Consider the following 72,089-nt stretch of genomic DNA (forward strand, 5'->3'; position numbering starts at 1 on the left):
ATCGGTTGACTAAGTCCGCTCACTTTATTCTAGTTCAGGTTTCCTATATCGCGGAAAAGTTAGCTAAGATGTATATTCGGGATATTGTGAGATTACATGGGGTCCCTATTTCTGTTGTATCTGATTGGGGTACTATCTTCACCTCCCGATTTTGGAGGGCATTTCATAAGGAGTTGGGTACTCGATTGGATCTTAGTACAGCCTTCCATCCCCAGACCGATGGCCAGTCCGAGCGGACCATCCAGGTGCTCAAGGACATATTGAGAGCGTGTGTTATTTACTTTGGTGGTCATTGGGATTAGCACTTGCCCTTGGTAGAGTTTGCGTACAATGACAGTTACCATTCGAGTATTGGTATGGCGCCTTTTGAAGCCTTATATGGTAGGAGGTGTAGATCTCCGATTGGTTGGTTTGATGGATTCGAGGCTCGACTTTGGAGCACTGATCTATTGAGAGAGTCCCTTGATAGAGTGAGAGTTATTCAGGCCAAGCTTGTGGAAGCCTAGAGTCGGCAAAAGATGTATGCGGACCGGAAGGTCCAGGATTCTAAGTTAGCTATTGGTGACTAGGTTCTATTGAAGGTTTCACCCATGAAGGGTGTTATGAGGTCTGGTAAGAGGGGCAAGTTGAGCCCCAGGTACATTGGTCCATTTGAGATTGTGGATTATATCGGTGATGTAGCTTATGAGTTAGCATTGCCGCCAGGCTTGGCGGGAGTTCATCCGGTATTTCATGTTTTGATGCTGAAGAAATACCATGCCGACGGTACCTACATTGTACGTTGGGACTCTGTATTTCTTAATGAGAATTTGACTTATGAGGAGGAGCCTATCGCGATCTTGGATAGGCAGGTTCGGAAGTTGAGATCCAAGGAGATTGCTTCTGTGAAGGTGCAATGGAAGAACCGCCCGGTGGAAGAGGCTACTTGGGAGACTGAGTCCGATGTGCATAGCCGATATCCTCAGTTGTTCATTGATTCAGGTATTTCCCTACTTCCCTTCTTTTCTTCGCTCGAGGACGAGCAACGGTTCAATTGGTATCTGATGTAACAACCCGTTTGGTCGTTATAATTCTTTTGGCGTCTTCGCCCATTCCCAAGCATTGATTAGCTCACTTGTGACCCAAAGGGACCGTTGACACGCTTCCTGAGGTGTCTAGACCGAATTCAGGCAACTTTTTTGAAAATATAGGCTTAAAGTGAAATTTTTTTGACTCGAAGTTGATTTTTGGGCAAACGAACCTTTTTTGAAATTACATCGATTCCGAGAGGTTCGAATGGTCGTTTAGAACTTTTGTGTGTATTTGGTTCGATTCCCAATGCACTCGGATGCATTTTGAGCTTGGGATGGGAAATTGAAATTAAGGCATCGGGGTTTGACTCGGTTAATGAAACCTCCGTTGGGAATTCTGAGGCCACGGGAGCATTCGTAGCGCGTTTTTATGTATGTCTACATATATAGTATGTTAGCAGATGACCTCAGGAACTAGTCGAAAAATGGGATCAAATTGTAAGACTTTGGGAGTTTTCTGGTGTCTGGTACCTGCTTTGGCGGCACCAGCACCGTGCCAGCGGCGCCACTGGAGCGGTAACCCTTCCGCTGGAGCGATCAATGACATTGGTCATTACCGCTGAAGCGGTCAAGTACCGCTGAAGCGGTACCGCTGGGGCGGTCCCAGTGTCGCTGAAGCGGGTGACGGACAGTTAATAATATTAATGAAGTGTTAAACAGCCCTAGACCCTCATTTTGTCCCATTTCGATATTTGAGCTTGAAGAAACTGCTCTTAAGGATATTTGAAGGAAAATCTTGGAGGTAATTCCTACTCATTTCCTCATTCTTCCTTTAACCCATTATCATGTTAGATTCCCCTATTCCCTTAATAAACCCATAGTGATAAGAGTTGAAAGAGGGTTTGGAAGAACATTGTTTCTAAGATTATTAATGATAAAATTGGTGATGTTTATGTTAGATATTGACCAATCTAAACTTATTAATCATATATCTTTCACTTTTAACATTGAATTTCGGAATTGAACACTTAGGGTTTATACACAAATTGGGGGTTTTGCTTGAAATCAGAAATTAGGCTAGTCCTTGGGCTAAATCAATAATTAATGGTTGGATTATGATTTCCTAGTACTTAAGTTGGTATTTTCCCCCCGAATTTCCCGTTTTACCCTTGTGGGCCTGTTTCCCCAATTTCTAGGGTTAAAATGGACCGAATTGAAGTAGTAAAAATATTAGTATCATTCTTCATGATTTCTAATATAGAATTCGATTATGCTTAGACTACTTTGGTTCCGAGGTTCAGTGGAAGGGCAAAGCAAATGAGTGAGTTGTTGGTGTTGCGGTTTGGCAGTTCAGGAAGGTTATGGCTTACCTTTGGTGAGACTTCGTATAGCGAAGCAAATATTTAGATTATGATGTCAGAGACAACATGTGAACCTTCGGGTATGAGGTCAGGTTGGATATTGCCTTAGGTTGGGCCCTGTTGTGTGTTGGGACTAGCCACCCCATTATGTGTGTTTGATTATTCTATTGTGATGGTTTGATGCCATGATTAGTTGGTAGATATCGGAATCTGTGTTATTGTATTGACTAAGATAGGATTGATATAGCGTTGTTAGTATTTGAACTATGCTGCATTGTTGGCGTACCCATTGTTGGTACTTGTGATATTGATATACTGTTGGCGTACCCCTTTGTTGGTACTTGTGATATTGATATGCTGTTGGCATACCACTGTTGGTATTGTGATATGACACATTGTTGGCATACACATTTATTGGTACTTGCGATATTGAACTTGGCTGTGGACAATTGATATACGCATTGCACGCATTCTTACATATTCATGATGCATGGCCGATACCCAGTGATGATCCGGTATCGTTGATTGAGCAAACTGATATTTTGATAAACTCTCTACTTGAGTGATTGTGAAAAGGCCGATGTCCGAAGATCAATTCCGGAATCGTTGATTTTATGAAAGTGATATTTGATAAACTCTTTTACTTGAGTGATTGTGAGAAGGCCGATGTCCGGGGTTCAATTCCGGAATCATTGATTGTGTGAGACTGATATTTCACAGACTCTTTTACTTGAGTGATTGTGAGATGGCCGATGATCTATTCCGGCATCGTTGTTGCCTGGCCGATTCCGATGATATCCCGGAATCATTGTTGGTGCATGGACTCCGAGGGTCCCCCAGGGTGGTGCCGGTGAGACTCCCCTTGTGAGCAATTAGCCAAGGTCTGGCCTGTCTGTTCGGCAAAGATCTGGGACGGGTGGCACTTAGACTTCGCGAGTCACGCTGGGTTGTGCTACCGAGACGTCGATATTTTTGTCCGGAGTACATGTGTACACCTCATCTGCATGACATTACACTGCATTCATTCCATCATTGCACTGCATTGCATTATGACTTGATTGAGATTCTTGGTGGTTGGATTGTGATGATTGGATTGGATCGGATATATTCGGACTTGAAGTATTTGGATTTAGATGTTTTACATAGGCGATGATGGATACTTGGTTGTGATCATATTGTCTTGTACTTGTTAGATTCCTTGCTTATCTGCTTTATTTTCTGAATTGTGTTAACTATACTTAGTCGGCTGATGATGCCTACCAGTACTGTTGTTTGTACTGACCTGCACTTGCTGCATTCTTTTATGAATGCAGAGTACCAGGTCGGATCTACTTCTGTGACCCGTGGCTGATCGACTCTTCAGCTTTCTCTCGAGTTTCCAGGGTGAGCATGGCGTTCGGTGACTTGAAGACCTTCCTATCACATGTCTTACTTTTATTTCAGAGACATAGACATTATGTATTAGTATTCCAGACTGTATTATTCTCCTTAGATGCTTTTGTATTATTCAGACTAGACCCTGGGGGTGTTTATTGTCTTCCGCACTTTTACTACTACTTATATATAGATATTGTTACATCCGACATTTTCGCTTGTTCGAAAAATTCAAGATAAATTGACCTGTAATGAATAAGGCCACAATTGGACACTACTTGGTATGAATGTGTAGGTTATGAATTCAATGGTGTGGAATTACGAAGGGTGGCCAAGGGCAAAAATTTGAATTTTGGAAACTTGCCTTATGAATTGCAAAATATAGCCAAAGTGGGCTTAACAAGAATTAATAAAATGAGGCCCAACTTTAAAGGGCCCAACCGGCCACCCTATGTCTAGGCCCATGATTTAATTAAATTCCATGGAAATTGTATATATTGGATAAGTATTAAGAATATTCAAGAAGCACAAAACAAAAGCCAAGAACAAGAAAAGAAAGAAGCCATTTCGGGTGAGAAAGAGGAGAAAAGAAAAAGGAAGAAAAAAAAATTTGGAGCCAATTCTTGGGTTCAAAAATTCATCCCTTGGGAGATTATGACTAAGTGCAAGGCCCTCTTCAAGTTGGTATAAAGATTGTGGCAAGAAAACACTTTCATCCTCCAAGTGAAGGGCTTGAAGAAAGGTGAGAATTTCATGCTTTTGTTGTGTTATAAATGGTATATGTATGTTGTAGTATGTGTGAATGAATGAAAAATATGGAAATTTTGTGTGTTGGAACAAAGGGTGTGTTGGCCGAATATGTGGGTATGAACTACATGTCTTGAATGATTTGAATTTATGTTGTAATCTAGTTGTAATATGATGGAAATTGTATTGGAAATGAAAGTGGGATGAATTAATGAAAGTTGGAGGATATTGCATGTTGGCCGTGTGGTGCCTTGTATGAAAGTGGGTGTTTTGAATTCATTTAATGCAATACTTGTGTTGTTATGACTTTGTGAAGTAGATGGAAGGATAATGTTTAAGCTAAAACGAAGAATTTGTTGGTTAAGTGTCGTCGGAAAGTATGTCGCGTTAGCGTGATTTCTTGAAATTATGATTGAGGATAATGAACTTGGAATATGAAAATGTGTTTATGAACTTGTATGTTGAAGGTTGGGAAAAAAATTTGGATAAGTAGTGGCTTTAATGGAAAGTTGTATGTTTGTATATTGTGTGTATATCGTGTGAGAATGGTATGGATACCTTCGATGTATGTTGTAATGACTTTGATAGGTGATGAATATCAAAAATAATAAGTTTGGTTTGGAAATGCAAGTTTGAAACGAAAAAATGTGTCGTTATGTTGAAAGATGGCTAATGATGCCTTAGCGTATGTCTTGATGTATTGTTGTTGTTTTGATGTCATTCCTGGGATGTTGTGTTAATGAATTGAGCCGAGCTAAGTCTCGGGGATGTCGTATATACAGAGGAAATGCTGCCGAAATTTCGGTAGGCAAGTATGTGTAAAGTTGGAATATTGAAAGAGTGAAACTAACCAAATGGTAAACTTGACCATTTCCAGATTTTGGACGAAATTTGGATTGACGCCAAGCGAGCGTAACGCGTTGTCGAGGTATGTGAAGCACTTCCCTATGCTCCTAGGCATGTTCTGGATGTGGTAGGCTCGGCCGCGAGCCTTAAGTACGACTCTGTTCCCCGGAATTCGAGACGGAAAACCGCTCCAATTCCTTCAATCTAATTGAACCTATTTTCTTACAAATTGCCTTTAAAGTGAAATTTTGTACAAAACTTCCCTAAACGGAGTCGGAACACTTCCAAACGATTATGGAGGACCTCATAAGGTCTATTAGCAATAATCTACGTATGTAGCCTCGAGTTGGTCCGAGGCGGGCCCACAAGGCCCGATATCTTCGGTAAAATTTTAAATATTTCCGTTTTGGTCCGATTTCCTCTAAAAACCTCTGGACTATTATTTTGTGTATGATATGATTATTTTGTGCAATTTATATAAAATGATTTTTGAGCATTCGAATATCTGATTCTGATAATAATCTGTCGTGCCTTCACAACTAGGATATAGGCGCGTACTATGCATACTATCTGGATATTCTGATTTTGGCTCGCCGTTTGGCACCCTTCAGTTTGATTGAGTCTGTATGTTGAGTCTGTATGTAAGTAGTTTCTCATTTATCGGTTCGTGTCAGTCTCAATGCATCCTTTCACTGCGACCCGGGCCAGGTTCTGTTATCGTGCATATTTCTCTGCATTGTTCACCGCGTCCCTCGGCGTACGGGCCGGGATCTGTATGTCTGTATGATCTGTGTATGGGGATGGCGGCCAGGATGGCATATGATCTTATCCGATTCTGTCTGTCCACCGCGTCCCGTACTAAGAGGGCCGGGTTCTGTTACCGCGCCCCCAGACAGGGCCGGGATCTGTATGAATATATGCGTGTGCCATCTGTTTTATAAAGCACACGCCTCTGTATGACTCTGTATGACTCTGTGCTACTCTACATGCATAACTCTGTCCGATAAACTTCTGTTTGTCCGTCTGTGTTACGGCTAAGTCTGTATGTCCGTATGGGTTCTGATTCTGCTCGTCTGTCCGTATTATGATTCCGGCGGTCTGTCCGAACCACGACCCTGTTTTTCTGTATAGAGTACGATTCTATATGTCTGTCTGAATCATGACCCTGTCCGTCAGTCTGATTTATAATTCTGTACGTTATATTTCTGTGACTCCGGTTCGGACTATGTTTATATCTGTTATGTATCTGCTTTACATACTCGGTACATTTTTCGTACTGACCCCCGTTCTTCGGGGGCTGCGCTACATGCCCGCAGGTACAGACGTGCCAGGTGACGCGCCGCCAGTATAGGTTCTGATCTAGCTGTTTGAAGAGCTCCTTTGATCCGGAGCGTATATTTTTGGTATATATCTTCTGTCTTCTGTACACTCTGTATGTATGGATATTCTGGGTACGGCGGGGCCCTGTCCCGTCATATGATTCTGTATGTCTGTAGAGGCCTGTAGATAGATGTGTGGGTTTCGGGTTTCGTCTGTATGTTAGCCTTATCGGCTTATCTATATGTTTCTGTATGTTCAGATATATATATATATGTTTGCGCGCGTGCCGTAGTTGTATCGGCCTATTTCTGTAACTTCTGTTTTAAAAAAAAAAAAAAAATCCGTATGATTCGAAAGTCGGTCGGGTAGGTACGTACGGGTACCCAGTTAGGGTACCAGTCGCGGCCCACGGGGTTGGGTCGTGACAAAAGTGGTATCAGAGCGGTTAGTCCTCGGAATGTCTACAGGCCGTGTCTAGTAGAGTCTTGTTTATCGATGTGTTGTGCACCACATCTATAAACGGGAAGCTACAGGGCATTTAGGATGTTACCCTTTTTTTGATCTTTAGATCGTGCGATAGAACTGTATTAGTAGGATGATCCTCTCCTAACGATCTGCTATGTTTCAGTGATGCCTCCGAAGAAGGCAACAGCTGCCCAGAAGGGCAAGGCGAGGATTGAGGCAGGAGAGACCAGCCGGGCCCCGAGGGTTACCCGGGCCAGTGTGCAGCCTGCACTTGAGGATGTGCCCCCGTCCTCCGGATCTGTTACACCCCCCTTGCCGGAGGATATCAGAGCAGCAGGAGCTGCTAATCGGGAGGCGGCTCCACCGCAAGCCCCTGAGGTTCCAGTGCCCGGGCCTCCAGCTCCACAGGCAGGGGCGGAGGGTAGGGCCATGCGAGATGCGGTTCAGTTATTGACCACATTGATGGCGGAGCAGGTTCGCAGGCATGGATTTGAGGGTGGTCTTGCAGACAGGTATGAGAGCTCCAGGGCTCGTGAGTTTTTGACATGTAATCCTCCAGAATTCTCCTGGACAAAACCTGAGGAGGATCCCCAGGAGTTCATTAGAAAGATGGAGAGCACACTACGATTGATTAAGGCTTCGCCGACTGAGTCTGTGGAGTTGGCTTCGTATCGATTATATGAGGTGGCAGCAAATTGGTATGAGTCTTGGCAACTCTCCAGGGGTGACGATGCTCCCCCAGCAGAATGGGTCGGGTTCACTAAGGCCTTTCTTGACCATTTTCTACCACCAGAGCTACGGAGAGCTAGGGTTGATCGGTTCTTGAACCTGAGACAGAATGGTAGAAGTGTTCGCGAGTACAGCCTAGAGTTTGACTCACTGGCCAGGTATGCGCCCGCCATAGTAGCCGAGATGGCCGACAGGGTGCACAGGTATGTGATGGGACTAGACTCTTATCTGATTGACGGTTGTTTGGCCACGGCTTCTCAGCCAGGGATGCATGTAGCCCGGGTACAGGCATACGCCCAGGGCATGGAGGACCGACGTAGGGAGCGTCGGCCTGATAGGGGTTACGACAGGGGCCGGCCTAAGAGAGCCAGATCGGCTGGATATTCAGGGGGATTTCAGAGTGAGCCTTCCCAGCGACAGGGGAACAGGTATTCATTCCAGCCAGCCTACAGTACACCCCCACAGTTCACAGGACAGAGCTCCAGAGGTCCCGGTCAGTCGAGGCCACCCATACCCCCATGTTCTTACTGTGGGAGATCCCACCCAGGGGAGTGTTATCGCGCTACGGGCGCTTGTTATTTTTGTGGGAGCCCAGACCATCGGGTCAGAGAGTGCCCGCTTAAGGGCGGTGCAGGTTCAGCCCGGCCTGCTGGGTCCGTTGCAGGCTCATCTTCTCCTTCGACGGCTGTACGCCCCATGGGGCGAGGAGCACCAGCATCAGCACCAGCACCAGCACCAGCGCCAGCGGGTCGTGGCAGAGGACGTGGTGCAGCATCTGGTTACAGCGGTCCTCCGAACCGCGTGTTTGCTTTGACCGGCCGGCAGGACCCAGGAGCGTCTTCGAGTGTACGCCCAGGTACGTCAACGATTCTTTTGAGAGATATATGTATGGATAAGTCTGTATTTTGTTGCATTACGTGATCTTATACTTCTGGGTATTAGAAATAGTAAGGTAAATGTTAACTTGGTAGGTACCGAGGTTCAGAGAGGCGATATGGTAATTGTATGACTTAGCCGGGGGGTGGGACCCGCAAAAAAAAAAAAAAATCCGAAAAATTTGCTAAGACCCCGATTTGCCCTAAAATTACGTGACAAAGGTCTTGCGGGGCGATCGACGAAATTATATCAGCCCTAACGCGCCAAAACGCATGAAAGTTTCGGAGTTAAGCGTGCTCAGGCCAGAGCAATTCTGGGATGGGTGACCCCCTGGGAAGTAACGCAAAGTTTTGTACAAGTGTAGGTATGATTGATATAAATGAAAATTTGGGGTAATCTAAAGGAAAAGAGAATGTATGGAGTAATTAGTGCCTTTACAGACACCACACAGACCAACGCGGATTAAATGGGCAAAAAGGAAAGGTGCGATACCGCTCGGAAAATTGAGCGAATTCGAATAAGAGTCAGAGACGCTCACCAATAGGATATTGGTAGGTATATCTGTATGTGTGTATGTGTATGTGTGTGTATGTGTGTATGTATGATTTTCGTTTGGTGCCCATGTGGGTTAAGAGCCGAGTCCTGGCAACTAACGTTGTGATAGACGAAAGGTTCTGCTAAACCGAATATACGAAGCGAAGTGGGGGTGCGGGCATAAATGCTGTCAAGGACTAGAAAAACCCCTATCCCATTATAACTCAGTCTGGTATGACTATGTCTGAAAAGGAAAATGAGTATGGATGGTAGGAAAGATGAAAGATAAGAAGTGCGAGTAAGCGGAATCTTTGAGAGAGTCGATAAGCGACACGAGACGATTCGTATGATAACTTGGATAACCAGGTTACTAATAAGGGAATTTTCCATATATCACTGGAGCCTTACTAAGAGTGATCTGATTCGGCTTCAGATTCTATTCGTTATACTTTTGCACTTCGATTCTGCTAAGGCTCTGCCTATTATTGTCCCTGTATTTCTGAACCCGATTATGTTTCCAACCTGATAAATCTCTGTATGTCTGATTCTGAATATGTTCCTAGTTGACATACCTCTGTATGACTGACTCCGAATACGTTTCTGTCTGACATATCTCTGTACGATTAACTCCGATTACGAATCTGTCTGACACACCTCTGTATGTCTGACTCCGGATATGACTCCGTCTGATATGCCTCTGTACGTCTAATTTAGATCACACGTCTGTCTGATACATCTCCGTATGTCTGATCTTGACTATGACTCTATCTGATACGTTTCTGTCCGTCTAGCTTTGATCATGATTCTGTATGATACCTTTCTGTACGTTTGACTCCGACCTCAGGTCTGTCTGACATACTTCCGTGCCCCTGACTTTGACTACGAGTCCGTCCGATATGCTTCTACGCGTCCGGTTCTAGTCCTGAATCTGTTGGTAAGAAGTGTCTGGTATGAAGTGGGATTATATTGATGTGGTAGAGAACTCAGTAGTATAACAAGAAACGATATTGACTATGATGTCTGGAAAGTGTTCGTCTGTCACGAGAAAATAGTCTATGGTCCGATATTTATGTGGGGTATGAGATAATAAATTATGGAGGCATTTAAATCAGTGATGTGAAAAAAAAAAAATTACCCCATAATGTTGGCAGAGAAGCCATGTCGGAAAGTCGGTAAAGGACGATTGTAAAGAGAACCCTCCCGAAGTAGTATTACATCCGACATTTTCGCTTGTTCAAAAAATTCAAGATAAATTGACCTGTAATGAATAAGGCCACAATTGGACACTACTTGGTATGAATGTGTAGGTTATGAATTCAATGGTGTGGAATTACGAAGGGTGGCCAAGGGCAAAAATTTGAATTTTGGAAACTTGCCTTATGAATTGCAAAATATAGCCAAAGTGGGCTTAACAAGAATTAATAAAATGAGGCCCAACTTTAAAGGGCCCAACCGGCCACCCTATGTCTAGGCCCATGATTTAATTAAATTCCATGGAAATTGTATATATTGGATAAGTATTAAGAATATTCAAGAAGCACAAAACAAAAGCCAAGAACAAGAAAAGAAAGAAGCCATTTCGGGTGAGAAAGAGGAGAAAAGAAAAAGGAAGAAAAAAAAATTTGGAGCCAATTCTTGGGTTCAAAAATTCATCCCTTGGGAGATTATGACTAAGTGCAAGGCCCTCTTCAAGTTGGTATAAAGATTGTGGCAAGAAAACACTTTCATCCTCCAAGTGAAGGGCTTGAAGAAAGGTGAGAATTTCATGCTTTTGTTGTGTTATAAATGGTATATGTATGTTGTAGTATGTGTGAATGAATGAAAAATATGGAAATTTTGTGTGTTGGAACAAAGGGTGTGTTGGCCGAATATGTGGGTATGAACTACATGTCTTGAATGATTTGAATTTATGTTGTAATCTAGTTGTAATATGATGGAAATTGTATTGGAAATGAAAGTGGGATGAATTAATGAAAGTTGGAGGATATTGCATGTTGGCCGTGTGGTGCCTTGTATGAAAGTGGGTGTTTTGAATTCATTTAATGCAATACTTGTGTTGTTATGACTTTGTGAAGTAGATGGAAGGATAATGTTTAAGCTAAAACGAAGAATTTGTTGGTTAAGTGTCGTCGGAAAGTATGTCGCGTTAGCGTGATTTCTTGAAATTATGATTGAGGATAATGAACTTGGAATATGAAAATGTGTTTATGAACTTGTATGTTGAAGGTTGGGAAAAAAATTTGGATAAGTAGTGGCTTTAATGGAAAGTTGTATGTTTGTATATTGTGTGTATATCGTGTGAGAATGGTATGGATACCTTCGATGTATGTTGTAATGACTTTGATAGGTGATGAATATCAAAAATAATAAGTTTGGTTTGGAAATGCAAGTTTGAAACGAAAAAATGTGTCGTTATGTTGAAAGATGGCTAATGATGCCTTAGCGTATGTCTTGATGTATTGTTGTTGTTTTGATGTCATTCCTGGGATGTTGTGTTAATGAATTGAGCCGAGCTAAGTCTCGGGGATGTCGTATATACAGAGGAAATGCTGCCGAAATTTCGGTAGGCAAGTATGTGTAAAGTTGGAATATTGAAAGAGTGAAACTAACCAAATGGTAAACTTGACCATTTCCAGATTTTGGACGAAATTTGGATTGACGCCAAGCGAGCGTAACGCGTTGTCGAGGTATGTGAAGCACTTCCCTATGCTCCTAGGCATGTTCTGGATGTGGTAGGCTCGGCCGCGAGCCTTAAGTACGACTCCGTTCCCCGGAATTCGAGACGGAAAACCGCTCCAATTCCTTCAATCTAATTGAACCTATTTTCTTACAAATTGCCTTTAAAGTGAAATTTTGTACAAAACTTCCCTAAACGGAGTCGGAACACTTCCAAACGATTATGGAGGACCTCATAAGGTCTATTAGCAATAATCTACGTATGTAGCCTCGAGTTGGTCCGAGGCGGGCCCACAAGGCCCGATATCTTCGGTAAAATTTTAAATATTTCCGTTTTGGTCCGATTTCCTCTAAAAACCTCTGGACTATTATTTTGTGTATGATATGATTATTTTGTGCAATTTATATAAAATGATTTTTGAGCATTCGAATATCTGATTCTGATAATAATCTGTCGTGCCTTCACAACTAGGATATAGGCGCGTACTATGCATACTATCTGGATATTCTGATTTTGGCTCGTCGTTTGGCACCCTTCAGTTTGATTGAGTCTGTATGTTGAGTCTGTATGTAAGTAGTTTCTCATTTATCGGTTCGTGTCTGTCTCAATGCATCCTTTCACTGCGACCCGGGCCAGGTTCTGTTATCGTGCATATTTCTCTGCATTGTTCACCGCGTCCCTCGGCGTACGGGCCGGGATCTGTATGTCTGTATGATCTGTGTATGGGGATGGCGGCCAGGATGGCATATGATCTGATCCGATTCTGTCTGTCCACCGCGTCCCGTACTAAGAGGGCCGGGTTCTGTTACCGCGCCCCCAGACAGGGCCGGGATCTGTATGAATATATGTGTGTGCCATCTGTTTTATAAAGCACACGCCTCTGTATGACTCTGTATGACTCTGTGCTACTCTACATGCATAACTCTGTCCGATATACTTCTGTTTGTCCGTCTGTGTTACAGCTAAGTCTGTATGTCCGTATGGGTTCTGATTCTGCTCGTCTGTCCGTATTATGATTCCGTCGGTCTGTCCGAACCACGACCCTGTTTATCTGTATAGAATACGATTCTATATGTCTGTTTGAATCATGACCCTGTCCGTCAGTCTGATTTATAATTCTGTACGTTATATTTCTGTGACTCCGGTTCGGACTATGTTTATATCTGTTATGTATCTGCTTTACATACTCGGTACATTTTTCGTACTGACCCCCGTTCTTCGGGGGCTGCGCTACATGCCCGCAGGTACAGACGTGCCAGGTGACGCGCCGCCAGTATAGGTTCTGATCTAGCTGTTTGAAGAGCTCCTTTGATCCGGAGCGTATATTTTTGGTATATATCTTCTGTCTTCTGTACACTCTGTATGTATGGATATTCTGGGTACGGCGGGGCCCTGTCCCGTCATATGATTCTGTATGTCTGTAGAGGCCTGTAGATAGATGTGTGGGTTTCGGGTTTCGTCTATATGTTAGCCTTATCGGCTTATCTATATGTTTCTGTATGTTCAGATATATATATATATATGTTTGCGCGCGTGCCGTAGTTGTATCGGCCTATTTCTGTAACTTCTGTTTTAAGAAAAAAAAAAAAAATCCGTATGATTCGAAAGTCGGTCGGGTAGGTACGTACGGGTACCCAGTTAGGGTACCAGTCGCGGCCCACGGGGTTGGGTCGTGACAGATATATCGTGAGACTTACGTATTTGTTCTATTCCGCTGTTTAAAATTCATTGTTCATGTGTTCATTTATTGTTGAGTTAAGGGTTTGCTTACCAAGGTGGGAAGGTTGGTGCCCGCACGGTCAAAGCAAAATGGGTCGTGACATAAAGTTATCTCACATGCACTCCCTTACGTGTATCACTCAAGTCACTCTCAACACTCATGTTTCACACTTTTAGGCTTTTGCCGTCAAAGAATCTCACCACTCTTGCCTTTTACCACTCAAGGGCTTCTCCTCGAAGTTCTTCAATAAACCAGCAACTCAAACACTTCATAGTAAGTTCCAAAGTTTGGTTCAAGAATGGAGTTTATGTCAAACAAGGAAAAGGACAAGAAAACTATGACGGACTGGACACAAAGAAATACACAACAAAAATAAAGAGAAAAACACGTAATAAATTGGCACGAAAAAAAAGGAAATAGACACAAAATAACTGGACTGTATGAACAAATACTTAAAGAATCTAGTAAAAGAACATCTAGTGTCACGACCCAATTTCACTAAGTTGTGCGGGCACCTACCTTTCCCACCTCGATAGGCGAACCCTTAACTTCACATTCATAGTTTATAGAAAATAGCGGAAGAAATAAATATAACGTAAGTCTCACGATAATCATATAAATAAATGTAGGAGTAAATGAAATCCACCCCAATATCTGGTCTGGTCATACAAAATCCTCTAACTAAATACTACTAGTCTGAATAATAATACATAAGTAGTCTCAAAATGATGTCTTAGAATGGAAAACAAGACATAATAATTGAAAGATTCTTCGGGCAGCGAACGTCCTCATGCTCACCCTGTAGCGACTCGAATCAACAATCCTCGAATATCAGCCACGTGGAGTAGAAGTAGATCCCACCTAGTACTCTGCATTCATAAAAGAATGCAGCAAGTGCTGGTCAGTAAAAACAACAAGTACTGGTAGGTATCATAGGCCAACTAAGACTAGATAACGTATATAAGGACAACAAAGCAAGATAAACACGTAAAACAACAAGGTACAAGTCAACAAGAATCTATAACCAGAATATAAGTCATCACCTATCTTATTGCATTTAACCCAACTGTGCCAAGTATCATATAACCGTTCCGAACCAATATGTCACAATCATATCACAACAAGTCATCACCTAAGTTATAGCAACTAAACCCAACTGTGTCAAGTCTCAAGAATAATCAATCACGAATCAACATCACAACAAGGAGCATATAGAAGAATAAGATGCAATGCAATGAAGTACGTAACATGGATGCAATGCAAATGCACTCTTTGTACAACATGTCCCGAACGAAATACCTCCACGTCTCGGCAATCATGACCCATAGGGGACTTGCAAAGTCTATGTACCACTCATCCCGGCAACAACCTCGGCGACAAGCACATTCTCGATCTCGACAAGAGATCTCGAGCATCGAGTACTCATTCGTTCCCGGCAAGAGACCTCGGGAAACGTACGCTCATTTCGCTCTGGTAAATGACCTCCGATCACAGATCTCATCTCTCTTTTACGTTCTCCGGCAAAGACCTCGGAGGCTACACTCTCTCACTTATCATCATCAGTATCACACCCCAATTCCACTAGGGTGTGATGGGCACCCGACCCCATATCCGGAGCCGAGCGAACCAACAGATTCTTATTACACACATAATTTCTTCAGATGCTGAAAATCAGATAAAAGTAAAATACATATTAAGCTTTCGAAATCCATCTTTTATCGTTCTCAATTTTAGACAAAGTCCGTAATTATATAAAATTTACTACATAACACAGAATGACATATCGGCTGATGGAGCCGCTTACAGACTGATAACCAATACCCACGACTCTGTCTGCAAAGTCTCTAACATAAATCCAGAATTCATAACATACATATACAAACTCTGACTCGGCAACACTCCGGGAGCAAATGGAGCCTGCCAACTCTGCTGGAACATCTTCTGTAATAACTTTAACTCATCTGGGTGTACCTGCGCGGCATGAAACGCAGCCCCCGAAGAAGAGGGGTCAGTACGAAAAATGTACTGAGTATGTAAAGCATGGAATACAGAAAACTAAACCATAATCGAAACAGACAGTACAAACAGTAAGTACACTATCCAAAGTACCAACAATTATTTTTCGAACGCAGATCATATGTCAGAAAAAAAAGGGTACCGATCGAGAGTACTAGAAGGTTTGTTTTCCACACGCAGAGCATATATGCCGAAGTCATATGTCAGAAGAAGTACGGATCCGAAATGTCAGAATGTTGATTTTCCAGACACAGATCATGTATATCAATATCATAGGTCAGAAGAAGTACAGAGGGTACAGAATGCCAGAGAACTTACTTTCCAGACAAAAATCGTATATTGTATGTGTGCGTATAACAGATCCCGGCCCTTCCGTGAGGGACGCGGTGGACAGAATCGTCAGATGTCAAAGCCAGATATCATATGCACATGTAACAGATCACGGCCCTTCAATAAGGGACGCGGTGAACAGAAATATCAATGCATGTCAGAACATATGCCATATCCGGCCCCATTATGGGACACGGTGAACAAAACGTGGTTGCCACCCCGTCACTGGCACCACAACACAGCATACTCCAGAGTAGGGAATAGCTCCGTAACATATCATATCGTATCATAATGGGCACATATCAAACATATCAGATGGCCATATCATATCATATCATCATATATCAGAATGTGTGTACATGGCACAACATACTCCACAACCCATGTACACGTATACCTGCCCCCTCACATCGAGGCACGGCGAACAATGCAGTGGAATACGCGTGATAACATATCCTGGCCCGGGCTCAGTGAAGGAAGCATTGAGGCATCCACGAGTGGAGTAGTGAGAAACTATATGCATCATAAAACATTCGAAAAGGATCGACAAAGTAATCCGAACGATAGGTCATAAAAAGAAATCAGACGATAGTCATAGTACGTACCTTTCGGATGTTACGACGGATTATGTCAAAGTAACAATGCTGAGATTATTTGTACATATCAAAATATCGTAGAATTCAATAGAATAGTTAAAACAATTATCGCTTAGTAGTCAGGGACTCGATAGCATAATTCAGATGTCAAATCATATACATAAGAAATTGAGCAATAGTCATAATATATGTCTTTCAGATGTAACAATGGTTTATGTCAAATAGGCTTTCAGAAATCGTCTTCATATTTCAAAATACGTTATGGGGCTTACGAAATAATTCAAAACAACCGTCGTATAGTAGCAAAAAGAGTAGCCAAAAGTTTCCTTCAGATTCTACTTCAAAATAAGTCAAACGGAACAAATAAGAAAAATCCGGGAATAGTGGGCCCACCTCGGGTTAAATGAGGTGGCGCACGTAATTTACGTATGTTATACTTCATAGCATTACTCGTGAGAGTTCTAAGGTAATCGGGTCCTATTTGTGCAAGTTCTAGACATTTAGGCACCTTTTCTAACTATTCATAACATATTCAATTCAATTCTACTGAATGAAAAAGGGGAAAATTCGAACGTAGATTCCAAAGAGTAGAGTTGTCCCCGAGGTCCGAATTCAATCCTATTACATCTAGGACATGCCAAGAGAAGAATAGGTAAAGCTTTACATACCTTATTCTCTCCTTACGCCTCTCCAAATTCAAATCCCGTTTCGTCCAAAATCTACATTTGGTCACATTTACCAAATATTAATCATAAGGCTTAAAGAATTCAATCTTAACCAATACTTGTCTACAGAAATTTGGGCAGCATCTCCCCTATACATACAACATCCCCGAGATTTAACTCGGCTCAAATATCAACAACCATACCAACAATAATACCAATAATCATCAACAATCGATTAAAAACGCATTCTAACATAAATAGTCTTCTTTTCCAAATAATGCAACAACTTCCAATCCAACTTACACTTTCAAATCAATATCAATATTTCCATATTCATACACTAATTTAAGATCATTCAAACATAGGCCAAGAATATTCCAAGCCATATATTAACAACATTATTCATACAATTATAAGAAACCATACTAATGTCACATTAACTTCTTCAACAATCCCACAACAACTATAAATTAATTTCAAGTCATCAAACCTTCATTCTCTTCATGAAATCTACAACAACAACAATCAAACTACTAAATAAAATTCAATTCATCACATCCTACCATCATCACTCTTATTCGGCCATAGCATACACATTCCTATTTCATGAATTTCATACATTTCCACATACTACAGGATGATTATATACATATTTTATCCAAAATTTTCTTCAGACCTCAATCCATAATTCAACAACCTCAACACAACAAAATATAACCTTTATTCTAGCAATTATTTCTTAATCCATGTTGATAAAGAAAACAAAATTAATGATTCATACCTTGTATTTACCAAAGTAACAAGATCTTAAATTTTCACTAGCTCCCAAGCTCTTCCAACTCCAAAATGAAATCATAATCGCGTCTACGCGTTGCCCGGACTTCGATTGGTATTTCGTAGCTTGAAATTCCTCAAAATCCACATTTTTTTGAGGTAAGCATGCCCTCTTTTAGTTGCAGATTTTTCTGGAATTTTGGGACCTTTTTTTTGCTGGAAAATGAAGTATGTTCGTCCCTTCAAAGAAAAGGCCAAAGTCGGTACTGTAGCTACAGTACTATAGCGGTACTGTAGCGGTACTGTAGCAGTACTGCTGAAATGCTGTTTCTGCGTCGACAGTTCAGTTTGTAACGTCTATAATTCTCTACACCGATGTCCTATCAATGAACGGTTTGTTGCATCACAAACTAGACTCGATGAAATTCATTTTAGGCTTTCAAAACACCTTAAAACATCACATATACTATGAGATATGCGCCTCCAAAGTTGACTAAAATTTCGCCCAACATTTTTTTTCAAATTTTCGTCGAACTTATTTTCTTCAATTTGCTCGATCTCGAAATATTCCGAATCTCTCCATTGCTACGGTAAGGTACCTGTCATATTTATGCTCTGAAAACGCGGGGTATAACAATCAGTACCATAACCATGCAATATCAATGTATCATGGAAATAAGTATGAATACGATGAAATGTAATATCAACAACCAATTCAATCCCAAACAGTACCACCCATGGTACACAAGTAATATCAATCATAAGGCAACACAATAAGCCATAATGTAATCACAATTCACATATCAATATCAATCAAGTAAAGTACCGCAATATTATAGCCATGATGTATCACTAATCACCAATATCTGATGTCTCAACGTGGCAACGATCCAACAAGTAAATAGAACAAGATAAGTTAACAACACAACGGGGTGGCTAGCCCTCAAATCACATAAAAAGGCCCAACCTAAGACAATATCCAACCCAACTTCATAATCGAAGGTTTACATGTATTCTCTGATGATATCATCTAAACATATGCTTCGCTAAGCGAAGTCTCACCATAAGGTAAACCGTAACCTACATGGAGAGCCGAGCAGCAAAGTCTCCAATAGTCAAACCTTAGTCTTTCCCTTCCTTTGAGCCTCGAGATAATGGAAGTCTAATCATATCCGAATTATGAAATTAGAATCAAGAAGAAACAACATTCAATCCTTACTTCTATTCAAGACCAAAATCACAACCTATGGAATGGGGTTTATGAACTAAAAAGATGAAATTAGGAATCTATAGATCTCAACATGAAATTAATGTTCTAGGTGATCAATTCCCCTCAATTATAAGCTAGAAGAACTAACAAATCACTTAATTTCAGATTCTATGCAAAACCCCCAAATTTGGGTACAAACCTTAACTTCTAATTTCATACATTACACACTAATAGGGAAGGGATCATGCAATAATAGTTTCTAATCATCAATTCCATGCGTAACGAAGCTAACCCAATCAATAATTCAAGATTTAATAGCCTAGAACAAAGAACCCATTGAATCCTCTTGTAATCCTCAAGCTCTTAATGTAACTAGCATGTTTAATGGATTCCTAAGGTGATTAATGAAACATGGAATGGAAAGGAAGGTGAAAGGACTTACCACAATGATTTCCCCCCAAGAAATGCCTTGAAATGCTCCAAATAGCTCTATTTTCGGAGTGGTATATAATGAAGGACTTAGGGATTTTAACACACATTTAATGAATCTAACTGCCCATCACCCGCTACCGTGCCCCTTCTAGCGCTTCCGCGGCACCGCTTACCCCATGACCGCTTCTGCAGTTATGTCTAAATACACAAGCCGCTATAGCGGTAGGGTAACCGCTAAAGTGGTACCGCTGCCGCGGTCCTAGTGCCGCCATAGCGGGCACCAGACACCAGAAACTCCTAAGTTTTCTCTAATTCAACCCGAAATCCCGACTATCACCCGAGACCATCTGCTCACAAACCATATATGTAGACATACGTAAAAACACACTATGAACGTATTCGTGGCCTCAGAATTCCCAACGGAGGTCTCGTTGACTGAGTCGACCCTCAAAATCAACATCCCAACCCAAGTCCCAAAATGCACCCGAGTGCATTGGGAACCAAACCAAATATATGTAAAATTTCTAAAAGACCATCCGGACCTCTCGGAATTGACGGACTTCCGAAAAAAGTTCGTTTACCCAAAAGTCAACTTTGAGTCCACTCTTTTTCTACTTAAGCGCAAATTTCCCACAAAGTCACACAAATCATATCCAAAGACCTAAGGAAGCATGCCAACGGTCCCCTAGAGTTAAATGTGAGCTAAAAAAGCTCGGGAAAGGGTCAAAAGCACCAAAAAGGCTATAACGACCAAACGGGTCGTTACAAATAGAAAACTAAATGTAGTGAATAAACACTTTCAAGACAAGATCTAGAAATATCAAAAGAGATTTTATCCAACAGTGCTGCAATGGCCTTTGCACTTCCCCAAGTGACTTTTGAGTTTCTTGATAACCTTTTCGGATTTTTATGAATTAGACTTGAATACAACTTCAAATCCCAACAAGTTTCACAATACAACAAATAGATCTAAATACCCAACAATTTAAAGTCATGAAACCACAAGATTGAGTACAGACATATCAAGAATAAGTGAATATTACCAAAATGGTACTGTTCACGCACTGTTCATTGAGCAGATTTTTAATTTTTTTGGTTACTGTTCATGCTACAATAACGTTTTCCTTTTGTTTTCAGATTTTTTTGATATCTAGAATTCTAATCAATAGATCAGTGAGTATAAGAATACCCAACCATCCAAAGCTCTGATACCACTTGATAACAGCATAGATAGCGGAAGACTTTAGAATTAGAAATTAGAAAGGGAGAAGGATTGATTCTTGCGAAAGAAGAACACAAGTTCAAGTATTTGATTCTTGATACCTTGTTTAATAGTAAAAAAGCAGTTGAACCAATTAAGAAGAAGAAAAATTGGAGGGAGGGAACTCAAACGAGGAATCTTACCATTGAAGGATCCAAGTTACGATTCAAAGTAGAAAAAAGGGGCGACCCTTAAGAGAACCTCAAAGGACTCCACAAGCCACAAGGATAATATATTAATATTAATCTATCACGACCCAAACAGTCGTGAGTGGCACCCACACAAATCCCCTAGTGGGCGAACCGTCTACTTAACCAACCATCCAAACGATTACCAATTACTTAACCAATTTTAAAACATTCAAGGATATAACAAATATAGAAATCTCCAAAATGTCTAGTCATGCCATAAATAATTAAAATCTGCGGAAGTCTAACTATTATAACCCCAAAATCCGAAAGTAATCGTACAAGGACTTTAAAACATAATTGTCTAATGAATGAAGGATTGTCTAATAAACATAAATGTCTGAAATGAAATAGACATCTAAAATATGAAGGATCTTCAGGCGGCCTGGCATGGATAGGAGCTCACCCTCAAATCTGGCGAAAAACTGGCCTCACGCTAAATGTGAGGTCTCGTAGATGTCTCTTGATCACAATTTGCACTCAAAAGAACGCAGCAAGGTACTTTCAGTACAAACACTATGTATAGGTAGATATCATAGGCCGAATAAGATTAATATCATGCATACAATCACAAAATCAATAAAATAAACAGATAGGCACAACAACACATAACCACACGAAACCATCAACAAGAGTCATCCAACACCGAAATATCAGCCAACACAGGGATAAGATAAATCCACACTATTAGAATTCAATAAGAATAAATCAATTCATGCAATCTCCAAACACAATCGTAAATCACAAATTATCTCAACTCTGTCACATATCCGTACACACATGCTAAATGGTAATGCTTGACCCATTAGCCATGACCGGTAGGGGACCCATGGTGTCTATATACCACTCGCTCTGGAACTGACCTCGGATCACAAGCCCATAATTAGGCCATATCCTCACCCCCTTTCAAATGTGCCTTTTCATATTTATAATATCTTTCTCATCAGAATGTATTTCCATTCCATAATTAATAAGGAATGTGAACAATCAATAAATCAATATCAGGAAACATAAGCCACCATGTCACAATTCATATCAAGACTCAAGAATCAACACATCAATAACATGAATAAGGGACTACTCTAGGTCAACGAGAAGAGTATTTATGAACTCCTTCTTTATCATTTCATAACAATTCATCACATAATTAAGCCAACCAATATCAATTAAGGAAATTCCAACAACACTTTATGTCCAAAGCCCTAATCATGCTTCTCCTATCAATTTCGTAACACATACAATCAACTAATCAAAGTCTAACTCAAGTAGACCGTAGCCTAACTCAAAGCAGAACCGAAACAATGTAATCACTCCGTGATAGCTTTCACCTTTCGGAAAGCTTCCGAACGTTCAAAGTCTAGAAATATAGAGCTACATGAGTATTCAATCATCTACTCCAACAATACAACAATTTGGGGAAAAGAACCTAACTACTTCTATACTTTTCAAACGGGTGGACTATCACTAAGCGTGAATTCATCATAATATCAACTCCAATAATCGTATTCTATCCGTTCATGGGTTTTCTGATCATTCTAACCCTTTTGCAAGCAGTTTTTATGCCAAAGTTATCATCTTTGTGAAACCCTAGGTCTCATTCAACAAGTTCCACCATTAATAGACAAGTTCTCATCCTAGGAAGTGAGAACAATAAAATCAACAACTTATTCATTAATCAAGGGTTTCTTAAGTTCTAGGGTTTTAGCCCTTCATTCACCATTAACGGACCTTTAACTAATCATGAAACCTAATCATAAGATGGAATGAATAGAGTCAAAGGTTGAGACTTAACTTTCAAGAGTACTTTAGCCCTAGCCTTAGAATTTTGCCACAACAGTTCTTGGAAACTGTTTTAGTGTTATGTGGGGAATGGGTTCGGAATAAAGAATATAGCACGCGGATTCTGCCTCTCGTCAATCACTGCATCTATCAAAGTCTTGCTGTAGCGGTCTCGCTATAGCGGGAAAGCTCCTGCTATGGCAGACCTCATTAAAGTCCCGTCTGCCTGCTGCGGCGACCCCATAACCGCTACAACGGACCCGTTACTCTGATTTTTGACCAGTAGCTCTGTTGTTTGCACTAGTTTTCACCCAAAAATCCCAACACCAATCCGAGACCCTATAGACGCAAACAAAATATGCACAAATACATAAAAACACGCTACGGACTCACTTGCGGCCTTGGAATTCCCAACAGAGGTCGAGTTTTCTAGGTCACCCCCATAACGACCTAGCGGGTCATTACATCAAATACCAATTAAACAACCGTTCGTCCCCAAATGGACAAAGAGAAGGAAATAAGGGAACGTACCTGACTATGTGAAAAATTGGGATAATTCTTTTGCATATCGAATTCTGTCTCCCAAGTAGCTTGCTCAACAGGATGGTTCTTCCATTGAACCTTTACTGACGCTATTTCTTTTGATCTCAACTTACGAACCTCTCTATCTAGAATAGTAATAGGCTCTTCCTCATAGGACAAATTCTCATCAACAAGATGGAATCCCAACGGATGATAAATGAACCATTACCATGACATCTCTTCAACATAGAGACATGGAACACAGAATGGACACCTGAAAAATCTGGGGGCAAAGCCAACTCATAGGCTACATCCCCCACACAATTGAGAATCTCAAATGGACCATGAATCTGGTATTAAGCTTACCTTTCTTCCCAAACCTCATCACACCCTTCATGGGTGAGACCTTCAGCAAGACTTGTTCTCTAACCATGAACTTAAGATCTCGGACCTTTCGATCACATACTCTTTCTGCCTACTCTGAGTAGCCAAGAGCTTTTCCTGAATCCTCTTAACTTTATCTAAGGACTCTCTCAAGAGATCTGTAACCCATGGCCTTACCTCGAAAGCATTCAACCACCAGATAAGAGACCTACACCTCCTCCCATAAAGAGCCTCAAATGGGGCTATGTCAATGCTCGAGTGGTAACTATTATTATATGCAAACTCAGCCGATGGCAAGAACTTATTCCAATGGCCACCGAACTCAATAATGCAGGTTCGGAGCATATCCTATAGGACCTGAACAGTCCGCTCAGACTTGCTATCTGTCTGAGGGTGGAAAGTTGTACTAAGGTCCAACTAAGTACCCAATTTTAAATGCAAGGTCTTCCAGAACCGGGACGTGAACGTCGTGCCTTTATTAGATATGATGGAAATTGGAACCCCATGCAGGTGAAAAATCTCTCAAATATAAATCTGGGCCAACTTCTGAGTAGTATGGGTAGCCTGAACCGGTATGAAGTGGGCCGGCTTGGTCAATCTATCAACAATGACCCAAATCAAATCATACTTACCCAAGATCTTTGGAAGACCAGCCATAAAGTCCATCGCTATCCTCTCCTACTTCAACTTTGGAATGGGTATCCTCTGAAGTGAATCCCTGGGTCTCTGGTGCTCGTACTTCACTTGTTGGCAATTCAAACACTGAGCAACGAACTCAACAATATCGCGCTTCATCCTAGCCCACCAATTGTGCTGCCTCAAGTCACGATACATCTTGGTAGCACCAGTAGTGGTTACACCTAATTTTTTCCCTCCAAAAATTCAAATTAACTAGTCAAACTTCTTGAATTCCAAACATAGTAGAATAGTTACTCAGAAAATTGAAAATATTGTCAAAACGGTTTTTGGTGATATTTGTCATTTTCATTTGGAAAAATACCCCAATATATGTATTATATATATCTTAAATATTAATTATGTCTATTTGAAAATCAACTTACACAAAAAGGTATGGGTTTCAATCAAATATGCAATTTAATTGTCAATTTAGTCATATTTTACTTTGTTAAAGTCAAGAAGCTTAATTAATTAATTAATTGAATGATTATTTCATCTCAATTTTACTTATAGCTAAGTATTAAAATTGGTTTGATTTTGTAAAGGATTGAATTCCAATTTTTAGCAATTTGGCTATTAGTCTAAAGATTGGCTACAATTTAAATACAAGAGTCTACTTTGAATCCCAAATTTTGGCCATCTGCTAAATCTTAAACGCAGCCCTCTTTCAAACTATTTAATCCCAAATGCTTCAGCCCAATACCTGTCCGCCCCGACCCATTTTCTTTAAACACCCCAAAGGCCCCTTAATCCATCATTTTCCCCCTTTTCCCAAATAAATCAAAACCAAACGAACCCTAAGCCTGAACAAAAGAAACCGACTAGTTCCCTTCACCACGCGAACCCAACGGTAACAAAACCATTTTGGGGAATGATTTCGCATCATCTTTCGTGTGTATAAGTCGCTGTCCGCCCATTTGGGCAAAGCATTTAATGCCTTTGTTGTCTTCTTCCCCAAATCAAATCTTGAACGGTAATTTTCTTTTCTATCTGTTTTTCTCTTTTGTTTTTTGGAGAAATATTCGAATTTCAAACTCGGATTTCAAAGGAAATCCCGCGAATTTCAGTTTCAAGTCCGTCCCACATCGATTGAAAAGCTAGAACCCTAGCCATTTGGTGTTCTATAAATAGAACCCTCTCCTTCATTGTCAAGGGATAAATTTTTGACACCCCCAGAACCCCGAATGATAAATGAATTCGGCTAAAATGCATTTTGAGCCCGAGCCTCGAATTCGAGTTGTGTTCTGAGTTCAAAGTTAATAATTTTTGTTGGTTCTATTTGTCGTCGTTGGTGAAAGATGATCGACTCAACTCCCGTCGCTGCTCGGCAAAAAGGTAATTCTCTTTCCTCCTTAATTTTATTTTTATTTCTAGTTGATTATTTAAATTCCGCTCAGATTAGTTTAGTTAAAATCAGTTTGCTAAGTTATTGATTTATGGTGAAACTGTTCCTTCCCTGTTTTCATTTAGTCCTTTCACTTTTTCTCTTTGTTTTGTGTTTCATTTTCTGTTTAAACCCATTCAAGGCTTAAGTTAGCTAAGTTTTCTAATCCGTGTTAGTTACTTCAAATACTTAGTCCCTGTTTTGTTTATAATTGGTTTAAATCTTCTCTAGTTAACTATATGATTAGTTTATAGTGATGAGGTTATGGCTATTAGTATTGTTAGCGAGTCATTGTTGTGCCCTTAGCTTGTTGCTATTTTTAGTTTTGATGCCTTCTTAACGTTGACTAGCTAGTTCTTACTATTGATTAGCTGACCACAATTGGCCAGGAATACAGGACAAAGGGGAAGCTCTTTATTAAACTAACTAATCATGTTATTATGGTAAACTACTACTGTTTGGATAGCTGTTAATAGGGAAAATCTGTTTGGATGGATATTCCTTAGCATTGTCTCAAATTTGAAGACCAAATATATTTTCTTTGAACAAATGAGCATTTAATTGGCTTTCTTTTAAAGGGTGTTCCAATATGCTTAATCCAGGATCTAGTTTGACTTGTTGTTTTAACTCAAATTTGTAGGACTAAATGCTTGTTATTAGTTTAATCCTTCATCTTGTTCTGTTTCAATCAATAAGTCCCCCTCTTTTTTTTTTAGAGTCTGTTTGAGTATTGTTTCCAACTTAAATATGTTGTTTTCAATAACCTTGTTGCTTTCCTTTGGATTTTGGGCTGAGACAAGGTTTACTGATAACTGATAATATGAATCAGGCTTAAGCCTTTAAGGAACTGTTTTTCTTGTCAAACTAATCGGTCACTGAACTGATTTACTTCTTGACTGGAGCATTGTTTGCTTTCTTTCCTTTCATTAGTTTGCTTCTCTTTGAATTGACCTGAGAATGAGTAAAAGAATTGCTTTAAACAAATGTGGTTCCCCCAAGTATTTTGCTATCATCTCTTTTAAAGGTTCTAAAAAATGATTTTGGAATTGAATGAAGAGTCTTAAAATAGCAGTGTTAAATATGAGTTGGAATATGTTGAGCATCTATATTAGATTACACATAGCATTGACCTTTCCAAAATTGATTTGTCATTCTCTCCAAAAAATGAAACACCATTAAGATGAGCTTACGGGAAATTTTTAGCTAAAAGGAATGTCTGTTGAAACATGCTTAACCACTAAATCTAGCATCATGTTTCTGTTTTGAGGTTGGAAAGGAACAATATACATTCTTGAAGGGTGTCCTTCTCTAAAAATTTAACCCTTCTGTGTTGTGTTCCAAGCATCAACCAAAACTGTTTTTGTGGTGGTTCTCTTGTCTGAACTCGCTTTCCTTTTTGAAATGGATGCATATTTGCTTTGACCTCATTCCGTGTTGCTACCTTCACCTAGAACCAATTAAGTTTTAGAATTTAATAGGTTGTTTGTTGTTTTTCTCTAAAAGAAACCAGGTGTGTAAAAATCTGATTTGAGACATTGCTTTATTCCTATGTTGTTGAGTTTCTAAATTGTTTGCATATGACCTTGATCCCTTTTCTTTTAAGAAGAACTTAAACGAAGTGTTTTATTTCAAAATAAAGATTGTTTTTTTGGAATATGTTCTGTTTTCTTCCTGTCTTAGTTAATGGTATAATTCTCTAAGTAACCAAAAATAGTTATCAATCTTCATTCGCTTATTTTCATCTTAACAGTAGGCATGGGTCATTGTGGTTAGCTATAGTTTTACTTTGGAAAAGTTTTCTTTGAAGCTAAGTAGTCAAGAATGTTCCTTTTCGAATTCAATCTTTGTTTTTTGGTTGTTAAATAGAAAGTTTTAAATTCTTGTTACCAGTTTCTAACCCATAGGAAGTGATTAATCATTATGACTAGGCGACATCAGTTTTGGTTGAAATTTGTTGTCTAAATGTGATGGATTCATATATAATTCTTAATACTCATTCTCCACCCTTCTTCTTTTGCATGATTTGGGGACTTTCAAATCCCAAATGTTCCGGAGTTGCTACCGAACCTGAGACTATTGCCGCACCATTACTACAAATCGTTGCCTTTTTTTTTTTTTTTAAGGAAATTGTTGCTATAAATAGCTGCTACATTTGAGACACACTTGGTGAGTTTGATGCCACATTTTAAGGCAAAAAAGTATTGTGCTTGAGGTAAAAATCTCTCTACTTTGATGGAGTTGGCTACTTAATTCTGAAGCCTATTTTGGGCTGAAACTGCTGGTGCATTTTAGCCATCTTGTTGTTGTATTTTGGGTTGAAACTGCGGCTGCATTTTAGCCATTTTGCTGCTTTACTTTGGGCCATGAAGTGTTGCATTTTAGCCATTTTTCCGCTTTACTTAGGGTCATGAACTGCTGCAGTTTTAGCCACTTAGTTGTTGTACTTTTAGGCCATGAACCACTGCATTTTTTAGCTGAATTTCTGCTGCGCTTTGAGCTAAATTTCTGCTGCATTCTGAGCTGAATTGTTATTGCATTTTGAGGCTGAAAACACTGCTTTTAGATTAACTTTGCTGCTGCAAAATTTCAGCAAGTGTTTACTATACTTGTTGGCTAGGCAGATTCTCTATTTTGGTACCTATTTGAGGAGAGATTGCTGCTTGTGGTTGCTCTACTGTTTTGCTGTTACATTATGCTGCCTCACTTGGGGAGAATTGTTGTTGCATTCTTTAAAGGGTGTACCTAGTTGCAACACTTGGATGAATTGTTTGTTGCTTCCTTGGCCCACTATGATTGCTCTTCTAATGCATTGTTGCTACATTTTGAGACCATTATGTTGCTGCTACCTTTGCGATTAAGCTACTGCCTGTTGAAATGAACATATGCTATACTTGATATAACTACACTGATTTGAACACGATACTATACTTGAGCCAATGAAAAAAATGATTTTTGAGGCTATGCCTTGTCCGGAAAGGTTATCCCTCGGTTTAGGCATTGATGACCTCATAGTAGTATCACGAGGTAGGAACGAACATGCGTTTGGTGAGGCAACTAGAATGGCCACAAGTCTGCAGCCAAGGCATGTTTCGGATTCCTTTGCCACATTCAGAAACATGAGTCCGAGCCTCCGTAATCAAAGCTCTCAAAGTTTGATACGGGTCCGAGGGATATTATTATTATGTTCATAAACGTCACCCTATGGGGTGGAATATTATTTTGACTAACTACTTTTCCCTTCAATGTGCAAGGTACAAATAAGCGAATTTGTGGAGCAAAGCTTAAAGACGAATTAAGAAAGTTGGACGTTTAGAGCTTTGGAGTGTTGGAGCTTCGGACGAAGAACTAGAAAGAGCGTAGAAGACCTATTGGAATAGGATTGCTAAAAGATTTGGGCTCAAGGCCGAAAAGCTAAACTTTGTTTCCCTTCCCTTCCTTTTATAATATGTTTACATTAGTTTTGTATAAACATGTAAAAATACACTTGTGTAGATATTGAAACCCTTATAAGTTAGAACCTAGAATTTAGGTAAATGATGCGGATAGGGACTCGAATATGTTTCAAATTGGACTCGAGAGATAAATGAGTTGTATTCCATTTGTTTAAAAGAATAAAAGTGAAAAATGTTTTTCTTATACAAAAAATTGATTACCTTTAAGTAATATATTTAAAGCATATTTCACGATTTAAAGAGTTTGAGAAAAGAAAGTGGAAAAGAATATTCGTGGGTAAGTCTTGAGCCTTAAAACAGTTTTGCAAAGCTTATTTTGGGTTAGACCCAACTTAAATGAATTCAAATGATTGAAATTTCCTTCAAACCCAAGTTTGGGAAAATGGCTATGGTTGACTTTAAACGAGCTAAAATGATTAAATAAGTGAAATCGTATTCTTTATTTATGCTTATAATACTTATGCTATTTTCAGGGGAGAGTACTCCAATATATATATAAACTTATAAGGATTCAAATCATGACATTGAAGTTAGTAGAATCTCTACTTAAGATAAAATCTTAAGTGTGTTTTGGTCCGGAAATGAAATGACTTCAGCCCTTATAAATCCTTTTTTCTAAAAAAAAAAACCTCTTTTCCTTAAAGACTTTTTGCCAAAAAATGGAGTTATGATATGACATGACAATTTTTGCAAGAAAGAAAGCATTTTAGCAAGTAATCACAATTAATCATACATTGAAGCTGGAAGGTCAACCGTATTCGCGGATCCTTAATACTAGGGTGCTTAAAACCTTCACTAGAGGATCACCAGATCCCTTACCTCGAACTCTGGTTTAAAAAGGATTTTTCTTTGATTGATAAAACCATTTTAACTCGGTTTTCCTAATTTTCTTTATAAAATTAGGTGGCGACTCTAAAAAAAATACTAAAATCCATTTAGAGCACCAACAACCTCTTAGTAGCTTTTATGCATCAGCGTAAAAGTTAACCGTAACCGTATGAATGGAATATCTGGAACTGTGAGCTTCCGCTAAAATTGTCTTAATAAAGTCATCAACACGGGGAACACAAACACGCCCTTTGATTCTCAAGACACCCTCATCATCAATCACGGCCTCCTTGACCTCACCACGTAAGACTTTTATCCCGAATCTTACTCAAACTCACATCCTCGAATTGTCTCAATTTTTTGCGGATCCACCATAATCCCCTCTTTCGATACCACATGCCCCAAGAAGGACACAGACGCAAGCCAAAATTCACACTTATTTACTTGGCATACAACTCCCTGTCTCTCAGTAACCCAAGAACAACCCTCTAGTGTTTTTAATGATCTTCCCTTTTCTTTGAATAAACCAGGATCTCATCAACAAACACTATCACAAAAGAGTCTAGGTATGGCTTAAAAATGCCATTCATCAAATCCACATAAGCAGCTGGGGCGTTAGTAAGCCCGAAAGACATAATTAGGAACTCATAATGCCCATACCTGGTCCGAAAAGCAATCTTAGGAATATCCTCTGCCCGAATTTTCAACTGATGGTACCCCGACCTCAAGTTTATTTTCGAAAACACAGAAGCCCCCTGTAGCTGGTCAAACAAATCATCAATACGAGGGATGGGGTATTTATTTCAGTTGGTGATCTTATTTAACTGGCGGTAATCAATGCACTTCCGCATAGTCCCATCTTTCCTTTTCACAAACCGAACAAGAGTGCCCCACGGAGAGACAGTCGGACGGATGAAACCCTTACTAAGAATATCCTAAAGTTGTTCCTTTAGTTTCGTTAATTCTACTGGTGCCATCTGATATGGCGGAATAGAAATCGAGCAGGTCCCTGGCTCTAAGTCAATGTAGAAATCAATGTCACGGTCCGGTGGCATGCCTGGCAAGTCTGCGGGAAACACATCCGCAAACTCATGGACTACAGGAACTGACTCGAGAGATGGACCGTCAACACTGGTATCACGGATATGTGCCAAATAAGCCAAACACCCTCTATCTACTAACTTTTTTGCATGAATAAAGGAAATAATTTTCTTTGGGGAGGGACTAAGGTTACCCTTCCACTCAAGTCTAGGCACCCCGGGCATAGCTAAGGTGACTATCTAGGCATGACAGTCCAGAATTGCGTGATAAGGAGCTAACCAACTCATACCCAAGATGACATCAAAATCTATCATGTCTAAAATCACTAGGTCAACCCAGGTGCCATACCCCATAAGTGTGGCAGTACAAGATCGAAAAAACTCTATCTATAACAACATAATCTCCAACTGGAGTAGATACATGTATAGGGGCATCAAGTAAATCACAGACCATATCAAGACCCATAGAGAAATATGTAGATTCATAAGAAAATATAGAACTCGGCTCAAACAATACAGAGGTCATCCGGTGACAGACTGAGATGTTACCTGTAATAATTGCCTCTGAGCCCTCAGCCTCTGTCCTGCCAAGAAAGGCATAACAATGAACCCGTCCGCCAGTAGCCTGTGAACCATTGCAATCAACCTGCGCCATCTGGGATCCACCCCTGCCGAGCTGATGGCCACCTCTACTAGCTGAAACCTGCCTCGGTTAGGCTGGTTGCCACGTCTACCTACCGTGTGACCTCCACGCCCAGACTGAGCGTGGTTACCCCCATAAAATCCTCCCCTTCTACCTGATGCTGGGGCTCGAGGAGCCTCAAACGGTGTACCGTGGCCAGCTTGCCTAAGTCTGGGATAATTCCTCTTGAAATACCTCGTATCCCCACACTTGAAACATCTGCAGTGTAGCGTCGGACGCTGAACGAAAATAGATTAAGCCAAGTAACCATCGTAATCTAGAGCTCTGGTCTGTGAACCCCTTGGCTGACTGGAATAGTGTTTACTGGCCCCTGATGGGCTTCCAGCTGAAACCTGCATGGCTGACTAAAAAGGGTGTCCCGAATAAAACTGGGAACTCTGGCCTTTAGCGAAAGAGCCACTGTAACCACCACCCTTTCGGGCCTTCTTCTCCGCATGCTTATGGTAACCCTCTTGCCAAACTCCCTCGACAGTCCTAATATGTTCCACCATTTCTTGAAAGGAAGCACCTGTTGCTGCAAGCTGAAGAGCTGGCAACTGAAGAGCTGTGTTCAGCCCCTTCATAAATCTCCTAACCCTCTCCTCCTCAGTACGTACAAGCTGGAGGGTATAGCGAGACAACGAATGGAAACGAGCCTCATAAGCAGCCACAGACAAATTATCCTCCTCAATATTGCTGAACTCATCACGCATGCGGTCCCTCAAAGTACAAGGAACGTACTTGTCTAAGAACACCTGATAAAACTGAGTCCGTGTCAACGGAGGTGATCTAGCTGGCCTGCACTCCACAAAATCCCTCCACCATAACTTGGTATCACCCAAGAGCTGGAAGGTCACAAACTCCACACCGTACTTCTCTACTGCCCCCATCTTATGGAGCCTCTCATGACAGTCCATAATAAACTCCTAGGCATCTTCAAACTCAGTGCCGAAGAACTCTGGGGGTTTATCTTAGTGAACCTCCAGAACAAATCATGCTCATCCCCTGTCAAAACTGGACCTCCCACCGGCCTAGGAAATACCTCCAGTCCTGGAGCCTCATCCAAAAAAGGAGCCACAGCTGCAGCATGGTGTAACCCCAGAGCACGAACTCCGCCCGGAGCTGGATCCCCTACTCTGGCACCCTGTGCACCTTGAACAACTGGTAACACACCTGCCTCTGTCAAACTATTCAGCAGGCTCAACACTCGGACCATCGCATCTGACAACACTGAAGGAGCTATAATATCTTAGCTGCTGCTGCTGCCGCACGAGTCCTCACCATCTGTGAGAGAATACAAAGAAAAGTCAGTTACCAATTGGAATCATCCAGATACCAATTGGAATTAAGTAGCACGAAAGAAAGAAAGAAATTAAATTTTCTTAGTGTCCAATAGCCTCTCGAAGATAAGTACAGACGTCTCTGTATCGATCCGCAAGACTTTGCTAGACATGTCCTTGTACAATGAGATCGATGAACCTAGGGCTCTGATACCAACTTTGTCATGACCCAAACAGCCGTGAGTGGCACCCACACAAATCCTCTAGTGGGCGAACTGTCGACTTAACTAACCATCCAAACGATTACCAATTACTTAACCAATTTTAAAACATTCAGGGATATAACAAATATAGAAATCTCCAAAATGTCAATTCATGCCATAAATAATTAAAATCTATGGAAGTCTAACTATTACAACCCCAAAATTCGAAAGTCATCGTACAAGGACTCTAAAACATAACTGCCTAAAGAATGAAGGACTGTCTAATAAATTGAAATGTCTGAAATGAAATAGACATCTAAAATAAGAAGGATTTTCAGGTGGCCTAGCATGGATAGGAGCCCACCCTCAAATCTAGTGGAAAATTGGCCTCGTGCTAAATATAAGGTCATATAGGTGTCTCTTGATCACAATCTACACTCAAAAGAATGCAACAAGGTAGTATCAGCACAAACACTATGTACCGGTAGATATCATAGGCCGACAAAGATTAGTATCATGCATACAATCACAAAATCAATAGAATAGATAGTTAGGCACAACAACACATAACAACACGAAACTATCAACAAGAATCATCTAATACCAAAATATCAGCCATCACAGGGATAAGATAAATCCACACAATTAGAATTCAATAAGAATAACTCAACTTATGCAATCTCCAAACACAATAGTAAATCACAAATTATCGTTAAATGTGCCTTTTCATATTTATAATATCTTTCTAATCACAATGTATTTTCATTCCACAATCAATAACGAATGTGAACAATCAATAAATTAATATCAGGGAACACAAGTCACCATGTCACAAGTCATATCAAGACTCAAGAATCAACTCATCAATAACATGAATAAGGGACTACTCCAAGTCAAAACGAAGAGTATTTATGAACTCCTTCTTTATCATTTCATAATAGTTCATCACATAATTAAGTCAAACACGCTTCATGTCTGAAGCCCTAATCATGCTTCTCCTATCAATTTCGTAACACATACAATCAATTAATTAAAGTCTAACTCAAGTAGACCGTAACCTACCTCAAGATAGAACCGAAACAATGTAATCATTTCGCGATCGCTTTCCCCTCTCAGAAAGTGTCACGACCCAACCCCGTAGGCCGTGACTAGTACCCGATGTGGGCACCCAAACACATCTATCCAATGCTATCTCAACTGTTATCAAACGCATTCAAGTATAAAGCAGAAGCCGTCAAGGCTATATTTCAAATTTAAATAATTTCCAGAAAAATTTTGGCAGAGTTTCCTTTGTTTTACAGACTATCCAAAATAACCCTGCGCACAGAAAATACCAACAAAGGCCACACCGGCCAACAAAGGAACATATAAACATATGCGGACCGGCCGCGGCGGCGAATGGGATAGCCCAAACACAACATATACACACATCAGCACAGAAAGACCCTAACCCACAAACACATCTACAGGCCTCTAACAGACATACAGAATCATATGACGGGACAGGGCCCCGCCGTACCCGGAGTTGCCATACATACAGAATATACAGAAGACAGAAGATATATACCAAAAGTACACGCTCCGGATCAAAGGAGCTCTTCAAAATAGCAGAATCTGAGCCCTAGACTGGCGGCGTATCTTCAAGTGCGTCTGTACCTGCGGGCATGTAGCGCAGCCCCCGAAAAACCGGGGGTCAGTACGAAAAATGTACCGAGTATGTAAAGCGGAAACATAACAAACATAATCATAGTCTGAATCAGAAGCACAGAAGTATAGCAAACGGAATCGTAATCCAACGAACAGACAGAGATATACCGGACAGAGTCGTAGTTCAGACAGACAGACAGAAGGATACCGGACAGAATCATAGTCCAGACGGACGGATAAAATCATAATCTATACGGACAGACAGAATCAGAATCCAATCAGACAGACAGAATCATAATAGGGCACAAGAACGTGGTCGCCACTCCTGCCTTTGGCGCCACAACATATCACATTTCAGAAGATTTCATATCTTCGAACATCTCCGTCACATAACACATCATATCATAACCACGGTAACCCCGGGGACAGATCACACGCCGGGAAACCGGACACATCATGCTTCGTAACATATACACGGTAACCGAGAACGACATATACCACAGTACCCCGGAACCGGACACATCATACTTCGGAATTCATACATGGGACCCGGCCCCCGACAAGGGACTCGGCGGCCCATCTGCACGATATAAACCGGTGAAAGGAATCATAGCACATGCACGAACTGATTAATGAGAAACCACATTCATACAGATCATTATACAGACCCAATCAAATTGGAGTAGGCCAAATGGCGAGTCGAGTCGAAGTATTCGGATAGCGTTCATAAAAATGCGGCTATATCCTGCTTGGGAAGGCACGACAGATTATTACCAGAATCAGATTTTCAGATGTCCAAAACCATTTTGCAAGATTTATATAACAACAGCCATATCATGGTCAAAATGATAGTTCAGATATTTCTTGTGAAAAACGGACAAAAATAAGGCAATTTAGGCCATACAAGAGGTATCGGGGCTCCGTGGGCCCACCTCGGACTAACTCGAGGTGACATCCGTAAATTACTGATAAAAGATCTTATGAGGTCATCCATAATCATTCGGAAGTATTCCGACTCCGTTTGAGAAAGTTTCGTACAAAAGTTCACTTTAAAGGCATTTTATGAGAAATTAGTTTCAATCGTACTGAAGGAATTGGAGCGGATTTCCATCTCGAATTCCGAGGAACGGAGTCGTATTCAAGGCTCGCGGCCGAGCCTATTACATTCAGAACATGCCTAAGAATAAAGGGGAAGGCTTTACATACCTCGATAGCGCCTTACGCTCGCTTGGCGTCGATTCCAATTTCGTCTAAAATCTAGAAATGGTCAAGTTTACCATTTGTTAGTTTCAACTTTTCAATAGTCCAAACTTAACACATACTTGCCTACCGAAATTTCGGCAGCATTTCCTCTGTATATATGACATCCCCAACAGTTAAACACAGCCAAACAATCAACACAACCCAACAACAATATTCATAATAACGACAAGTAGCTCAAAATACATAATAAGGCACAATTTGCCAACTTTCCGTCATAACTTAACATTTTCCGTTCCGACCTTACACTTCCAAACCAAACTTATTATTTTGATGTTCATTACCCATCAAATTCATTACAACGCGATTCGGAGGCATATCATACCATCCTCACAAGATATACATAAGATATACAAACATACAAACTTTCCATCAAAGCCACAACTTATCCGATTCTCCTAACCTTCAACATACAAGTTCATTATACATTTCCATCTTCCAAATTCATCAACATTAATCATAGTTTGCCTCTTAATACTTTCATTTTCATTGTTTTACATAAACCATAACAAAGTTGCATAATTTCCTTCAACAACTTAGTAACCATTTTTCCATGACAACAAAGGCTATTATCTTTCCATTCAGTTCACCAAAACACACTTAACATACTAACAAGATTAAATTCATATTCCGTAATCAACATAGTGCCACACGGCCACATACTATACTCTCCAACTTTCACTAATTCATTCCACTTTTCATTTCTAATACAATTTCCACCATACTATAACTAAATTACAACATGAATTTAAATCATCAAAGACATGTGATACATGTACATGCATTCAGCCAACATGCATAGTTCTCAACACACAAAATTTCCATGTTTTTCATTCATTTCAACTTACTACAACATACATACACCTCTCATAACATGTCAAAAGCATAAAATTCTTACCTTTCTTCACTTGGGGTTAAGGTTGCTTTCTTGCCTCAATACTTATATCAACTTGTAGAGGGCCTTGAGCTTACTACTAATCTCACAAGAATTTAATTTTTGAACCAAGGATTAGCTCCAAGAAATTTTTTCTTTCTTTTCTTTCTTTTTCTTTCCTCACCCGAAATGCTCCCTTTCTTTTCTTTTGTTTTTGCTTTGTGTCTTCTTGAAGGTTCTTGAGAATTATCCAATCATATATATAATTAATTACTTACACAATTTCTTGTGGGCTTGGACACTACTATGGCTGGTTGGGCCTTGAATTTGGGCCTCACTTTCTTATTTTTTTTTTGAGTCCAATTTGGTTAGAATTCTTGTTTTGTAATTCCCGAAACTAATTTCTAAAATTCCAATTTTTGCCTCTTGGCCTCCTTCCATATTTCACACCAATAATTTCATAGTCAACACATTCATACTAAGCAAGGTCCAAATTTGTCCTCATTCCATACGAATCAAAATTATTTCGCATTTTCCGAATATGCAAAAATGTCGGATGTAACATCCTCCCCCCCCCCCCTTTAAAACATTCGTCCTCGAATGTTAAATTGACCTCATGGGGCGTCTTACTACTTCGGGAGGGTTCTTTTTATAATCGTCCTGTGTTGACTTTCCGATATGGATTCTCTACCAAAATGATGGAGTAATTCTTCACATTACTGACTCATATGCTTTCATAACGTATTCTCTCATATCCCATACAGTCATTGGGCCATGAACTATATTCTAGTAACGGATGAATGCTTTTCGCTCTTTCACAGACGTTGTGTCCCTTCTTCCTTTCCTTCAAAGCTTTTCAAACATTATACTTAATATCACCTCTTGTCACACTCCTCGATTCCTTACCACATTATCATAATCCCACATCATACCAAACAGATTCGTAACTGGGATCGGACGCATAGGAGCATATCAGACGGATTCGCAATCGGAGGCAGACGTACTAAACTATGGCGGACAGATTCGTAGTCAAAGTCAGATGTGTGGGAGTGTATCAGACAGATCCGAGATAAGAGTCAGACGTACAGAGGTGTATCAGACAGGTTCGTATCCAGAGTCAATCGTACAGAGGTATATCAGACAAAAACGTAATCGGATTCAGAAGTACAGAGACGTAATAGACAGAGCCTCATCGGAATCAGAGATGCAGAAGTATAACAAGCAGAGTTTTGATTAGGACCAGACCACTCCTATTAAGGCTCTAGTGATTTACGAAAATTTCCTGAGCGGCATTGCGCTTCTTCTTTTTGCCCATTTGGTCCGCCTCAGTCCGCGCGACTTTTGTAAGGGCGCTAGCTATTCCACACATTCTCTTTTCCTTTAGGTTACCCCACATCTCCATTTTCATCTTATACTTGCACTTGTAAAAATTTTAGTATCTTTCCCAGGGGGGTCACCCATCCCAGAATTGCTCTAGCCTTAGCACGCTTAACCTTGAAACTTTCATGCGTTTGGACCCATTAAGGCCAGTATAATTTCATCGACTGCCCCGCACGACCTTCGTCACGTAATTTAGGGCAGATCGGGATCTTAGTAAGTTTTCGGAAAATTCTCATAGTGGGTCCCACCCCGGGCTAAACCATACAATTATTATATCGCCCTTTCGAATCCTTAGTATCTATTTGGTTGAAAATTACCTTACCCTTACTAATGCCCAGAAAAGAAAGTCACATAATGTAATAGAGTATATACCCATCCATACACATATCCCTCAAGAAAAGATCACTAACATACCTGGGTGTGCACTTGAAGACGCTCCTGGGTCCTGCCGGCCGGTCAAAGCAAATACATGGTTCGAAGGACCGCTGTAACCAGAAGCTGCACCTCGACCTCGGCCACGACTCGCTGGTGCTGGCGCTGGTGCTGGTGCTCCTCGCCCTGTGGGGCGTATGGCTGCCGAAGAAGAAGACGAGCCAGCAACTGACCCGGTAAGCTGGGCTGAACCACCTGGACCACCCCTATACGGACACTCTCTCATCGTATGGCCTTGTTCGCCACAAGAAAAGCAGGCACCAGTGGCACGATAACACTCACCAGGGTGACGCCTCCTGCAATAAGGGCACCGAGGTATGGATGGTCCCATCTGACTGAAGCTCCTATTTACCTGCGAACTCGAAGCCATGAAGTCCTGTCCCGAGAACTGTGGGGGCGTACTGTGTGCTGGCTGGGACGAATACCTGTTACCCTGCCCCTGAGAAAACTCACTCTGAAATCCCCCTGAGTACCCGGCCGATCTGGTTCTCTTAGGCCGGCTCCCGTCATGGCCCCTATCAGGCTGACGTTCCCTACGCCGGTCCTCCATGCCCTGGGCGTATGCCTGCACCCGGGCAATATGCATCCCTGGCTGAGAAGCCATCGCCAAGCAACCATCGATCAAATAAGGGTCTAGCCCCATCACATACCGGTGCACCCTTTCGGCCATCTCCGCTACTATAGCGGGTGCATACCTAGCCAGTGAGTCGAACTCTAGGCTATACTCTCGAACACTTCTACCGTTCTGCTTCAGGTGCAAGAATCGGTCAACCCTAGCTCTCCGCAGCTCTGGAGGTAGAAAATGATCAAGAAAGGCCTTAGTGAACTCGGCCCATACTGCTGGAGGAGCATCGTCACCCCTGGATAGCTGCCAGGACTCATACCAGTTCGCTGCTACCTCATATAACCGATACGAGGCCAACTCGACGAACTCAGTCGGCGAAGCCTTAATCAACCGTATCGTGCTCTCCATCTTTCTGATAAACTCCTGGGGGTCCTCTTCGGGTTTTGTTCCGGAGAATTCTGGAGGATTACATGTCAAGAACTCACGAGCCCTGGAGCTTTCATACCTGTCCGAACGACCACCCCCAAATCCATGCCTACGAACCTGCTCCGTTATCAGTGTGGTCAATAACTGAACCGCATCTCGCATAGCCCTGTCCTCCTCCCCTGGCTGTGGAGCTGGAGGCTCGGGCACTGGAACCCTGGGAGCTCGCGGTGGAGCTGCCCTCTGATCAGCAGCTTCTGCTGCTCCAATCTCCTCTGATAAGGGCGGTGTAACAGAGTCGGTTGACAGGGGCTCATCCTCAAGCGCTAACCGCGCACTGGCCCTGGTAACTCTCTGGGCCCTGCTAGTTTCTCCTACCTCCACCCCTGCTTTGCCCTTCTGGGCAGCTGTTGCCTTCTTCGGAGGCATCGCTGAAAACATAAAAAATCGTCAGGAGGGGATCATTCTACTAATACAGTTCTATCGCACGATCTAAAATCCAAAGAAGGGTAACATCCTAGATGTCCTGTAGCCTCCTGTTTATAGATATGGTGCACAACACACCGATAAACAAGACTCTACTAGACACGGCCTGTAGACATACCGAGGACTAACCGCACTGATACCACTTCTGTCACGACCCAACCCCGTAGGCCGTGACTAGTACCCGATGTGGGCACCCAAACACATCTATCCAATGCTATCTCAACTGTTATCAAACGCATTCAAGTATAAAGCAGAAGCCGTCAAGGCTATATTTCAAATTTAAATAATTTCCAGAAAAATTTTGGCAGAGTTTCCTTTGTTTACAGACTATCCAAAATAACCCTGCGCACAGAAAATACCAACAAAGGCCACACCGGCCAACAAAGCAACATATAAACATATGCGGACCGGCCACCGCGGCGAATGGGATCGCCCAAACACAACATATACACACATCCGCACAGAAAGACCCTAACCCACAAACACATCTACAGGCCTCTAACAGACATACAGAATCATATGACGGGACAGGGCCCCGCCGTACCCGGAGTTTCCATACATACAGAATATACAGAAGACACAAGATATATACCAAAAGTACACGCTCCGGATCAAAGGAGCTCTTCAAAATAGCAGAATCTGAGCCCTAGACTGGCGGCGTATCTTCAAGTGCGTCTGTACCTGCGGGCATGTAGCGCAACCCCCGAAGAACCGGGGGTTAGTACGAAAAATGTACCGAGTATGTAAAGCGGAAACATAACAAACATAATCATAGTCTGAATCAGAAGCACAGAAGTATAGCAAACGGAATCGTAATCCAACGAACAGACAGAGATATACCGGACAGAGTCGTAGTTCAGACAGACAGACAGAAGGATACCGGACAGAATCATAGTCCAGACGGACGGATAAAATCATAATCTATACGGACAGACAGAATCAGAATCCAATCAGACAGACAGAATCATAATAGGGCACAAGAACGTGGTCGCCACTCCTGCCTTTGGCACCACAACATATCACATTTCAGAAGATTTCATATCTTCGAACATCTCCGTCACATAACACATCATATCATAACCACGGTAACCCCGGGGACAGATCACACGCCGGGAAACCGGACACATCATGCTTCGTAACATATACACGGTAACCGAGAACGACATATACCACAGTACCCCGGAACCGGACACATCATACTTCGGAATTCATACATGGGACCCGGCCCCCGACAAGGGACTCGGCGGCCCATCCGCACGATATAAACCTGTGAAAGGAATCATAGCACATGCACGAACTGATTAATGAGAAACCACATTCATACAGATCATTATACAGACCCAATCAAACTGGAGTAGGCCAAATGGCGTGTCGAGTCGAAGTATTCGAATAGCGTTCATAAAAATGCGGCTATATCCTGCTTGGGAAGGCACGACAGATTATTACCAGAATCAGATTTTCAGATGTCCAAAACCATTTTACAAGATTTATATAACAACAGCCATATCATGGTCAAAATGATAGTTCAGATATTTCTTGTGAAAAACGGACAAAAATAAGGCAATTTAGGCCATACAAGAGGTATCGGGGCTCCGTGGGCCCACCTCGGACTAACTCGAGGTGACATCCGTAAATTACTGATAAAAGATCTTATGAGGTCATCCATAATCATTCGGAAGTATTCCGACTCCGTTTGAGAAAGTTTCGTACAAAAGTTCACTTTAAAGGCATTTTATGAGAAATTAGTTTCAATCGTACTGAAGGAATTGGAGCGGATTTCCATCTCGAATTCCGAGGAACGGAGTCGTATTCAAGGCTCGCGGCCGAGCCTATTACATTCAGAACATGCCTAAGAATAAAGGGGAAGACTTTACATACCTCGATAGCGCCTTACGCTCGCTTGGCGTCGATTCCAATTTCGTCTAAAATCTAGAAATGGTCAAGTTTACCATTTGTTAGTTTCAACTTTTCAATAGTCCAAACTTAACACATACTTGCCTACCGAAATTTCGGCAGCATTTCCTCTGTATATATGACATCCCCAACAGTTAAACACAGCCAAACAATCAACATAACCCAACAACAATATTCATAATAACGACAAGTAGCTCAAAATACATAATAAGGCACAATTTGCCAACTTTCCGTCATAACTTAACATTTTCCGTTCCGACCTTACACTTCCAAACCAAACTTATTATTTTGATGTTCATTACCCATCAAATTCATTACAACGCGATTCGGAGGCATATCATACCATCCTCACAAGATATACATAAGATATACAAACATACAAACTTTCCATCAAAGCCACAACTTATCCGATTCTCCTAACCTTCAACATACAAGTTCATTATACATTTCCATCTTCCAAATTCATCAACTTTAATCATAGTTTGCCTCTTAATACTTTCATTTTCATTTTTTTACATAAACCATAACAAAGTTGCATAATTTCCTTCAACAACTTAGTAACCATTTTTCCATGACAACAAAGGCTATTATCTTTCCATTCACTTCACCAAAACACACTTAACATACTAACAAGATTAAATTCATATTCCATAATAAACATAGTACCACACGGCCACATACTATACTCTCCAACTTTCAGTAATTCATTCCACTTTTCATTTCTAATACAATTTCCACCATACTATAACTAAATTACAACATGAATTTAAATCATCAAAGACATGTGATACATGTACAGGCATTCGGCCAACATGCATAGTTCTCAACACACAAAATTTCCATGTTTTTCATTCATTTCAACTTACTACAACATACATACACCTCTCATATCATGTCAAAAGCATAAATTTTTTACCTTTCTTCACTTGGGGTTAAGGTTGCTTTCTTGCCACAATACTTATATCAACTTGTAGAGGGCCTTGAGCTTAGTACTAATCTCACAAGAATTTAATTTTTGAACCAAGGATTAGCTCCAAGAAATCTTTTCTTTCTTTTCTTTCTTTTTCTTTCCTCACCCGAAATGCTCCCTTTCTTTTCTTTTGTTTTTGCTTTGTGTCTTCTTGAAGGTTCTTGAGAATTATCCAATCATATATATAATTAATTACTTACACAATTTCTTGTGGGCTTGGACACTACTATGGCCGGTTGGGCCTTGGATTTGGGCCTCACTTTCTTATTTTTTTTTTGAGTCCAATTTGGTTAGAATTCTTATTTTGTAATTCCCGAAACTAATTTCTAAAATTCCAATTTTTGCCCCTTGGCCTCCTTCCATATTTCACACCAATAATTTCATAGTCAACACATTCATACTAAGCAAGGTCCAAATTTGGCCTCATTCCATACGAATCAAAATTATTTCGCATTTTCCGACTATGCAAAAATGTCGGATGTAACAGAAAGCTTCCGAACGTTCAAAGTCTAGAAATATAGAGCTATATGAGTATTCAATCATCTACTCCAACAGTACAACAATTTGGGGAAAAGAACCCAACTACTTCTACCCTTTTCAAATGGGTGGGCTATCACTAAGTGTGAATTCATCAAAATATCAACTCCAGTAATCGTATTCTATCCGTTCATGGGTTTTTTTTAATCATTCTAACCCTTTTACAAGCAGTTTTTATGCCAAAGTTATCATCTTGATGAAACCCTAGGTTTCGTTCAACAAGTTCCACCATTAATAGACAAGTTCTCATCCTAGGAAGTGATAATCTATACTCCCAGAGGATCAAATAACAATAAAATCAAGAACCCATTCATTAATCAAGGGTATCTTAAGTTTTAGGGTTTTAGCCCTTTCATTCACCATTAACGGACCTTTAACTAATCATGGAACCTAATCATATGATAGAATGAACAAAGTCAAGGGTTGAGACTTACCTTTCAAGAGTACTTTAGCCCTAGCCTTAGAATTTTGTTACAACAGTTCTTGGAAACTGTTTTGGTGTTATGTGGGGAATGGGTTCGGAATAAAGAATATAACACACGGATTCTGCCTCCCGTGGACTGCTGCAGTGGTCTCGCTATAGCGGGAAAGCTCCTCCTATGGTAGACCTCAGTAAAGTCCCGCCTCCCCGCTGCGCTGACCCCATACCAGCTTCGACGGACATGTTGCCGCAGTCCCACACCTGCTGCAGCGGTCCCACACCCACTGCAGCGGTCCATTTTGACCAGTTGCTCGGGTTTTCGCACCAGTTTTCACCCAAAAATCCCAACACAAATCCGAGGCACTACAGACGCAAACAAAACATGCACAAATACATAAAAACATGCTCTCACCCGCGGCCTCAAAATTCCTAACGAAGGTCTAGTTTCCTAAGTCTCCCCCTATAATGACCTAGCGGGTGCCAATTTAAACAACCATTTGTTGAAGGAGATCTGGGAATAATTCAAGGTAACGCACAGGAGCTCTACCGCATACTGGCCACAGATGAATGGAGCCGTAGAGGCTGCCAACAAAAAATTCAAGAGCATCTTGAGAAAAATGATCGACAACTACAGGAATTGGCACGAGCAGCTGCCTTATGCTTTGTTGGGGTGCAGAACGACAACCCGAACTTCCACTGGGGCAACTCCATACCTCCTTGTCTATGGTATCGATGCATTAATACCCGCAAAGGTTGAGATCCCTTCACTCAGAATCATCCAAGAGGTGAAGCTAAACGATGCGTAATGGGTCAGAAACTGCTACGAGCAGCAGGCCATGATAGATGAAAAGAGAATGGTGAAGGTATGCGATGGATAGCTGTATAGACAAAGGATGTCTCGAGCCTTCAACAAGGGAGCCAGAGCCTGACTTTTTCAAATTGGACAACTCATAATCAAGCGAGTATTCCCTCACCAAGAAAAATACAAAGGAAAATTTACACTAAACTAGCAAGGATCGTACATGGTCAGAAAGGTTCTATCAGGAGGAGCCGTAGTCCTAGCCAAAATGGACGGGCAAGAATGGCCCAAATCCATCAACGCGGATGTGCTCAAGAGATACTATGTTTAGGATTCCATCTGCATGTAATCGCAATATCATTTCTATATAGTCGTGTCTTTTGCTTGTAATCATATCTTGCAATAGAGCAGCAAAAACGAATCAACAATGTAATAAACTACGCAATGACCTGACTTCCCCATAGTGGGATACGTAGGCAGTCTATATCGGACCCGGTCATCTTATTAGTAAAAAACCAAAACTCAGTTACTTTGTTCCTGAACTACGTTCGACCTGAATTCCTGCTGCGACAGGATACGTAGGCACTTTCGAGCTCTCTTTATAAAAGAAAAACCCAGAAGCCATTAGAAAAAACCTCAGAGACAATAAAGCAGAGGGAATCGATGAGATCAAGCTACGAGGACCGATACAAGAGTCAGCCAGCGTCAACCCTACACTGGGGCAGGATTTTTTGAGAGGGTCTCAAAAATTCCTTCCAGAAACAATCAACAGAGAAATAGCAAAACAAAGCCCTACACTAGGTCGCATAATGAGAAAGAGCAAGGGCCGCTCAAGGCAGATCCAGAAACTGAGGTAGGATTTTTGAGAAAATCTCAAAAATCTACCAGTTCGAAAAGTTAGCAATCATACCTCTCTAGAGAACTAGATATCATGACAAAGATTTGTTTCTTAAAAAAATAAAAAAATAAAAAAAATAAAAAACAACATGCGCTTTACAAATTTTTACTTTAGATTTTCAAAATACACCCATTAGTAGAAGTACGCTCTAAAACCATCTCTCGAAATACCAAGCCCAAGAAGGTTCGGAAGAGCGTCAAGAGGAGCCACCAGACGGGAGGACACAACACTAATTGGCCTTTTAGGAAACTCACAATTTTTCTGTGGATGCAGGTTTGTAACAAGACAGCAGGCGTGCCACTAACCGGTCTACTCACAGCAAGACCGAAAGGCAAAAGACTCGGTCCAGCGAAGAAAGACCAAAAAGGTCACAACAGAAATGGATAGTAAAGACTCATCCTACTAAAAGGGTCAGGACAATGAACATAAAAAATACATCCGACCAAAAGGGTCGTGAGCCGAAGGCCTAACAAATATATAGTCGACCAAAAGGGTCAACAAAACAAATAAACGACAAAGATATAGTCGACCAAAAGATTCATACAAAGACTGAATGACAAAGACATAACAGACCAAAAAGGTCGCAACGAATGAGCATAAAGACATGTTCGGCCAAAAGGGTCATGACAAAAACAGAGTGGGCATATCTGAACACGAGAGTCACAGCCCACGCTACGGACGAAAGCAAGATTATCTAGCCAAAAGGGCCATATCTGTCACCCTATCATATTTTTACTTTCCTGTTGCCAAGAGGGCCATTGCACGTTTATTTTTCCTGCTACCGAAAGGGCCATTCGTACAAACTTCCAAGAGGGCCATTACACGTTTATTTTCCTGCTGCCGAGAGGGCCATTCATTCATACATACTTGGGCCATTCATACATACTGCCAAGAGGGCCATTCATACAAACTGCTGAGAGGACCATTCATTCATACAAACTGCCAAGAGGGCCATTCATTCACACATACTGCCAAGAAGGCCATTCATACATACTACCAAGAGGGCCATTCATACAAATTGCCAAGAGGGCCATTCATACAAACTACCGAGGGCCATTCATTCATACAAACTGTTAAGAGGGCCATTCATTCATACAAACTGCCGAGAGGATCATTCATACAAATATCATGAAAATATCTGCAATATTATCAAATTTCGGAAGTAGGTTTACAACCTCCAAAAAGGAGCCAGCTTGCTGAACTAGATCCAGACGAATTACAGAGCAAACGTGGAACTTTTCTTACACAATCGGTCAAGATAGGGTGTCCATGAGAGTCAAGCTCTCCAGCCAGGACTTGAAAGCCATCCAATCTCAGACTCAACCACAATCTGTCTATTTTGCTAAAAATCGCGACCGGTCGGATACACATCGGTAAAATCTGAAGATATTCCCGCAAAAGAGAGGGGGGGGGGGGGGTGTACTCTTCTCCAGCAAGTCGAACTACATGTGGCCTGATTCCCAGAGGCCAGGGATATATAAGTGGACTCAAAACCAGAGAGTCGGCCACACTCTAACCACCGTCCAGGGAAACCCCGATCACAACACCGGGAATCTCAGGACTTTCCTGCTAAATCACTTAAAGCCTTTAATCGAGTCGAACTACAGGTGGCCTGAATTCTCGTATATATTGAGATATGTAGGAAGCCTAAAAATCGGGGTCCGGCCACATATGTGATTGCTTGAAATTGAAGGATAAGATGAGGCGGGTACGTAAAAAAGGGTTAGTAAAATTTCATTACTCAGGGATGGTCCCACCATCCCCAAACACCGAAGAGGGAGTTATTGACACCTAAGTTTTGATGTCCCACATTTTATTTTAAGTACTCGGAGTCCTTGGACAATAAATAAAATAAGTTGTGCACCCGAAAGGGTCTAAATAATTTTTATGAAAATCATTTGGGATAATATTTGACCCGTTTAAATTGATAAAGAGATTTTAAGGATATTTTGAATTGTGTGGAAATTAATTAGGGTTTTATGACACTTAGGGGATATTTTATTGGAATTAATCAAAGGCAAAACAATTTTGAACAATTATTTATTTAATTGATTAAATCAGGGAAAATCAGATTAATGAGTAATTTATCCTATTTATTGTCCAAGGTAATTGGAGTAATTAAAAGAATTGACCATTTTATCCCTCAAACTTCGATTCTGTGTGTCTGCACAATTGTTTAATTTATAAATTATCTTGGAAATTAATTTGGTAAATTATTGGGGCCATGTATACAAAATGATTTTTAACAAGTCGTGTTTTAAATTATTTGTCCTGTTTGGCTAAAAATTTGGTTTTTTTATTTGGGACATTTATCCTCGACCATCTATGCACATATACAAATATACATGATGCATATATATATATATATATATATATATATATGTATGTATGTATGTATATGTGTCAAAGGCACATCATTTTTTTTAAAAAAAGACCAGGCCCAGTCCATAATGGACCAGACTCGGTCCATTAAACGTTTTAAAGAGGGCGGAACACATATACCCCTCCTCCATTTTATTTTCAGACCCTAGGGGTCGTATATGCAAAGAGAAAAAGGGGGTGGCGGCTAGGGACAAAACCCTAGCGCCGCCTCCACTTCCACACTCCAACCCCCCGCCTGTTTTCGTTATATCCCATCGCGTTTTGAGCGTATAACGTGGGAGAGGACGAAGCATTAATGGCTTCGTCCTTTCCTCCATGAAATCAGGCCAAATGATCCCTTAAGGTACAATTTCCTCTTTTTTATGATTTACGTCGATTGCAGTAGTATTGGTATGAATTAAACCTTTGATTTTGTTGTTGCTTTTAATCTGGGCCATGTATTGATGTTTTCAAGTGAAGACTTGTGGAAATCCACGAGTCCCACATCGGGGTTTTGAGCAATGAGATGAGTTCTAGAACCCCATTTTTACAAAAAAAAAAAAAAAAAAAAAAAAAAAAAGAAGAGGAGGTTGGAACTATTAAAGGCTTGAAACTTCGATTTTGTTCAAGATTTAAGTTCCCCCTAGTTATTATTAAGCTTTGACTAAAAGGTTTAAGTTTCCTAGTTCTAAAAATTTCTATATTTTTATTTGTCATTTGGTTTTGGTGTTGGAAGCAATGAGGCATCCAAGTCTATTTCTTGTCCCCGTTGCACTTGAAAAAGGTAATTACTTATTAGTTTATTGCTTTCATTTAAATTTCTATCCATATTAGTTGTAGTTTGATAAGATTAAATGTCTTATGTGCGGTTTAGAATGTAGTTCACACTAATATGCTTATTTGATGTGTGCATAATGAGTCTTGTGTTTTGAATTCTGATTAAGGCGTCTATTATGTATCATGCTTGGCTTAATTCTGTATGTTCCATTTAATAGTATGTTGGCGTAAGGTTACAGGGTCATTAAGTAATGTATTTGGCTTAAATTCTTGTCTGTTCTATTTAGAAGTATGCTTGGTTTAAAGGTCAATTCAAGGGTTAAAGGTTTGTTAAGTTAGGTGTTTGGTTTGTTTCTAAGTATGCTATTTGGTTATGTGCTTGGTTTGAAGGTTGAAGGTTGAGAAAATACTCAAAATACCCCCAACGTTTGACCAAAATCCCAACTACACACCTAACCTTTACGGAGGTCCTATTACCCCCCGGATAAATTTTTTCAGTATCAAAATGCCCCTTTTTTGCTGATGTGGACAAGAGCGTGAATGCACCGCTCAGTGGCGCGTTATAGCCTTCAAAAAACTGCATCTGACGTGTTTTGGAGCGCCAACTAAGCTGCCACATAGATAAATTTAAATTCCCTCCATTTTTAGGCTACTTCATCTTCTTCTTCACCCTATTTAATACCCATCTCCATTTTTTTTTTGTCAAAATAATACCCATTATAAATTCATAAATTAAACTCGGTTGCTACTTGTTGCTTGGTTGGAGATTCTTTGAGTTGATTTAGGGAGAAAATTAAACTCCATTGTGGAGAAAGCTATGAAGAACGCCAAGTGGGTTTCTTTAAATTCTTGATTGTTTGATCAAATTAATGGATGAACTTTGTTCTACTTGGTGTTAGGAAGCTTCCTTTCACATTTGGGTTTGTTTGGATTATAATAACTGTTTTCCCAAATCAAGTTCAAAAAAAAAAAAAAAACAACTGAAGAAAAAAATAAAACGAAAAATATGAAAAAAAACAAGGTTGAAAAATCTAATCTTGTTAAACAAAATCTGATTGGAAGTTGTTAATTAAACTCCGTTGCTACTTGTTGCTTGGTTGGAGATTCTTTGAGTTGATTTGGGGAGAAAATTAAACTCCATTGTGGAAAAAGCTATGAAAAACACCAAGTGTGTTTCTTTAAATTCTTGATTGTTTGATCAAATTAATGGATGAACTTTGTTCTACTTGGTGTTAGGAAGCTTCCTTTCACATTTGGGTTAGTTTGGATTATAATCACTGTTTTCCCAAATAAAATTAAAAAAAAAAAAATCTGAAGAAAAATAAAATGAAAAATCTAGAAAAAAAAACCAAGGTTGAAAAATCTAATCTTGTTAAAGAAAATATGATTCGAAGTTGCTGGTTTGGAGTTGCTACTTGTTGCTTGGTTGGAGATTCTTTGAGTTGATTTGGTGTGATTTTTTTTTTCAACTCCTAATGAAGACGATGATGACATGGCACGTGAGCTAGGCGCGAGTGGACAAGCGCCTCTTAATAATTGGGAGTTGTCATATTGGACTGCCACATCAGCAAAAAAAGGGGCATTTTGATACTGAAAAAAATTGTCCAGGGGGGTAATAGGACCCCCGCAAAGGTTAGGTGTGTAGTTGGGATTTTGGTTAAGCGTTGGGGGGTATTTTGAGTATTTTCTCTTGAAGGTTTGTTAGATGTTGTGCTGGGTTTGACTTTTCTTATTTCACTTAGTAAGGTGCTTGGTTTAAAGGATGTTTAAAGGTTATAGATTGGTTAAGTAAAATGTTGGTCTAATTCTGTTTATTCCATTTGGTAGCATATTTGGTTGAAGGGTTGGTCTGAAGGGTTAAAACTTGGTATTTTATTCCACATTAGTAATATGCTGAGTTGGAGGCTTTAAATAGTGGTTCCGGGGGGAAGGGATCTGAACTTGATAAAAAAAATGTTCACTTAGCTTGCATTTGTCTGATTGCTTTTGATTGTAGCATGCATTGGAAACTTGTTGAATCAACCTCTGAATGGAATTTATAGAATATGCATGTGCTTGGGATGATTTAAAGGGTCTTTGACACTATCATAACAAATTGAATTTAGGGCAGGCCTGATATGGTCCTTGCTTCGTCCAAATGGTCAATCAATTAGTTAAATAAGTTTATTAAGTGGTAATGATTTTTATAATTGTTTTAACTTAGTACTGAGAAGCTCAAATCCTGGAAAATGGTGTTCAGAGGAAACTTTAAAGATTAGCAGGCTGTTAAGTCTGTGTTTTTCACCATGGGTAGAAATATCTATGAATGTGCTATATGTGGAAAAATCATGTCTTTTAAGACTGATCACATAATCTCTGATTATTATAAAAGATAAGAGAAAGAGGGGGGGGGGGGGGGGGGGGGGGATGGGAAACCTTTATACAAGTCTATCTATTTTGTCTTTGTGAAGCTGTTTTGGATGCTGTTTTTTTTTCTTGATGTTGTGGATTGAGTTCTTTAAAGGAATAAGTAACTAAGGATAAGAAGGGGTTAAGGATAATGTCTCAAGATTTGCTAAGGCTAGAGTAATTGGGACTTGAGTCTATTTTTGCTTCTTTCTGTGTGAATTGGTCCTAATAGAAGAACATGTGTGTTTCGTTTGAGAGGCAGTGTGGTATTAAGAGCGAAAATCCTTTCATAATTATAACCTTGGTCTGAAGTTGCTTATGAACATTAGCCTGAGATTATTATTAAAATGCTTATAGTGGGTTTGCCCTAGTGCTCACGCTTGAAACTTGGCAACAAAAGTCTTTAAAAGGTTAGACATTGTTTCATGAGTCAACTGGGGAAACTTTGTGATAGAGTTAGGTTGTTCCAAACCATCTTATGTTCCTTAGTGTTTTCATTAGAATATGAGGATGAGGCCATGGGATGAGGGAAGAGTCTTGGGAGAGTAAAAGGTGAGCCTGGGCATGAACTGGAGGTACTGACCAGTGGAAGCCAGGATTCCTTTTTGCTGAAAGGAGACTCAAGAAAAAGGAGATGGGGAGGTGATGAACCCACCCTGTCCTATTTCCCTTTCAGGAGCCTGAGACTATTTTCTCATCCTTTTTGACTTTCTCCTCATGATCCTGGGACACACAAGGGTCTCAGGTGGGTTAGAAGAACTTAACTATCTCTAAAAGGGATAAAAAGAGGGGCACACCTAGAGTTAAATGACCTACTGTTAGTATTTGTGAAATCCAAGTCCTGTTTGCTTTCACTTTATGTCACGCCCCGAACCATGGCCTGGGCGAAACACGGCACTCGGTGCCTTACTGCATGTGACTGAGCAAACCACATGGTTTGCTGAATCATCATGAGGCATAACATGAGCGAAATATAACGTGAATGCATGATGAGCCTTTATAAAACGTAGTAAGTCATAATACTTAATAAAAATACTTGTTTAAACATGAGTGCGGAAATAACATGAATGAGCCAAAATGGCTATACGACTCCGAATGTTTGACATAACATAACTGACTTGTCTAGTCTATGAAACCTCTATCATAAGTCTGACTGGAAACATACTTACTGGGACAAGGCCCATAACTTACCTTAGATGCATAATTAATCATAAAACAAAAGTTGACTAAACCCTGAATGAGATGGGGCTCACCAATAAGCTGATACGAATGTTTTCCTACGGAGCAGATGTGTCGTCCTGTATATCAGTACCTGCATCGTGAAATGCAGGCCCCCTGGGCAATGGAAATGGGACCTCAGCACTTTGAATGTACTGGTATGTAAAGCAACTGAATGAAATAACATGGCACATGAAATAATAATCATAGGAACTGAAACCTGGTCATGAACATGAATACATATATATCTATAACATGGTAAAAATATCATAAGTAGGGAGAGCAATAACTTATAACTGATCCATGGTCAGGTGCTTGCGTCCCGTAAGTAGAACACTCAGTCCTTGCTAGGGAACATGAGATTTAATAAAATATGAAAGGATCCAGTCATTATGAGAGATCGTCCGGGACATGGGTGGAGCGATCCTCATCCTATGGTGGCTACGTAGTTTCAGGCTATCTAAAGCCCTCCTCGGTAATTAAAGCAACTCCCAAAAACATGGACATGTAAAATAAGTGGCACTTGCTGCCCATGGTTTTCATGAATATAACTTGCTTGTACATGGATATCATGAATTATAGCTTGCTTGCATGAACTTGTAAAACATGTATAGTATTTTCTTGAAAGTAGCATAATATATCATAAACTAGCATGCATGAACCTATGGAATGGGATATATGGTTTTTTTTTTTATAGATTACGAACAGATTCTTAATAATCATAAAGAAATATTAAGAACTCAATGATGGAATTATAATAATTCATACATAATATAATCATGGACATGGACCTAGGGTTATCATTAGCATTATATAGAAATCCTAGTTTTCGTAAAGAATAATAATTTATGGATTATGAGGCGTGAGGAAGAACAATGATGTTCCCACATGTAGATAGTAACTCTACATATCTGGTAATGCTCCAAACTTGGATTAAAGATTTTAACTTTGAAGAAGATTTCCAAAATCTTGAATTCTTGAACCTTGAGACGGGTTTTCTTGAAATCCCTAGTTTAGGAACAATGATTTGTTGCTTAGATTATTAGAGTATATGTTAGAATTGAGTTGGAAGGGTTTGGATTGACTTACCTTGATGTTTTGGATTGTTGCTAGGGCTTGGAATTGTGAATAATGAAATAAAAGAACTGAAGGCTTGAATTTATACAAAAGTGAGGCGGAAATTATATGGACATATTATACGGTCCGTATAAAGTTATATGGTCGGTATAATATGACCATATTTTATCATGGATGAAAACAGAACGTTGATTTGAAGTTTCATGAAGTACGGACGAGTTATACGGTCCGTATAAAATTATATGGGCCGTATAACAAGTTCGTATAACAAGACCAATGAACGGACTGCCCTGTAATCCTTCAGTAAAATGGCCATAACCTTTTGTACAGATGTCCCCTTGACCCCCATAATATACCGTTGGAAATGTATTTTAAAGGGATACAGCTTTCAAGAAGGAAATGGTCACAAATTCCTAACGCAAGTACCCAAAAAAATGCCATAAGTACAGACTATCCTAGACTTAGACGAATTTAGAAGGCCTTAAGAACTTCACTTTTTGGTTTGACTTCAAAATGACTGTTTATCACCCGAGTTCATCCCAAATAAATTTGTATAGCTAAAATATCACCTTTATACTTGATTTATACATTCATACCTAATTCGGATTTACGGGATGTTACAATATTTCCCCCTTGGGATCATTCGTCCTCGAATGATGGGTTTTGGTTAAGAATGGGACTGGACATGGCTTGAATACATGAACGTGAAGAAACATGGCATGAAACATAAAAGCTCAACATGATTACGTAGGAACATGGTCATGGATCATGAGAACTAAATATATCATTACATAGAAACATACATGGGAGCATGAAACTGAGTCGTACCTACCTTAATGAGAATCGTGAAACAATTGTACTTGATTTATGAATAGAGGTTAAGAATCACTGCTAACTACGGAATCTAGAAAATTTTATGGCAGGACTTCCTTCATAATTCAGACCCTCACGACATTTCTCAAACGCGTGCCACCTAACTAAAGTACCAACACACAACCCACAGGGTATCTTATTACGCATGATGTGACATAACGTGATTTCTGAATCTTGAATGTGGCTAACATGAATACTGAGCTGGCCTGACACACGGATATTGGCTGAATGATTACATGATTACTATACATGGAGTTTGGAAGAGAATCCGTAGGCAGGAATGACATGAGTACTTGAAATAGGCACGAACATGACACGATTACCTGGGCGTGAGGCACATGATGAGGGACATAAATACATGAAGACTGGATGACATGAATACATGAGTGCTAAAATGTCATGAGATACGAATACGTGTAAATATGGATATCATAACATGGGATCTGAATGTCGAAAACATAATTGTCACAACATGAGGGTTGAATACTAAGCGCGGGTAGGATTTGGACACTTAGGGACTTGATCATAGACGTTCGTATGTCACCATGGTAATATGAGATAGGAGTATGACTCAGGCTTTGAATGTAAGCGCAACTCGATGTGAATGCGACAGACTTGAGTCATATAACAAAAATATGATCCTAACATAGGTATTCATAAATCTCTAGCATAGGCATGACATGAATACGTCAAATCTGAGTAGAATACTGCTGAGATAAGTACCACATAGTACATGAATAGATATCTATTTGAATATAGGAATGCACCTTACTTCTGATTATCTTGTTAGCTGTTAATCATGATTATGAATACTTTAGCTCATCTTGCTCATTCTCGTGAGCGAATTACAGAGGACTGAGAGAAAAGGAATTATTGATACTATTCACATGAGATACTTTGCTTTAGAGAACGGACGTGACATGGTGCATTGTACATGGAGGACGTAACGTGGAACATGTGTACATGAGAACGTGATTCATATGGCATGAAACGTGAATAGAATGACATGGGGCATAGGACCATGAGCAACCTGATACATTATAGATGCATATCGTGGCATCTGCACCTGATTTCATGAGTATTGAGCTAATAATAAGACATAAGTGTGATTTGCGTGGAGTAAAATTGTAGGTTCACTCCTGGGTCAGAGACATAAGGCATGGATAAAATATTACCTTTAGAATTTAGATATACCGAAAGAATAGGACATGGTTCAGCATAGCATACTCTTATCACCGTGAGTAAACGCCCTTGTTATAAATAAGGCTCATGAAAGAATGGATTATAGGCATGTATAATTCGTTCCTCGAGCATCTATGACATGGGTAGAAAGTCACTTTGAACATAAAAATGGCATAGGTACTTTGGAAAAGATAAGGGCATCCTTTGTGCCAAGCTACAAGAGGGTTTAAAACATTAGCCAAAGAAACATGTCACGACCCAAACCGGAGGGCCGCGACTGACACCCAAGACCCTACTCGGCTGAGTGCCATACTACCATTCCATCCATGAGTCACAACTTTTTGTGAACCTTTAATCTATGAAATGACGCTTCCGTCAGGTACAGAAAAACTTTTCAATAAAACTCTTTTGTCAAATCAGGGACTTCTCCCTTATCGTTAATTCAAAAGAACCTTTAGTCACAAATAAAATCCTTGAAAATAAAGCTTGAAAACACATCGACCTATATGGTTACTTTATACCACTGTCGACTCCTCGACGCTCTATCCACAGGACACTGTCTGCAAAGTCTCTAACATATACAAAATACCATAACATAAGTACTTTGACTCGGCAACACTCCGAACTGAGATGGAGCTCACTAATCCAGCTGATAGCCTGGGAACATCCTATAGCCAATGTCTTCTACTCATCTGTATACACCTGCGTGGCATGAAACGTAGTGCCCCCAGGCAAAGGGACGCCAGTACGAACAATGTACCGAGTTTGTAAGGCAGAACTGAAACAATATATCTCGACCCGGATGATAAAAGAGTAACAGACTCAACCTGTACCTGTAACCAACTCTGATAAACATGTACGTGCATAGGAACTCTTGATGCAGCATGAGTATGTGTGTGTGTATATATATATATATATATATATAATGCATGCCTTCACCCTGCTCGCAGCCCCTTCGGGCATAATAGCATAATGGCCCCTTCGGGCATCATAATCATCGTATACCAGCTGATCAGGTGGTTTGCGTATATAACGCCTTAGCCCTTTTCCCTTCCCCATGAAATGATGTCGTGCATGTATGTAAATATGAAAATGCATGAAAATCTTTGAAAACCATCCAAAGACTCCCTTAGGAGAAATTTTAACGCAAAACGGGAACTTCTTCCCCTTTTCATTTGTCTCCTTCGAGACTCCAAAATTTAAATGTAAAATGCATAGGAAAGAGAAAACCCTTTAAATGTCCCCTTCGGGAGTTAGACAACATTATGAAATTGCACAACCTATAGATGCCCCTTCGGGACATAAGAGGTCAAAGATACGAATACTCCTACACTATCTAGGAATATAGTCTTTGGAGTTCATTTATTTGCTGGGTTCGTTTAGATGATAAGGATCTTCATCACTACCATAATAATCACCACTGTCATGTATCACTTTGAATGATCCATAACATAAACTGAGGCCACATGTTATATAGCACGCTCAGACATAAGCTAAGGCCATAGCACACTCAGACATAAGCTGAGGCCATAGCACACTCAGACGTAAGCTGAGGCCATAGCACACTCGGACGTAAGCTGAGGCCATAGCACACTCAGATATAAGCTGAGGCCATAGCACACTCAGACATAAGCTGAGGCCATAGCGCACTCAGACATAAGTCGAGGCCATATGTTATATAGCACGCTCAGTCACGTCATGAAATCATCTAGAAACTTAGGATTGAAAATCTCTAGGATTGTAGCCATCGTAATTTTTTTTCCAGAAACTATAGACTTCTGGCATTTCTAGGAGTAAAAATATTATGGATGTCATGTATGGAATCAAAACATAGGAATCATGCCTTTGAAAGAAAGGGACGAGCCTTAATATACCTGATTGATCTCTTACGAATTAATGCTTATTCTCCCGAACATGAAAATCTACATTCAACAGAAATTATACTACCGTTAGACTTATCGTCATTTACCTTTCTCAAGTCCTTAAACCAAACACCTTTAGAATCTGCCAAAATTCGGGCAGCATCTCCCCTGTTTATATGCCTTGCCCGGAATCTCAATTCAGCAATCAACAACAACAACAACAATACCAACATCAATAACATCATTTCCGTCACCAATATGTGCCATAAAACAGCCCACATGCTGTTTTCCAACTTCCATAACTAACCAACTTACTACACAGTTATTTAACGACTTTATCTCCGTAATTAAGTCTTAAATAATACCAAAAGATAAAGATTCGTACCTTCTTTCTTGTTAAGACCACAATATCCTCAGTATCCATGCTAAAATCCACCGCAAAACAACACTAGAATCACAACCATGCGTTACCCGGACCTAAACTACTACTCCGCTACTTGAAAATTGCTTACTTTTTGTTTTCCTCACTCTCTCTCTTCAATTTCTGGAAATTTCCAGCAAAATCTGTTGAAAAAAGGGGTTCTTACCCTTTTTATAAGGGTCAAATTGGGTCGGGTTCACTGTAGAATTTTACTGTAGCAGCACTTGTCACGACCCAACCCCGTAGGCCGTGACTAGTACCCGAGCTGGGCACTCGTATACACACCTGTTAGCTATATATTCAGTCCACAACAATATAATATGGAACTTATAGCGACCAAAACATAGTCTCGGAACTGTCGCATAAATGTACATATATGTTCGGCAACCTGTCTCCTGAGGAGTCACAATTATCAATAGATAACACAGTACATAAGCCGACAAGGCTGTCATAACATGTGGGAACGTCCCAACTATATATATAAATGCAAGTCGACAAGGCTGCTACCACAACATGACAATATCTGCAAGCCGGCAAGGCTGCCGCAACGATAGGACACGCATACTAATCGTACACACAACTGTTCACATCCGGATACAACCCACATACATGTCTACAGACCTCTAAGAGTTTCAACAGTGAAATATGACGGGACAGGGCCTCGTCGTACCCTTAGACAACATATACATATATTTGGATAAAAAAGGATCTATACCAAAATCTGGGCTCCGGAACAACGAAGCTCTCCAAGATAGCAGAAGGGAAATCCTAAGCTGGCGGCTCACCAAAGCGCGTATCTGTACCTGCGGGCATGAAACGCATCCCCCTAGGAAAGGGGGTCAGTACGGAATATGTATTGAGCATGTAAAGCGAGAAATACAGTAAAAGGTGCATATCTGAAATAAGGAGTACATGAAACAAGTACAATGTTCAGAATACCAAAACACTTGCCTTTGAAACATAATCATGCTTGTCAATATCATATATCATATACATATATACCGTACCCGGCCCTCTAGTGAGGGACTCGGTGAATAAAGTCATCATATGCCCTCCTGGCCGCCATAACATGTCATTATATCATCATATCATCATCTCATCATCATGTCATCATATCATCATATATATATACCGTACCCGGCCCTCTAGTGAGGGACTCGGTGAACAATGCAGTGAAATTGTGCACGATAACATACCCGGCCCGGGACTCGGTGAAAGATATATTGAGGCATGCACGAGCAGAGTAGTGAGAAACTATATGCAATTTAAAACATTTTTAAGGACTCAATAGAATAGTCAACACGAACCATCGTTTGCAAATTCAAATAATAGTCATATCATATACCTTTCGGATGTCCCTGTGGATTATATCAAAATGGAACTTTGAAATCATATGTACATATCAAAAAATAAAGAAATATAAGTTATGGGAATCAAGATCATTAGCCATCCTAGTGGTTCTAGGAATAGGAATTCCTTTGGAATCGTATATATATCGTATATTCATTTCACAACGATCATGCCAAAAATAAAGAAGGGTTAACTTCACATACCTTTAGCGCTTATTCGCCACACAATACGTACACGCTGCCCAATAATACCTCAACCTATATTAAGACGCCAACAACTACAGTTAAGCTACGGGGAGATTCAAAACGTATTCTAACGTTAGTAACTCCTTTCTAGATGTTTAGACGACGTTTTCCTTATATCCAAACCAACTACATACAACCAATCCAGCATCAATAATCATACATTCAATACCAACCCGGACAGCCCACACAACATTCCAAACAGCCCACATTCACAACATTCAATAACGATCCACGTACGACTACTACATTCTCAAGTTATTCCTAATAGTCCGTAGCCTTAACGTTTTCATGTAACAACTTTACAACAGCCCAAACAACATAAATACAATGTATATTCTTAACTATCATTAATCCTCCCAAGCTCAATAAGAACAACAACGACACATCCAAAACAGTCCCTAACCGATCAACATAAAAGATGTTCGGAATTCTTGCAAACGCTTACGAACATACTAAGCAAACTACACACAATTTTTACACATTATTTCATGTCTTCTTTTCATATAATTTCAGTAAGTTACGACCAACAGTCACACGACAACTACATCATCAATTCATACGCAACTAAGCTACATTGTCATCACTATAAACCTTACAACAACCCACAAACAATTTTAGTTCCAACTCTAACCATTAAATACCTTCATTTCCACCATAAAATTCATGACAACAACCATCAAAATACCAAGTAAAATCAGTTCACTATCTTCCACACAAAACAGTCCACTACACGGCCTCAATTCAACAAAATCACAACATGTTCATATCAACACAACTTCACCTTTAACCTTCCAATTCTTTTTCATTTTCTTTACCATGAAATCTATGATAGCAACAACCATAATTATTAAATAAAATCAGTCCATTATTCCACACCAAACAGCTCCCTACGGCTTCCACAATGCCTCAACATCAACACACACAATTTCATACATGCAATTCACATTTACACATGCACAACATATCCAAATCACCCTTAAAGCAGCCCCTACGGCTTCAACAACATTTCAACACCAACATTCATAATTTCATACATGCAACTTATATTTACACATCTACCATACGTTTTAACCACCCTTAATACATGCAAAAGAAAGTTAAACCTTACCTTGACAATTTGACTTCTCAACTTGGCTAGAGTTTGTGCCTTGAATTTAATTCTTGTTCTTGCTATCTAGGATCAATCCCACATTGTTATACACCTTCCAAAGGGTTGAAATGCTTGAAGAAAATATTTCTTTTGAATCATCTTGGAGAACCCAAGTTCTGGCCGTGAGCTATAAGAGCTTGCATGACATGTTTATGGTTTCTCCTTCACTTGAAACATAATGGTGAATGTGTAGAACACTTTAGGGGTTTAATGGTAAGAAAAATAGAAGGGTTGGCCGTGCAATGGTGGTGGAACTGCCATGGCTGGCCGTGGCTCTCTCTCTCTCCCTTCACTTGGTGAAGATGAGAGCCTCTCTCTCTAAGTTCACTTTGTGGAGTTAGGAAATGAGTTAGTGGCTGAACTTGGTCAACAAAGTAGACCATTTGGCTGCCCAAGAGGGTCTTACACGTCCCCCCAACTCAAGCATGGGCAAAAATCTGATTTTGTCATGTGGTAGTGGGGCCCACACGACCACTAGTGTATAATTAGTGAATATTTAAGTCTCAATCCCCACTTAATAATCCAATCATGGTTAATTAATCCCTAATCTTCATTAATATGTTTATACTAAGTAAAATTTATAAAAGAATTTATGTCCTAATAAAAATTGAAAAATTAAGGATTTCTATTCCGTGTCCGGGAAAGGTTCCGTCTTTAACTCGTGTCGATTCTTTTATGAATAACTCGACGTAAAAAATACGGGGTATAACAGCACTCTACCAGGTCGGTTACTGTAGCAGTACTGTAGCATGCATTTCTGCTCTGTCAGCCGAACTTGTAACGTCCATAATTCTCTACTCCGATATCCTATCGACGTGCGGTTTGTTGAGTTGGAAACTAGACTCGACGAACTTCATTTTAGGATTTTGTTTCACCTTAAAACACTTCATATGCTGAGAGATATTCGTCCGCCAAGTTGGACTAAAATTGCTCCTCATATTTTCTCCAAAGTCCGACAAACTTAATTTCCTTCATTCACTTGCCCTCCAGTCCTTTCGATACTTCTCATACATGATCTTAAACCCTTATAACCATAAAATAGGCACATATCACTTCAGTGTTCACAATTAAGCAGTTAACACCTACGGAACTCAACGTCTGAACTGCGAGGTGTAACAAAACATGAGCACGAATTACATAGAATCATAGGTAGGACATCCATCTTGGTTCACCATCATTATTATCTAACAAAATCATTGTTACGATACCGCTATAAGTGGGATGCATAGCGAAATGGATTGGGGCACGAGTATGTGGTAACATGGAGAACATAATCATAGGAGTCAAGATCATCATCAGATTTGAAAAGCACTTAGATGCTAGAACATGAACATGAGTATAAAAGCATGATAGATACGTGAGACCTGAATGCGGGTTTTTTTTTGTTTTTTTTAGACATGAGCACACCTGATGTGCGAAACATGAAAGGACATTCCCTTTCATAGCTTACTATCGTATGAAGTCTTAATTCTTGTATCTTAAATGTGGAGTGTAAAGCTCTAACATGGGCATGATATGGGTATGAAAGGCATGAGTAGAGTACGTCTGGGCATTAGTATCACATAGTACATGAATTACTCTGGAATTGGAACCGTTATACCCTTAAAACCCGCTATTTGATCTAGAACTTTATCTCATAACATAATTACCTGGTACTTGATCTCAACAACATGACAAAAATCACATTCTATGCACCTTATCTTTGCTACATGAAACGGTGACCCTCTGACATAATCTCCTTAACACCTATCAACTTACAAAACACATAGTTTATATCGGCACCTTATCGCACGATCTCCTCCTTATTTCAAAAGATGACGTTTAATGCCTGTGGATCCCTTGAGTTAGCAATAAGGGGTCATCTAGTGTTTCCGCTAATTTCCTCCAACATACTGACGACTCATTTCTTCGACTTACATCAAGCAAGTCTTACGTACTGGGAAAACTGGATTACTTAAATGAACAGGTTTCTAATGTACATAACTGGCATACTAGCTTTGTCAGTTTTGAGGAAAAATCTTTCCTGATAACTCGTAAAGGCTCTTCTTTTGTAGCTTGCTCTCTTACTGCTTAGATGGTTTTCTTCTTTCACCAATTTCTATACCTCAAATTTAACTTAAACCCTTTGGGTTCTAACACACCTTCGGTGTATTCAGACAGTTACCTACTTAGTAGTGCTAACTTGACTAAGTTACTCAAATCGTACTTTTACTAACTCTGTTGAAATTTTTTAATTTACTGTATCTACTCAAACTTACTTACTATGCTTCTGTTAACCACTTGCTAGCATCATATTCTCTAATTCTTCTCTGAGTACTAATGTGAAGCATAAGGTTATTTCTAACTTTTCCTCCTTATCTGACTCTATTCTAGGGTTGTATGCTATCTTTCTGAACTATAGGCATGGATCACACTTAGGGAAATTTCATCTGTCTCAAACAAGGAATTGGAACAACTAACCCCAAACTCCCTTTACACTTCCAAAATTATATCATACTATACACATCAGGGATAAATACTTAATCACATAACCTAAGAGGGAATTGTCATATCTTTTATCTCATAGTAATATCTGCTTCTTGTAGTAACTTACTAACGTCATACTCTCTAGGTCTGATCTGAATAAGCTTAAATAATTTAAAACTAACCCTAAAAAAATTCAATATCTTCTGCTCGCGATTTTCTTATCACATCAGTTCCTTCCTAGTCATGTGCATAGATCATATGGCAAAATTATATATATCCTTGAAAAAAAGCGAGACTTTCTAGTATTACAGGTGGTTGGCTCTTATGCTATTTCATGCTCAAAACTACCGTGGACAATTTATGCCTGCTGCGGTTAACTTCATAACATGCTACCTCGTGGGGTCTTAAATATGAACTATCACCCTTACACTATAGCTCCATGGTCAAAGAGTCCAAATAAACTTACTCTATAGGGTATATAACCTACGTGTACTACCATACTGAAACTTGTCTTTCAAATGGTACTTAACGCCTGATAAATACACCACACACTATTTGGCAAGTCTTGGGTCTCGAATTTTCTTCTTGCCGCTTACACATTTGATATGTTCAGAATTTGATGGAAAAAGAATGTTACTTACTGCTCTAAACTTCATGGCTCGAATTAGAATAATTCTTGATGACTCCATCTGAAAGCAACACATTGATAATGATTAGATTTACATATCCTTCTCTATTGAGACGAGGCGTATTCGGTAGAACGGGAAACAACACACGAGTACGAGTGATTTCTAAGAACATAGCTCTATTGCACGATCTAGAGTTGAAAGAAGTGAGACAATCTTAAAAGTCATCAATTGTTTATATGTGTAGGTGCCACACACATATAAAAGTGACCCCACTAGACACGGTTTCACAGACTCCCTAAAGACACTTGAACCTGGCTCTGGTACCAAAATTTGTCACGCCTCGAACCATGGCCTGGGCGAAACACGGCACTCGGTGCCTTACTGCATGTGACCGAGAGAACCACATGGCTTGCTGAATCATCATGAGGCATAACATGAGCGGAATATAACGTGAATTCATGATGAGCCTTTATAAAACGTAGTAAGTCATAATACTTAATAAAAATACTTATTTAAACATGAGTGCGGAAATAACATGAATAAGCCAAAATGACTATATGACTCCGAATGTCTGACATAACATAACTGACTTGTTTAGTCTATGAAACCTCTATCATGAGTCTGACTGGAAAACATACTTACTGGGACAAGGCCCCCAGCATACCTTAGATGCATAACTAATCATAAAACAAAAGTTGACTAAACCCCGAATGAGATGGGGCTCACCAATAAGATGAAACTAATGCTTTCCTACTGAGCAGATGTGTCGTCCTGTATATCAGTACCTGCATCGTGAAATGCAGGCCCCCCGGGATATAGAAAGGGAACGTCAGCACTTTGAATGTACTGGTATGTAAAGCAACTGAATGAAATAACATGGAACTGAAACCTAGTCATGAACATGAATACATATACATATATATATATATATATATATATATATATATATATATATATATATATATATATATATATATATATATATATATATAACATGGTAAAAATATCATAAGTAGGGAGAGCAATAACTTATAACCGATCCATGGTCTGGTGCTTTCGTCCCGCCCGTATAACCCTCAGTCCTTGCCAGGGAACATGAGATTTAATAAAATATGAAAGGATCCAGTCCTTATGAGAGATCGTCCGGGACATGGGTGGAGTGATCCTCATCGTACGGTGGCTACGTAGTTTCAGGCTATCTGAAGCCCTCATCGGTAATTAAAGCAACTTCCAAAAACATGGACATGTAAAATAAGTGGCACTTGCTGCCCATGGTTTTCATGAATATAACTTGCTTGTACATGGATATCATGAATTTTAGCTTGCTTGCATGAACTTGTAAAACATGTATAGTATTTTCATGAAATTAGCATAATATATCATAAACTAGCATGCATGAACCCATGGAATGGGATATATGGGTTTTTCATAGATTACGGACAGATTCTTAATAATCATAAATAAATATTAAGAACTCAATGATGAAATTATAACAATTCATACATAATATAATCATGGACATGAACCTAGGGTTATCATTAGCATGATATAGAAACCCTAGTTTTCGTAAAGAATAATAATTTATGGATTATGAGGCGCGAGGAAGAACAATAATGTTCCCACACATAGATAGTAACTCTACATATTTGGTAATGCTCCAAACTTGGATTAAAGATTTTAACTTTGAAGAATATTTCCAAAATCTTGAATTCTTGAACCTTGAGATGGGTTTTCTTGAAAACCCTAGTTTAGGAACAATGATTTCTTGCTTAGATTATTAGAGTATATGTTAGAATTGAGTTGGAAGGGTTTGAATTGACTTACCTTGATGTTTTGGATTGTTGCTAGGGCTTGGAATAGTGAATAATGAAATAAAAGAACTGAAGGCTTGAATTTATACAAAAGTGAGGCGAAAATTATATGGACATATTATACGGTCCGTATAAAGTTATATGGTCGGTATAATATGACCATATTTTATCATGGCGGAAACAGAACGTCAATTTGAAGTTTCATGAATTACGGACGAGTTGTACGGTCCGTATAAAATTATATGGGTCGTATAACAAGTTCGTATAACATGACCAGTGAACGGACTGCTCTGTAATCCTTCAGTAAAATGGCCATAACCTTTTGTACAGATGTCCCCTTGACCCCCATAATATACCGTTGGAAAGGTATTTTAAAGGGATACAACGTTCAAGAAGGAAGTTGTCACAAATTCCTAACGAAAGTACCCGCAAAAAGGCCATAAGTACAGACTGTCCTAGACTTAGACGAATTTAGAAGGCCTTAAGAACTTCACTTTTTGGTTTGATTTCAAAACGACTGTTTATCAGCCGAGTTCATACCAAATAGATTCGTATAGCTAAAATATCACCTTTATACTAGATTCATACATTCATATGTAATTCGGATTTACGGGATGTTACACTATGTCTCCTAGAAGGCTTTAAAGTCTGGGGAGTTTGCTTGCCTGAATTTTGCTATTTGAATTAGTTATTTTTTGTAAGGAGGTGGGACTGATAAGTGTATTGGTACTGGTCTATGTCCATATCACAAGAAACTAAGTGCCAACTTTGTTGCTTATCACTTGCTTCTGTTTCTGATCATGTGTCTTTTTTTTCCTACTTTTTCTTAGCTTTTTCATCCATGGCTTGCACCTGGGAATCTGTCCCCTTGGTTTGTTGCTTACTGTTGTAACCTGTCTCCTTTGTGATTATTGAATCCTCTTGCTTACCAGAACCTGATCATGCACTACATCTACCCCCCCCCCCCCCCCCTTTTCTTTCTTATTCCTTGTGAAAAAAATTCTGATTAGACTAAGTGTCTGACGGGCCATTATTAAGGGCCAAAATCAAGACTATTTTGACTAATTGCTCACATAACCTACCTATTAAAATCCCATTTCTTTTACTAAAGGTCTTAATAGTTCATCTATATGTGAGTTAACAGTAATCCTGACTAGCTAACATGTCCGTTATGTGCTTGGGCTGATAAAGTAGAGGTAAGTTTTAAAGCTACCAGGTTTAAATGTATGCTCTAAGTCATAGGTTCTGCCAAAGTTTTTCTTTATATGGAATAAGTAAATACACTGCCTAAAGGTCTCAATTACTTGTTATGTCTTCCCTAGGCCATTTTGCACCTCTGGTTTGAGGTCCTAGTGACTTGCTTATATGGCTGGTGTCATCCCTTGCTTCTCTTAGGTATCAGGCATTTGAGAGAATGCTATGTCTGCTTGTTTACTAATTTGGTTGTGTGTACCCTTGGAGTTAGTTTGAATGAGACTTATGTCATGGTTTGAATCTATGAGAAATATAGACCTACCTGGGAAAGGGGCCTTGGGGAATGGAGAAGAGGAAAGCCAGGCCCAGCCTGGTTCATAACATTTTCCTTTAGATAAGAGGTCCTATGACACTTCTGTGGTTTGTGGGGTTATGTTTTCATTGCTACGAACTCTGGAACGACATGGATTCTGCTCCTAGGCCTAGTGAGACCCCCAGTTTAGAGTTAGGTCCCCTGGCAAGATTGATTGTAACTTTGACCAAGTGAAGAATAATTCTGCATATGTGTTTCAAGTTAGAAACAAAGGGGATGGGTAGGTAGAAGTGTAAGACTGGGTTGCATCTTTCCTTTGGCTGGTCTTGTCTACTTGCTCCTAAGAGTGCATTAGCCGCCTCTAGTTGACTCCAGGTTTAGTACATAAAACTCAGACATAGGAGGACCTCAGTCTTGCCCCCTTTCCTGCCATGTCCACATCCTTTGTTTGGTTATGTATACTTTGTCACTGACAAGATGCAAAAATGGTGTCACGACCCAACCCCGTGGGCCGCGACTGGTACCCTAACTGGGTACCCGTACATACCTACCTGACCGAATTTCGTATCATACAGATATTTTTTTTTTAAAACAGATGTTACAGAAGTAGGCCGATACAGATACGGCACGCGCGCAAACATATATATATATATATATATATATATATATATATATACCTGAACATGCAGACATTTACAGATAAGCCGATAAGGCTAACATACAGACGAAACCCGTAACCCATACATCTATCTACAGGCCTCTACAGACATACAGAATCAGATGACGGGACAGGGCCCCGCCGTACCCCAAAATACCATACATACAGAGTCTACAGATAACAGAAGATATATACCAAAAGTATTTGCTCCGGATCGAAGGAGCTCTTCAGAATAGCAGAATCCGAGCCCTAGACTGGCGGCGTATCACCAAGTGCGCCTGTACCTGCGGGCATGTAACGCAGCCCCCGAAGAACCGGGGGTCAGTACGAAAAATGTACCGAGTATGTAAAGCAGAAATATATCAAACATAATCATGATCTGGACCGGAAGCACAGAAATATAATAGACAGGCTCATAAGCCGGACGGACAGAGTCATAGTCCAACAGACAGAATCAGAATTCATACGGACGTACAGAATCGGAACCCGTCTGCCAGATAATCCAGACGGACAGACGGAATCGTAACCGGTTGGACAGATAATCCAGACGGACATACAGAAGCATAACCAGTCGGACAGATAATCCGGACGGACATACAGAATCATAACCAGTCGGACAGATAATCCAGACGGACATACCGAATCATAACCAGTCGGACAGATAATCCAGACGGACATACAGAAGCATAACCCGTCGGTCAGATAATCCAGACGGACATACAGAAGCATAAGTCATACAGACAGAAAGAATCACACATAGGGTGCAGGAACGTGGTCGCCACTCCTGCCATTGGCACCACAACATGTCAGATATCAGAAATTCTTCTCCGATCTCCGTCACACATCATAACATAACCACGGTACCCGGGGGCGGACAGATAACACAGCACCCCGAGCCCGGACTCATCATACTTCGTAATATATCCTCGGTAACCGGGGACGGACATATAACACAGTACCCCGAAACCGGACACATCATACTTCAGAATTCACATATGGGGCTCAGCGGCCCACCGCACGATATACGTACCGGCCCGGGATCCGGTGAAAGGAATCATAGCACATGCACGAACTGATTAATGAAAAACCACATACGTACAGATCGTCATACAGATTTAACGGAACAGAAATAGGCCAACTGGCAGATCGAATCAAAGTATTCAGATAGTTTTCAAACTACGCACCTACACGTCACTTGGGGAGGCACGACAGATCATAACCCGAACTAGATTTTCAGATATCAAAACCATATTGTGAGATTTATATAAAAACATTCATATTATGTTCAAAATGATAGTTCAGATGTTGCCTGTGAAAAACGGACGGAAATGAGGCAATTTAGATCATTCACGGGGTATCGGGGCTCCGTGGGCCCACCTCGGACCAACTCGAGGCAAGATACATAAATTACTGATAAAAAACCTTATGAGGTCATCCATAATCATTCGAAAGTATTCCGACTCCGTTTAGGAAGGTTTCGTACAAAAGCATACTTTAAAGATATTTTATAAGGACATAGTTTCAATCTTACTGAAGGAATTGGAGCAGATTTCCATATCGAATTCCGAGGAACGGAGTCGTATTTAAGGCTCGCGGCCGAGCCTATTATGTTCAGAACATGCCTAAGAATGAAGGGAAAGACTTTACATACCTTAGCTGCGTCTTAGGCTTGTCCAAATTCAATTCCCGTTTCGCTCAAAATCTACAAATGGTCATATTTACCAATTGTCAATAGTAAGACTTTTAGCATTCTTTAATTCACTATTTGTCTACAGAAATTTGGGCAGCATCTCCCCTGCTTATATGCCTAGCCCGAATTTTTAATTCAGCAGTCAACAACACAACAACAATACCAACATCAATAATATCCTTTTTCATATCAACATATTCCATAAAACAGCCCACACGCTGTTTTCCAACTTTTATAAGTAATTAACTCAGTATATAATTATTTAATCGCGTCTTCTTCGTAAATAAACTAGTATTAACACAAATAGGAAGAGATTCATACCTTTCTCCTTTTAATATTGTTGTATCTTCCCTTTTTCACCTTAGTTTTATGCCACAACGCACTGCCATACGATTCTGCAGTGAAAACTATACGCTATCCGAACTGAAATTGGGAAATTATACCCGGTTTGGGCTAAAATTTGGTGGTGGAAAGTTGGGAAATTTTCTGGGATTTTTGGGGTGGTGTTCGTGGTTTTGGACTGAAAATGAGGGGGTCTCCCCCTCTTTATAATTGTTTTGGAAGCTGCCAGAAGCAGCTGGAAAAGTGCTCATCGCGATCGCGCTTCCTTCTGGCGCGATCGCGTAGAGTTAAATGATTTCCTTCTGCACGTTCGCGCCCCCTCTGGGCGCGTTCGCGCAGGGTTAAAATTTCTGACTGGATGTTCGTTCAGTAAAACGGCCATAACTTTGGATCCCGATATCGTATAAGGGCCTACGACCTATGGATGGAAAGATAATGCAATTATCTACAACTTTTATTTCTGGACGTTTTCCCAAATTTCAAACTTATAATACCGTTTTTGCCCCTAAAAGTCAGATCATCCGAAAATGCTTCCTTAAATTGTCCTTTTGGAGGGCTTCCACTTTGATTTGGCCCAAGGGTCCTTCTTGAGTTGTGTTTAACTTCACATATGTGATTCATATAATTTGTCACATGTCCCAAAAAAAAATCTTGACGTGTGGGCCCCACCTCAGCTTACAAATAATTCGACGTTCGAAAATGCAGGATATAACATTCTGCCCCCCTTTTGAACATTCGTCCTCGAATGTTCGATTGACCTTAGGGGGTCTCGTGACATTTCGGGGAGGTTCCTTTCTTTCCTTCAAAATTCCTTTCAACGTTACGATTGCCATCAACATCTTTCACCTCTTGTCACACTTCTCGGTTCCTTACAACGTTATCATAATTTCACGTTACATCAAACAGGTTCATAACTAGAGCCAGACGCACAAAAGCATATCGGACAGATCCATAATCAGAGACAGATGTACTGCACTATGTCGGACAGATTCGTAGTCGGAGTCAGACGTATAGAATTATATCAGATAGATCCACGATCAGAGTTAGGCGTACAGAGATGTACCAGACAGATTCGTATCCAGAGTCAGACATACAGAGGCGTGTCAGACAGATTCGTAATCAGAGTCAATCGTACAGAGGTACGTCAAACAGAAACGTGTTCAGAATCAGAAGTGCAGAAGTATAACAAACATATTTTTTATCAGAATCGGACCACTCTTATTAAGGCTCCAGTGGTTTATGAAAATTTCCCTTATCGATATTTCATTATTAATCCCGACAGTAATACCACATTTTTTTTTGTTTCCTTCCCAAGGGGGTCACCCATCCCAGAATTACTCTAGCCTTAGCACGCTTAACCTCGAAATTTTCATGCATTTTGATATGTTACGGCTAGTATAATTTCGTCGACCGCCCCGCACGACCTTTGTCACGTAATTTAGGGCAAATCGGGATCTTGGTACATTTTCGGAAAAATTTTATAGCGGGTCCCACCCCCGGCTAAGTCGTACAATTATCGTGCTGCCTTTCTGAATCTTCAACATTCACTTTCATACACATATACATATGATTACGGATAACCCACAGATTTAAGTCTTCGTCCCACGAATTCCGCCTCCAAATAGTCGGTGGAATCTGATAAAATATCACCGTAAGGTGTTCTCCAGTCACCGACAGAAGAAAACTAAAGTCCGACAAGTATCGCGGGACCTTTTTGTACTTAGTCTACATATTTACTTCCATATCTCTGGAAAAATTTGGGCAGAGGTTCCTCTGTTTCTCTTACTATCCAAAACCTGTACACCAGAAGTACCAATCATGCCTCACAGGGCCAACACATATACACACACATACATATCATATCATGTCGTATCGCAGCCACACGGGGCTGATAACTTCAAATAAGAATTATAACGTCGTCGACACTTACCACACGTGCCCAACTCAAACGGCATCGGAGGCACTTTCCTGTTTACTTTCATCCGGGATTTCCAGATTCACACTGACGGTGGGGACATCTCAGCCGCCCTTGCCTTTAATCACTAGGTCTCTAATCCTTTTAAATTTCCATCGTCATTGAACAACGTTTTACAGATATCATACACACATCGAA

At 40.2% G+C, this 72,089-nt stretch overlaps 1 long non-coding RNA gene across 1 annotated transcript; it reads left to right on the plus strand.

Annotated features, from left to right (window-relative positions):
• The first annotated feature begins 25,255 nt into the window (after positions 1-25,255).
• Positions 25,256-29,523, plus strand: LOC132630993 (uncharacterized). Its single transcript, XR_009578773.1, has 2 exons — positions 25,256-25,829; positions 29,130-29,523. It is a non-coding gene; the product is annotated as an uncharacterized LOC132630993 (long non-coding RNA).
• The last annotated feature ends 42,566 nt before the right edge of the window (positions 29,524-72,089 follow it).

Source organism: Lycium barbarum, chromosome 3, assembly GCF_019175385.1.
Source record: "Lycium barbarum isolate Lr01 chromosome 3, ASM1917538v2, whole genome shotgun sequence".
NCBI lineage: Eukaryota > Viridiplantae > Streptophyta > Magnoliopsida > Solanales > Solanaceae > Lycium > Lycium barbarum.